Source organism: Salvia hispanica, chromosome 4 (assembly GCF_023119035.1).
Source record: "Salvia hispanica cultivar TCC Black 2014 chromosome 4, UniMelb_Shisp_WGS_1.0, whole genome shotgun sequence".
In the NCBI taxonomy this organism is placed as follows: Eukaryota; Viridiplantae; Streptophyta; class Magnoliopsida; order Lamiales; family Lamiaceae; genus Salvia; species Salvia hispanica.
Genome location: NC_062968.1, coordinates 36,645,232 through 36,716,863, shown reverse-complemented (window position 1 = coordinate 36,716,863; position 71,632 = coordinate 36,645,232). Strand labels below are relative to the sequence as shown.

The window sequence follows — 71,632 nt, the reverse complement described above, 5'->3', positions numbered from 1 at the left end:
TTTGTACTACAGTCATTATCAAAGGAGGGGTCAATTCTGATTTGTAGCGCCAAAACGTAATATTGGCAGATCCTTAGTAGAGCATCAGGATTCAGGCGCAGGTAGGCATATCAGACCATCATTCCTCCAATAACCACACAACGCGTGTATGTATAATGTGAAGTCTGTCACACAATACAACATATCCACTTTCCATCAAGCAAAACGTAGGTTGAGCTAATAAAGACTGCCGTTTCGTTCAATCAACATTTTTCCCTTCTACAATCTCAATCGGCGGTGATTCTAGAGCTTATTTGTGTTTCTACTACGTTTCACTCTATTCTCTGCGTAATCTTCACTATACATGAGGTAGCTTTTCCTGTTTAGGAGCACTGTCGAAATCCAAACTCAACTTCACCAACTGTGGTGAATGTCTATAAATTATTACTACTATTATCCTTCAAATTTCGGCGTTTGATTTTCTCTTGTCAATAATTTTCCTTTCATATTTGCTATTTGAGCATTTCTACTCCACTTTAAAAATCTATTTATTGTGTTTTTGAAGCGGGGATCATATTTTATTTGGATGCAGGTTTCGAGTTCGTTCAGGTTTTCTTTCCAGAACTACCTAGGTCTCTACAATTTCCTTTTGTTTGTGTTAATATTTTTTCATCATTTGCCAACAAGATATTGTGTTTCCTTGGTTGTTGATATTGCACTCGGAGGATAAACTTCATGCTCTCTTTCTCTCTGTTTCCAGCTTGTTGAGGCAGCATAAAGTTCTTATGCTTACTGTTTTCTTCTTCTTTAGTTGATATATCAAACTAATCTGGTTATTCTTATATAGTCTATGCTGATCTGCTGCTACTGCCTTTAGACGGAAAGGCCTGAACAAGCTTCATCATCTCTGTGGTGAGTTTAGGTTATAGCTTGGTCAGTAGGCCACTAAAACTCTACCTGCAACACCATTTTAACCATCAAATATCCTGGATTATTATCATGTTTCTATGCTTTGGATACACTGTAGATCATTTCTTATTTACTCGAGTACTTTCAGATAAGGTATTTAATTACTCTGTATTCTTAGCAGAAGTCATGGTTATTCACCTTATATCCATCAAGATCAAGTGAAATAATGGGTTGATATTACGGTATAGATAAAGTAGTACTATTATGGTTAGAAAACAATGCACAGATGGTAATATTTCTCTACATGTCCCTTTGAACAGAGTTGGGGATACTATTGATTGATCTATGGGAATGGAAAGGGAAACTGCGAATGCTATCAAAAATTGTGACACGAGAAACTGTAAAAGTACAGAGAAGGAAGGAATGAATGCTGTCCAGATTTCAAAAGACAGGAAGCTAAATGGTCGAAGCTATAGAGGGTGGCTGAAATCACTGGTCAAACAAAAAGGATCAGGTTTGGTTAAGTTTACCTTTTTTCATGTCTATACACTGCAGCAAGAATTAATTGTGATCAAGAAGTTATCATGAAAACTCTGCTAAATTATGCACTTTTTGGTATAACTAATCTTAACTTAAGGCCATTCAAGTACTATGACCAGTTAAATTATGGTATGTGGCATGTTTTTTATTTGTCCACCTAACTTGCAAAGTTTCTAAAGAAATAATAGGGTTTATTAAATTTCTGAAGTTCATTTTATACAATTGAGTGTCTTTACTGCATGTCAACAGAGTCAGACTTTCATTTTTGTAGAGTGGCTTTTTTCTGATTATGCAGTTATATGTTTCTTCTGAATTATATAACTCTTATCTGACAGACCCTTCAATTGAGAAAGAGGGTTTTCTGCCTCAAACTCATGTTAATGCTACTGGACCAAAAGATTCCAGTGACAATGAACCAACCAATACTAATGGCTCACTGTCACTTTCACCGAAAAGGTACCAGTTATTTTCTCAAAAATATAAAATCTTTTGTCTAAGATGCTATTCAATCATTGAATTTACAGACTCCAAATGCTCCAAAATGAATTTTGAACATCATTTAATTTTATAAAAATTTAATGACCTGAAAGAAGGGACATACATAAAGTTGACGAGACATCCAATCTAGAATAACAAAAAAACAGGACTCTGGTTACATGAGTCCATCTTTTGATTAACTGATATTTCAGATACAAACTGGGTTTTGTATATTAAAAAAAAAAGTGTCTGAGCTCTAAGTTCTTATTAAAAAAAAAATGTGTCGCAGTACTAAGTAAGATAACATATCATGGATTTGGTTTCCTTGTAAATGTAAAAGATGGCAAACAAATCGAATAAGATTGTTGTATTAGTGCAACTGCGAGAACTATTTCATGCTAAGAATATAAATGAGAAACTCTGACATCTCACCCATCATTTAAACCTTTTCTCCTCTCTTTTGTTTTCCTTTGCCTAGAGGATAACTGAATGTTTTAAGCGAATGACATGTTTCTTGGTAGGACGGATTTTCAACTAAGGCGGATAAGTAATTCCGGTCCTGCCAAAAAAAGTTATAGTCCAGAACTTGCTGCTCAAACTGAGGTAAGTTTCTGCTATTTCAAGTTACAGTAACTGTTCTGTCTTATCAGCATCACAGTTTGGGCACTTTACAGTGAAGATAGGGCTTGTTCTATTATCCTATTACTTTTGTCAATCTTGAACCCTTTTTTTCTATGTTTCATCTAACACATTTGAGATTAGTAATGTCACTATTTACTCTCTTGGACGGAATCTTTCACTGAGATATTTTTGATGCACAAAACATATATTAACTGAATTTTATTCATTGTAATTTCTTTTGTTGCTATCTTTTCATATTTGTTGACAATTATGTATAGACTATTCTGTTTCTCAGTGACCAAAATATCATTAAAAGAGTATGTATGTCCAAACTTTAAAGTTGCTTTAGTGAAAATAGCCTGGCTGCTTGGTTGTAAAGCCTGTTCAAGGTCACTCTGAAATGGGAGACAATTTAGGTCTTTCGAATGGAGTCTCCTAAAGTATATTTTTGTTTGACAAACTTATTTAGTTTTACCAAGAAATTTGGAGAGTCTGTAACTAGATCTTCTGTGTTTATTGCATGAGTTGCTGTTTTTGCTAACACTTTATCACACAGTTTCATATAAATTTCTTTACTGTCTTGCTATTGTGAATGACTGAATGATACCGGGAACTTTGAAAAATTCGTTAACGGGATATTTTGTGTTAGAAAGACATGCTATGTGCTTAGCAACATCTATTTCTCCTGACATACTGCATGCATTTACATGAACACTAGATGCATATTAATGTACTAGTATGTGCTTAAAACTATTTTGAGATATTTAAAACTTTATTGACTTTTTGATACTTTTCCACGGCATAGATCATCTAGCTGATTGAAAAGATCTATTGTATGATCTTCGAGTGTTCAACTGAATGTTTTGAATCACAGTTCTTTCATATGTTTTACAGAGTACAAGGATGTGGTTCTACAATATTGAAAGAAGCTCAAAACTTATATAATTAACCCTTTTTTTGGTGGGGGAAGTTACTTATGGTTTCCTGTGCTTTCTCGTATCTATATATTTCAGTTCTTTGGATTTTATATTCATCTTATTCTATTCCAAGGGTTTACCATTGACATTATAATGATAAAGTTGCAGAAAATAGAGAACAACGTTTTAGAGAGTCGGGGCAATGGGGATGAGTCTAAACTGCAGGAGAAAGTTGTGCATCCTTATGAAGAAGAGAACAAATCTACCACAACTGAATTTATTGAGTACTGGGTTCCTGTGAGGCTATCCAACATACAGACAGAGCAGTATTGTGGCTCTCTGTTTTCAAATTCAACTCTTTTGTGCTCTTCTAATAAGTGTGATAACCTAAAAGTCCTTCAGGAGATACTTGTCACAACCAAAAATGTAAGCATCTTCATTGGAATTTGAGGCTCCAGGTTCAGATTCAAACAACTTTTATAGTTATTGGCTTTAGAATTGATACTCAAATGCTGATTTTTATGTTCTACTTTTTGTATGTACTCATTGTTGTCTGATTATTTTAAACTATTCCTGACGTTGTAATATGACAAACACTCTGTTCCAGTGCTGTGATCACCCTTATCTTGTGGATCAGTCTTTGCATACCTCTCTGATACAAGGTATTCCGCAAGCTGAGCTATGGGACGCACAAATTAAATTGAGTAGCAAATTGTATCTCCTGTATAAGGCCCTAATGGAGATTAACAAGCGAGGATTAAGAGTACTTATCCTCTATCAGGTACTTTGATCAATCTCATATTTCTGATTCCTGGCCAACTAAAAGCATTTTTTATATTTGGATTCTTGAGTTGTTCCACTATGGACTACTAAGTTATCGGTCTTTGAATTATATTGCTTCTCTTATATGTTTCTCAGAACATTTGATGTAGACGGTAGACCTATATAATCTTATGAGGGGTTTTACATACAAATATAAATTTGTCTCTTGAAACAGTCAATTGAAGGTTCTGGACCAATCACTATAGGAGATATGTTGGATGATGTTATTCATGAAAAGTTTGGTGGGGATTCATTTGTACGTATTGATGGAAATATAGGTCGGTCGAAAAGACGGGAAGTTCTTGACACTTTCAATGAAAAAGATGGTGGGAAATTCGTCTTCTTGATGGAAACTCGTGCCTGTGTTCCAAGCATTAAACTTAAATCCATAGACTCTGTTATTTTCTTCAATAGTGATTGGGACCCAATGAATGACTTGAAGGCTCTACAGAAGATCAATCTGGAGTCCCAATTTAAGCAGGTGAATGTGTTCCGATTATATTCAGCATATACTGTAGAGGAAAAGGCATTGATTATGGCTCCAGTTGGCGATGTGCGCCATATAAGCCGGCCTGCATGCCACAAGTTGCTAACCTGGGGTGCCTACTATTCATTTGAAAAGCTTCAAGACTTCCATGCAGTCAGAGATACTACAAATGATTCTTATGGAAACTCGTTTGTGGAAGATGTTTTCCACGAGCTGTCAAACCTATTGCCTAACAATGACAAGAGTAATGTTGATGTCAAGAGCTCAACAATTTTGAAAGTACAGCAGATTGGAGGTGTTTACCCCACCGATATATCTTTGTTAGGTGAATCAGGGTATCCTCGCATGGACAACTTTTCAGTGATTGAGGAGATGTTAACCAAAGAACCACCCAACATTTTCTGGATAAATATACTTGAAGGGAGGACGCCTAGCTGGAAATACTTTTCTTATAAATCACCTAGGACTAGGAAATGTGTTCAATTGCTTGATTATTCACCCGAGGAATGTGGTGGACCTACCAAGAAATGCAGGACAACGCCCGGAACAATTGCTTGCCGAACTTCAGGTTTTGCCAATATCCTTTGTATCTTATTATGGATGTGCCTCTTTCTTTCTGATGTTTCTCTTTCCTGTTTATGCTAACATTATTTAGTGAGGGAAAGAAAAATTCTAACATCATGACCAACTCACAAGGTGATGCAGCTTCTCCAAGAAGCACACAGACTCCAATACTGGATAAGCCATCATTAACCAAGCTTCTGTCTCTGGTAATAATTTTGCATTGGATTTTCATCTTTTATCTTTACAAGGTTTTAGTTAGACTTGTCAAGTGGGCTGAGTGGCACGACCTAGCTTGGCCTAAGCCTGGTATTAGCTAGCATAGGACCGGTCTGGCAGAAAAACGAAACGGGCTCACCGGTTTAAACAAGCTCCAATTAGGTCTTATCTGAACCAGCCAGGGGCTCAAGCCCGTTAGAAACCCAGTATGGGCCCAGACAAGGCCAACTACTACTAATTGTAGCATTTTGATTCTTTTTATCCTAATTTTATTTATTTCTACTCAAACTGACTGTGCTTGGGCCAGACTGTATATTTTGTTGGAGCAATCTTCAGTTACTTTTTTCTTCTTAAAATTACATTTCATTGGAGTGCCCTTGTGTCATTTGAGTTTCTGACTTGTCTCGTTGCTCTACTTTTGCAGTTGCCTTGTGTTGATCCTGATCAAAGTGATCACCAACTGGAATCAGAATCTTTTTTGCAACATTGTGCAGGAGCTCCCACGCAAAGAGCTCCAAATACGAATGAAACTGTAAGAGCACGAGAAACCTGCCCAGGAACTCATATTGAGGTACTTCAATCTGTCTGTAATGCTCTACAGACGGAGTTGGAAAAACTAGAGAAATGCAAAACTGAATCTTCAAAACAGCACAAAGATATGGTTTGTCATCCTAACTCCACATTTTCAGCCAAATCACACGTATTAGCTTGTTTAACTCACATAACAGTTGGGCCTCCAATGATCAACCTGCAGAAACGGCAATCGAGATTGGCATACGAGAGAGAGGTTGATGAGATACGCAAGAAGTATGAGGCAAAACTTCAAACTGCTGAGGTGGCTTTTCTGGAGGAGAAAAAAGCTATTGACAGTAGATACGACAAAATATTCGTCAATAAGGCATTTGTCGAGGCATTGATGCAGACGGATAACAAAAGTGCACCTCACACGCAAGTTTGTAAGTTATGTTTAGCATTAGAAAATTTACTTGCTTACAATTGATAATCGTATATCCTCCTTGTCCCAGTGGCAACAAAGTTTTCAGTGGAGCAGGCACATCGACTCATTTTTGATAGGCCTCAATCAAGAGCTGAACATAGGTCAGCAACATCCAGCTGCTCAGATCTCCACGATCATCAAGCGAGTGGTCTGATCAGGACGCCTGCGCCACACTTGAGGCTTTCTCCGGCTTGTATGGTTCCCACACTACCGTCTGAGCCCCCAAGGATAACCTTTTCGCCAGTTAGCCTTGAGCAGGTGACATTCCCCTTACTGCCGTAAAAGAAACCTTTCTGAGACGCCAACAAAACTGAAAAGGAGATCCACACGTGTACATACATAGCCTCTCTTTTTTTGCTTTAAGTTGGGAGAGAAAAAACCAATATATTTTTGCATGAAACACCAATTTGTTGGTATTTGATGAACTAAATATGATATCCAACATATTTTTGTCAATTTCCTCTTTCAAATTATTCTGACAAAAAAATGATATTGCTTAGTATATATTATTGTTAGAATAAAATAGACGTCTTATAAGATATGAAGAACTGTCTCAATAAACTACTTTTTGCGTTAAAAAAAATATTCCCTCCATTCTGTTAAAAGAGATCAATTTCTTTTGTGCACGAGATTTAACAAAATGATATTTATTAAGTTAATTGAGAAGAATAAAGTAAAAATAGAGAGTAGAGAATATAAGTGAGAACAAAGTATGATAGAGTAAATGTGTTGCATAAAATGATAGTATGAGTTCAAATTTTCTTTCCCTTAGAAGTTAGAACACTCACAAGAGTCCAGTTGGGCCACAAATGACCCACGTCCATGTAGTTGTTGGATTTCCAGCAGAAGACTAGAAAAACAAATAAATTCATCGAATAGAATTTATTTGATCGAGTATAGGATTAATAACTTTCATGCTAAAATAATTAATTCCATGTTTAGAACACAAATAATATATGTAAGGAATCAATACAAAACAGAGTTCCACGGTTACGTAACATATCGTTAATGATTATCAAATAATTACAAGGACTTGGCTAGAAAACAGATCGAAGATGTCCCGCGCGTCTCCACGTGATGTCTATTTACTCTGTCACAGATCTTCTTATCAGTTTTCCGAACTCTTTATATGATCTATGTGTAGGTAGAGTTTATCAAATAATACAAGGACTTGGCTAGAAAATAGACAGAACTTAATCTACAAAGAAGAAACTGAAGAGAAATTCTTTAAAAATAAAAGATTTTTTTTGAATTATCCCCGTGAATTTTTGAATATTTTATGTTATATAGAATAAAGGTTTCTGTTTGATGTCTAGTCTCATAATTATAGAAAGTAGTATATAGTAGTAATTTAAAAGACTTGTAACCTCTTAAATAAAACTTCAAACTGATCTGCTCACCAGAACTGATCTGCTCACCAGAGCTAAAGGCTTCTTGGTGTGTTTGCTCTCTATTCTACAACACAGGTGTTAATTGTTGGAACTATGCTTCTGCTTTCGAAATGATTACAAGTTTCTTGAGTCAACGTCCTATATGCTGATGATAACATTATTTTAGCAAAAATTTTAGAGACTGTAATATTCATAGGGTGTTATGCTGTAGAATAGATACTTATTTATATAGCTAAGAGAAAAAAATTTGATGAGAATAATGAATATACATATTACTGGTGATCAAAGTAGTGTACAGATATCCTAAATTGGGATATGGGAGTTAAATAACAATGAATGAAATGATATTTTGAAGTTGAATTGTCATAGGCAGATTGGTAGTCGTCGCTCTGGTGGAGATTTCGCGCACTGGACGACGCTGAGGAAGACGTTTTCGTCGCAGGGGATGCGTAGTTTTGAATCAGCATTGAAGTCATACACTTCCCGAGCTTGGTCCAGCAATGCCTGAAACAGCGGGTGCTTGAGCAAGCTAACTTTGATCACGAATCGCTTGTGACACTCTCCTACGTACACTACCAAGTGGCCCCTTGGGACGTCACTTGGCACGATCTTCTCTTCGTGCACCAGCGGCCACAGGGACCACGAGCAACACTTGTCACTCGCGGCCGCGCAGGGTATCACTCTTCTCCCTGTTCTTCTCCACTTCTTCATACATGCTTTCAGGAATTTCCTTACCATCATGTTCATCATTTTGTGTGTGTGTGTGAACAAGAGAGAGAAGTGATGTGGAATTGATGATGAGGTTTTGAGGGAGTGATGGAGTTTATATAGTACAAGAGTGGTGGAGAAAGAGCCAAAAGGTTTTGGAGCATTCAATGTTTGACATATGTGATTGCAATTGCAGCTAAGAGGTAAGTTAAGTGTGAGTGTGATTTTAATAACTGCACTTATAGTGCAGGTTGCTCTGATGTACCTTTCTCTTGTTTATTTAGTAGGAGTATATACGAAATTGTACGAACATGCACTGCATGATTTACATAAATATTTTTTCATAATAAAGAAAAGAGGTTAGCACTTTGCAATACTCTCTCTATCTTTCTTGTGCGTGTGTGTAATCTTTGGAAGGTAGACCCACAAATTGAACATAGAATTTAGATAAGATATGAAGAGGGATGGGAGAGATAGGCTTCTCGGGCAAAGTGCAATATCCACTTATAATTAATTAATCCCCATCTCATAACTTGAGATATTGTAAAAAACTCCACTGCTCTATCTTCTCTCTTTATGCACTGGGATTGGTGGGAGTTGTTGCAAAAGTTGGTTTATGAGTATTTAATGGATAAATATGAAATTGATTAGCAACCTAAGTTGCGTGTTTAGGATATCAATATCATAAGTACTTATTTTTGATATATCATACGTCTTGCCCATTCATTCTGTTGTGCTCATCTTTTAATTCCATTTTATCAATTTCATTTGTACAAAAGTGAAGTACTGGCCGTACCATACTTTATTTATTTTTAAGTGTTTTTTGAGATATGTGACAAAGATTGCGAATCTTTCTTTCCGACCAAGCCACCATACTTGCATTGCATGAACCAGGGATCCAATTTCAATATACTGTATATAATAAAAAAATTAAAAAATACTTGATGCTTTTTCATCAACTCCTAATTAATGCAACTACCATGGTTCAAACTTCAAACCAATGCAAATCAATTCGTTTCTTTTTTGTTGATTGGTAATACTACTCACGTTAACCACTCTACCACTGAGCCAGTATACATACAGTTCATTTCCTTTCTTCTTTCTTCTACTCCTCCGCTTCCGTCCTTATCTCTTTGAGGTTAATCTATGGGTCTAGATCTGTAGACGTGCAGATACATTCACTCAGTTGGGGATCATAAATGTATGTTGATATTTTGAAGATGATTACAAGTTTGTTTGAAAGTAGCTAGCTAGTACTAGTAGTAGTAGTAGTGATTGTGTGGTGGAAAACGGAATGTGATTTGGTATGTATTCATGTCATTAAATTCTACGCGAAGATAGATGATAATTCTTGAGGGGTTTGGAAGGCATATGTATGTATGAGTGAGTGAGATGCGTTTTATTGATGTGATATATCATGCATGTGAGCACAAGTTAGTACAAATGATTGAGTAAGCCAGCAAACTGATTCATCCCCCCAAATTAGCCTACGTTTTGTGGGTGCCACTTGCTTAGCTAGCTGCATACTACATTTATTTCCATAGTGAACTAAACTAGAGTTTTGTGTATGGACATTCTCATAATCACACGCACAAAATGTGTGTATTGCATTTGCATGTGTGCATAACAATGCATATATCAATATTCTATCATGTGAGGTTTGTATATCAAATTGTTAATTCAATTTCTCTTATTTTATAGGGTAGGTGTGGGCTGTGCATAATTTTATAGGAGTAATGAAAAAGGGGTAAAATGGAAGAGTGATGGTGATTAGGGGATTCATAAATAGGCACATGAGGTGGGGACGTTGGGGAGGTTGGGAGACATGCATGTTGGTGACACCTCAAAACACTTACACTTACATTTTGTGACTCTCTACTCACCGGCCATTACTATTACTCCTTAGGTTTAACTCTTTCGATTAGAGATTTTTTTGGTCATCTATATATTGTCGTATTCAAGTCTTAAATAGTACTAGTAGTATGTTCGGATCCGGTACAATATGGTTCCGTTCGGGCTATTCTAGGTCCTTTATAATGAAGCTGTTAAAATTTAACGATCAAGATAAAAAGGATCAATTTACTCATATGTGGAGGAACAAGAAAATCAGTTTAATCATGTTGAGGATAAAAAAACATGTACTAAAATTTAGGATTCGGAACAAAAAATTATCAATTTTTTGAAGAAGTTAATGATATAATCATTAGTAACATTCTTGATTTAAGATAAGAAACATGCCTGAATATGAAGACATTCGATAAAAAAAATGAACACTTTGAGTGTATGAAATTTTCACATAATTTTCCCGGAGTTGAAAATTCTGGTGACGGCGAGATTTCATGGAATGCATGTAGTTGAATATGACGACATTGATTCAGCTAACATACATTTCCCAGTTCTTCGATAGCAATTTCTCCATCTGTCGACGATTCTATTCATATCATTCGTTGACCAGTCAGTCTAACGACATCAAATCAATGTCGGTGCTCATCACTACCAGCGATTATCTGGAGCTGATGCCACTCATCCCAAACGAGTGAAATCTGTTGAATTCTAATTCTAAATTCATCCAAATTGGATTGAATTTCCTCATTTTTTTGCACGATTCTTAATGTTAAATGTTCTAGTCATCTTGAGTAAAGGTTGTAGTGATTGTACGAGTATCATCATTTTTTCCAAAAAGTTTGGATAATTTTTTCTTCCTCGATATGAGAAAATTGATCTTTATATATGAGCATATTTATCGTTTTAGTTGACTGTGAACTTTTAACAGCTTCATCCAAAAATGGATCAAATCATACTAGGCCACATTCCACATCTATGATGATGTGATCATATACTTTGTCACAAATATACATATTTCACCAATTCAACTTAAACTTATGTTAATTTCAAAATATTGTATAGCATGTGTTTTGTCAAATAACACGTCTAATGATTACGTGGAAACTTAAAGAAGGTCACAATGAGATCCGAATAAAATGAAACATTAAATGGTTGATTGACTCAAATAGTAGGATATGGGTAACATAACATGGATGGTTTCTGAATTCTGAAAAGAGATAAGTGGTAAAAATCGAATGTATGTATATATATATATATATACCAAATATTTTGTATTCAATTTTTATATTGGATGGTTTGCATCAGCGAATGGGAAATTCTGTTTTCTGCTGAATGCATGCATATATGAGTCAAAGAGAAAATGGATATAGACATTGATGGTAAAATTGTACTAGTATTAAACTATAAAACCATGTACTGTACAAATTATTAAAAAAATCAAGTCAATTCAAAGATATTTTCAGTCCAAACCACACAGAGCGGACGAGCCAATAATACACTTGTTTAATTAAAAGCATTGCATGTCTTAAAGTTTCATAAAGTCAAATTCGAATTAAATAAAGATGTTACAATAAGAAAGGAGTAAACTGAGTAATAATCAAGGGGAACGAGAAAAAGAATGAACAACCATAAACTCATTTTTTCTTGATCATATAGTTATAATTATTAAGCCATTAAATAAATAATGTAAATTTTTATACAATAACATCTATTGCAGTAGTCATTATTATTATTATTATTATTATTATTATTATTATTATTATTATTATTATTATTATTATTATTATTATTATTATTATTATAGATGAGGATGTGGTACTCCCTTCAATCTACTAATTGGATTCAACCTCGAATTTAATTTTCTAGTATCCTTACTCAAAATTCAATTATGTGTGGACAATAAACAATCAAACTTCTAAACATAGGAAAGAGAAAATGTCGTGCGATAGAGAGAAGAATGAGAATTAGAAATTCTCCTCGAGTCTTTTTTTTAGAAATCACAAGCTTTGGGACAAGTGTATAGTGATTTTATAATCTTCTCATATTTATAAAGTGCTTGTTGGACTTGACTAGGAATATCAGAAGATTCGGATATATCTTATCCCAATAGACTTCTATATACTCAATCATATTAGTTCAATGTAATTAAAGTTTCACAGATATAGTACTATTAATTAGTGTCATTTTCTTGATTAATATTGATTTACCATAAAAATCCAAATTACATAATTGGGCTACCTTTTAATACTTTATTTCACAAGTTCAAAATATTCTATGTCTACTAAGTGCCTGTTCAGTTGGCCACACTAAATAATCCTAAGATATAGTATGAGATAGGTTAGGAAAATAGGAAACTGTAAGGAAGAGTGAAGAGGAAGGAGGAAGGCCTGAAGTTGCGAGGGTTGGCGGCGGCACGGATGAGGTTTCTCGAGGGCGGGGGCGGAGCAGATGATACGATGTTTCTCGACGGCGGGGGCGGCGCAGATGATAAGAGGTTTCTCCACGGCAACGGCGACGGATTTGCAGAAGAGTGGCGGCGTCAAGGGAGATAAAGAGAGGAAGAGAAATTCGCCAGCGCAAGATTAAAATAATCGCAGGGGATGTGGTGAGATGAATAGTCTTCCCTAAATAATGAAAATGGTATTAAAATAATCGCAGGGATGTGGTGAGAAAAAGAGGCGGGCCGTGATTTTAGTTTATTTTGCCAACCACTATAACAATCTATTGTCAGCCCAACCGAACGGGCACTAAGTAATCAAGTTTTTTCAGTAACAATGAAAATGGCCCCCTCCTTGGTGAGATTATACGAGCAAATGCCCGAACCGAAATATGTTATTGCTATGGGAGCCTGTACAATTACAGGGGGGATGTTCAGTACCGATTCTTATAGTATTGTTCGGGGAGTCGATAAACTAATTCCCGTGGATGTCTACTTGCCGGGTTACCCCCCTAAATCGGAAGCAGTTATAGATGCTATAACAAAACTTAGTAAGCAAATGATAATAATAGGTTTCTTAGTTCAGCGGAAGCAACCAAGAGAAAGTGAAATCATGTATGAAGACACGACCACACTCGAAGTTCAAAATATCCATCTTATTTAATTAAATTTGCTCAACACCCGCCAACGCTCGTCGCCGTTCAACCTTGACTACTTATGTTTCAAGTATGATTCCCTCTTTTGTTATCCGGCTTCGCAACCAAAGTTTCACCTTTTCTTGCCAAAACGAACGGTAGAAACAAAGTAGAGACTTGATTCTTCAACAATCCTTGAGGCTCAAACTCTAATTCTTCTAAGATGAAGAATTATTAGAGAAAAGTAGAAGAAAATTGAGAGAGAGTAGAGAGAGAGGAGTGGCGTGTGATATGGGGTGGGGGGCGAAAATTTTGTGGTCTAGGGTTAGGTTTTGCCTCTTATTTATAGGGTTCAATAAAATCTTTAGGTAATTATATAGAATATTTGGGAAGATTTGATTCTCCACAATTAAATAAAATAAATATTGTGAAGTAGAGAGGAAGAAAAAGTGGCGTGAATTAGGGTAGGAAAATAAGGAATTTTCGAAAATCTTGGCTATTTATTTAGCCAAGATTTTGTTTGGTATATTTTTCGGAGTAGAATAAAATATCGCGGAGCAAAATAAAATAATAATTTTCCCACCAATAATTGGAAATAGGTGTGTATATTGATTCCTCCTTGAGGTATGGTAAGATTTGCTAGAATATTTATATTTATGTATGGAAGGAATCAAATAAGGGATCAATTAAACAAATAAAATAATTCCTTCTTCCCAAAATTAGGGGATTTTCGAAAATCACCCTAGGGTAAACATGGGTGTCTATTTTCTCATGGAGGAAAAGAGAATAATTGGGTTTTGGATTTAATTTGGATAAATATCCCAAGGAATATATTAAATCCGGAAAAATAGGATTTCTCTCCAATAATATAAAGGGGTCAAAAATTTCAAATAAAAATGTGGTTATAGTATTTATGGAAATATCCTAATAATCTCGCTCACCCTTAAACAAATAATTCGCCACATAATTTCACCTTTAATTCAAATATTCATAAGCCACGTCATATACTCAACGAGTTTGACTTTTCAACCCAAATCTCAATCCTAGACGCGACTTGGTCATAAGAACTCATGAAATAAATTCATTCATCATTTAATTCACGTCTCCTACGTCATCAATAAAAATTTTACGGCTCTAAAATTAGGGTTCGAAATTTCGGGATGTTACAGCATGTGTCAAAGCTTTGTAAATTTTGATAAAGCTTTGTTTGCAAATAAGTTGAATCTTTAAGGTGAAGTTTATGAATTTCATATGCCTTGATTTGGATGATTGTTGATAAGTGTGGAACTGCAGCTCATGCTTAGGCTATGATTGATAAAATAATGATTTGAGATTGGTGATTATGTTCTTCATTTTGCTTCTTTCCACACATGAAATGCATATGCTGATTATAAAACTACAATGGGTTGTTGTTATATGTAGATTATTTGATTTGGATGGTTGTTGATAATTGTGGAACTGCAGCTCCGGCTGCTTAGGCTATGATTGATGGAATAATGATTTGAGATTGCTGATCATGTTCTTCATTTTGCTACAAATATGCTGAATTGGAATCTTGTTTCCAAGATGAATTAAGTAGTTGGTTTAGGATTGATAATGGTGATAACCAATTATGTTGCTGTTTCTTTGTTTGATAAGCACGGATTTTTATCTAGTTGTGAAATTTCCAGGGCGTCGTGGATGCTCGTTGTCCAGGAAATGGATACTTGGTTAGGCATAACAGTGTTGGTTGCGTAGCTAGAGTAATATATGAGCATAGTAATGGAGCTCAACTTTGTGGAGGTATCAGATGTAAACATTTTATACTGTGAGTTTATTTATCTGAAACTTGATGCAAAAAAGTAGTTGTAAATTTTGATAAAGCTTTGTTTGCAAATAAGTTGAATCTTTAAGGTGAAGTTTTATGAATTTCATATGAAATCCATTTACTGATATAACCGTTCGCTGTAGAAAGTGATTTCAAATTAACTCTAATAACTATTCGCGATAGATTGTCCATAGGTTGAGATTATTAGGTTGAGATTATTGATTACTTATTTCTACGAGCAATCGGTTGAATAATATTTTGTAACTATGAGTCTACCAATCGTTTTGCCATTTGAAAGGTCTATTTGTTCCACTATATACAATATTTTCTGAAGATTTAATCAACATATAATAGTAATAAATAATAAACTATATGATAAATAAATTTCTTTTCATAAATGTGTGGATATTAGATTTTACAACACAAGCAACGTAAAACATGCTCTTCCGTATATACCCTTATCCGTTTGTATGCCATTTTTCATATTTTCAGTTATGGAAAGTCTAAAATTTTGCCATTTATATTCGTAACTTAATTTCACCCATTTTAATACTCTCATTACATAATTAGTTTTCTATTATTCGAATTCTCTCATTACAAAAAATTATAATTATAATGCTACGCATTATTTGGATTCTCTCATTATATAATTATAGTACTATCAAATAAATCGATATCTATTTTCCCCATCTGTTCTCTTTTAACACTCTCATCTCCGTCAACCAACACTAACGACATCGAAAAAAGGTAACAACCAGAGTCAATATCGCTGAAATTAAATAATATGGGATGATTGTGAAGCTTTCAAACTTGATGATTTAGTTCCGTTATAAAATATAAGATCCAAAATTTGACTAAACTTAGTAATTTATTTGGTAATTTACTCTTATTTTGTGTAGTACTACAAAATATGCATCACTACAATAAACTTATAATCGGGACAAAATTACTTGCGTTGAATTTTTTTTCAAAAATAACACCAATTTAGGACGCAAAAGAAAGCGTTCATAAATTAAGGACAAATTAACTTAATCTTTTGATTTTTAAGACGCTTCCATTTGCGTCCTCTAATTTTAGTTGAGACATCAACAACAAAGATGTTTTTTAAAACAATGATGTTACAATTAGAAATACAAATTAGCATCCTTAATTATATTAAAAATATGTTTTTAACAGATTTTATAGAAGGGCATTAAGTTTATCTAAAAAATATTTGAAATGTGCAAAAGTTCAAATTTGACAAAATCAATTAAATGTAGATGGAGCATAGATACCAGCTAGATAATTAAAATGAGAGTGCAGGAATGGGGATGAAACGACAATGATATGATATGATACGACTACTGAATTAATTAAATGTCACGTGTATTCTTCAGTATCGGTTGAGTATACATATTTTATTAGCTGGAAATGAGATCTGCTCCCTGCATTCTTAATTTTGAATTCCCCGTATTTTTTCTGAGTTGGAGTAGTTTGAATCCTCTAATTTCGTGTATCTCCATTAATTCAAAAAAGTACTACTAGTAGTATAATTTTATTTTCTTTTAGGAAATGATATATTACGTGAGTACGTACCATCCAAAACAAAATATCTCATTTTATGAAAATATGGAGTATTTTGTACTGCTTCCTTTTGAGGTGTCCCAACTAAGTTGAGTTATTTTCTTTTTTTTGACAAAAAATAAAATATCTAATTACTCTTATGTTATTTCATTACATACTTTACTCAACTTAGATTAGACGAGGGGTATTATTTACCAGCAGAAGACCCTTGCTCCATAAATCCATTTCCAGTTCATTGTCCATTTAATCGCACGGGTATGATCATCCCATCTCTCCTCTCAAAGTATAATAATAGTAGTAACAAATAAAATATAAACCCCTGATGAAGAGTAGCTATGCCTATAACAATCAAGGTCTGTATTTTTAAATTTCATTGACGAGTTTGTAGAGTGAAAATATTGCAACTGGAGATATCTCACATTGATGGAGTGGGGGAGATGTTAACCAATTAACCAATCCAAAAAAACTAGAGAATCTAGAAAAATTACATGTTAGAGTAAAAGACACAAAAAAGTAACTTAGTGTGGCTGCTGGGATTCGAGCCCAGGTCTCCACGGCCACAACGTGGAATTCTTACCACTAAACTACAGCCACTGTTGTTGGCTTGGTGACTAAACGAATACTCCACTTATTTCAAACACTAGATTGATATGACACGCGACACTCAACTATCTCGTGTGATTAGCTATAACGTGATAAGGTCACGTTCAATTTAATTATGAAAATGGACTTTTCCTTCGATTATGTCAAGTATTGTTTATCCACAGTTCCACACCCTGATCTAATTTTCACTAATATCTGCATACGACTTCACAAACTGTTCACTGTCAGGCTGAACACGCCACAGTCACGAAAATTTATCTATAGCCGCAAAACTTATCCAGCTCAATAAGAGCTAATGCCATAATCACAAATCACATTATTTTATCAATTATTGATATATTTTAACTAGACTAGGATAAAAATAAACTGTATTGGCCTTGCATATCGAGCAAATAAATCTAGAGAGATGAAAATCTGGTTGTGAAATTGTAGTGCGGATGTGGATGTGTGAAGTAAAAATTGAGAAAATTGGTTGTATTTATAGAAAAAAATTAAGAAAATAAAAAAAAAACATTTAATAATCCACCGGCGCCGCCCAAGCGGCCGGCGGTCTGCAATAGGCCGCCACCATTGCCACGTCCATGCCGCATACGCGGCGTTCTCTCCCCTGCCACGGCTGTCTCCCGGTCCGCAATAGCCGCGCCGCGGCGTTATTGTGGACACTCTAATATCTACTCTATTCATCCAATAATTACTTAAATGGTAAAAGTAAAAGAAAAAAGAAGAAAAATAGTTGGATAGTGAGGCCGTGATAAAATACTCCATATAGAGAGAAGAAAATGTTCCTATAAATAATATGGACTATTTTTATATACGAGACTCAATCTTTTTATATAGGACAGGAGATAGTACAACTTAGTTTCACTTTACTAGCATAGTCATTTGTTAAAAATTAGCTAAGCTTATTGTTAGTTGTAAGTAATTAGATTTTTTTTTTATCATAGTGAGTGGTATTTGATTTAAGAAATTCAGTTTCAATTAATTGCGATATTCTAGGGTTTTTTTCACTAAATATTTTCTACTTTTTGTTTTTCATCTCATGTTTAAGTGCATTTCAATATTTTTTTTTCTTCTATATTTTCTCTACTTTCATAGTAGTATTTGCTTCATGAAATCAGGACTACCTATCAAGCATTTGATTATTGCTTTAAGAAGATTAATATGGAAGCAGTGCCTCTGCAGAATTATAATTATTGAAAAGTATGTGTGGAAGCTCGAAGAATTTTGAACCGCTCTTGATTGTTCCCAGTAATTTCACTACGGAGGAGGAGTATTGAAAATTACTGAGAGTTGTTTCCTTTGATTCAGAATTTTATTTTTATCTTAATAAGTTAATGGTATTTTAATTAAGAAATTCAATTTTAGTTAATTGAAAGATTGTAGTCTTTGTAGGATTCTCGTTCTTTAAATACCTTGTGTATTATTTATTGTTTTTCTCTAGTTTTCCAAATTTTAATAGCAATATATGTTAATGTTAGTTCTCAACTTTTCAACAATGTCCAACTCTTCTCATAACATGCTGAGTTTATGGGAAAGAAGCCAACGTCTGGAATTGTCGAGTGTATAGACCTTATTAATTCGATTAATGCGTTATCATTTTTTAAATCGTTAATTTCACAGCTAATGACATATTCGTTGCAATGGTAACTCTTTGTGCAACACGTTACACGTGTATATGAAGCATATATCCTCTACTTTCAGTTGTAGCGCCTAATTTATACATTTACAAAAGAAAATATGAATCCACCTACCATACAATTAATGATTTGCAAAACACATCCAAAAATCTTAATTTGATTTTTATTTCACTGTGTCCTTGTACAATTTTTTCATTTTAGTAAATCCTTGTACTTTTACATTCGATATATTCCAATACTTATTTATCAGAACCGTTAACTTTTTTATTAAAAAAAAAACACATCATATGTTAATTATTTAAAGAGCGAACTACATAAATGGTACCTGATCTTTCACTTTCGCACAAAAATGGTATCTGATCTTTATTTTATATCGTTTTCGGTACCTATAAATCACATTTTTTGTACCTGATGCAATTTTCATCCTAAAATACCCTTTAAACAAATTCATTTTTTCCATTTGTATCCTAAAGGATATTTTAGGCATTGACAAAACTAGTACCAAAAGTGATATCATAATATCTTCTCTCATTATCCTCTCTTTATACTATTATTATTAATCAATATTAATATTATTATTTTGATGTTATAAATTAATAATTAATCTATTTTTTATTATCATTTAAATATACTTAATCATAATTATAGTTGTACTTATATTTAATTACTATTATAATATTATTGTTATAAAAGTAAAAATTAGTAGTAATTAATAAATAATATTATTAGTTTATATTAAATTAATAACTATCAATATAGCCCTAATCAAAATTTAAAATTGTGAATTGTATTCATAATGATAAAAAAAGTTAAATATTTTTAGTTAGGTGTTTCAACCCTAAAATGAGTATAAATAATTTAATTAAAAATATTCAATTAATTTAATTATTTTAAATAATTAATTTAATTAGGTGTTTTGTTATTGATTTATATTATGAATGCAATTAGATGTATGTATAAAACACTAAAAAGAAAGAAGAAAAAGAAGAGAAAAGAAAAAAGAGGAAACATAAACTATGAAGAGAAAAGAAAGAAGAAAGGAAGATAAAATACTAAAAAGAAAGAAGAAAATGAAGAAAAAAGAAAGAAGAATAAACTAAAGATGAAAAAAAGAAATAAGAAAGGAAGAAAAAATAATCACATATTTGGTTCTATTTAATTGAAATTTCCAAAAATATCTCTTTTAACAAAAAAATCACATGTTTGGTACCTAAGGTTATTTTTTTCATAGGGTACCAAAAACGATATAAAATAAAGATCGGGTACCATTTATGTGCGAAAGTGAAAGATCAGGTATCATTTACGTAGTTCACTCTTATTTAAATATATTCTACCTAATATCCTAGTTGAAAAATATGAACATAACATAAATATAAAAAAAAAGATTAAAAAAAAAACTAAAGAATTCCAAATTGTTAAAAGAAATTTTTTGTTTGATTGTTAGAAGTTCGAATATTAATTTATAATTGGTTCCAATGATATATTTGGGAGCCAATGAAGGGCGGCGGATCTGGGCGGTTGAATATATTCAAATCATTAATGTATAATGTGTTATTTTATAATGGAAAAGTTAATGATCCCTTCACATAAGGATTGGAAAATATCGAATATAAAAGTATAAGGACTTACTAAAATGAAAAAATTGTAAAAAGACTTATTGAAATGAACAATTAAAGTACTAAGGACTTTTGTCTTAATGATTTAGTGTAGTACATCAGTACATGTATATTAATTTGACGTTATGTTAAAACAAAAAAATACATAACGTGTACGATGAAATGAGTAGCAAGTAAGAGAGAGATGTCAATAACCTACACTTTCTGCTTCATTTTCACTGGTTTACCCTTGCTAATTAGAATATGGGAAAAATGAATAGAATGCTCATAAAAAATTGTGACAGAAGAAGCCAAAACTCAAGGCATTGAAAAGCTAGTCATATGATACAGCTAATCTTTATAAACTAAACTAGTGGACAACTTATTTCCTTCCCAATTTAAGCAAACTATAGTAAGCCATGACCCTAAAACCTATACCACTGATGATAAGGTTAAGTAGACAAATCAACCAGCGATGAACATCATACCCTAAATCGTTTAACGAGGCACATCGGGTTATCAACCAAACTCCAGAGAATCTGCATATACAACACAACAATATTGATCACAAGATCCATGTAGTTATACAGAAGCTAGTTTAGTTTTAAGTTGAGCTACTGACCTTTGAGCATTTGCTATCAGGAAGGCTTCTAAAGCCCACGTCGGATAGCAGTAATGACGTAGTATCCTTCCAATTTTGTCACCTTTATCTTGATTCGCAATGAGAGTAAGAACAACGGGAAGAAGCACGCACCACTGTGAATGAAAACTGAATTGTCAGCCGAAGAAAGAACACCAGATGAGATAGCAGAAAAATACTATGTGAATTAGCTACCAGTTGGGCTTGAGCGGGCTGCAGCGCAATAGCAAACACATATCCTATCCCAGTCACACAGTACATAAGGCAGAGCACAATAATATAGTTTTCTGGGAATGTTGACCTTGGATTGCTGAAGGAATAGAACATCGAAAGGAAAACCAAAGGCTTGATAAGGATATTGAAAAGATCGATTGTATCCTTGGACAGAAAATAAGCTAGGGTGCTCATGCCAGCGTCACACTCTCTCTTGAAGTGTAATTTGTCCATTGAGAATGATCTTATGGCAGATATCTTACACAAGAGTGCTGCAAAATAGAGACTAAAATAATAAATAATGATGAAAAAAGGTGCAGAATTTTGCATAATATCAAGTGCTCAAAGATCTTCCAGAGGCAAGCGTCTACGACAAAAGATTATCAATATCTAAAAATAGAGTTAATATCACCAAAATAAATAACCAAGAAGAAGAAAAAATCCAGCAACTTGAATTAAATAAGCAAGTGGAAGTCCACACAAAAAATTCACATGGGATAACTGATGAAAAATCTACTTACAAACTGCAATCACTGAGTACATATAGCCGTAATAGCCAAATGTGTCACCCTTCGTTTTTGAAAGACATCCTAAGCATGCTCCAGCCAGCAAGAGGATAAAAAAATCAGCTGCTTGTAACTGAGCTTCTCGCAGCCGCTGCTTGCAAATTCTGAAGAAATTGAAAGTGAATCAAGGATGAGCAGAAACGAAAGCATTGTATACTAGTATATCACCAGGACAACAATTGCATAAAATTTCTCAAGTTTTATGCAATCTACTAATGAAGGTTGTAGCATTTTGGTCCCAATAAATGCAAGAGTGAATGAGTGATATGGTAAATAAATTCTCAGAGGTATCAGGTATGGGCCTCTTGGACGTCGGCTGAATTGGGGAAGATGCAAAAAGGAATAATAACAGGAACATTTTTACTCAAAATTGGAAGAAAAGAAGTAACCCCACTATAGTAGTATTAGATTTTCACAGAAACAGAAAAGAAACATTGACCAATTAACTGCTAATATCACATAAATATATTGTTTCAAGGTAACAGAACAAACAACAGGTATGGGGGTGAGTTGTTAAGTACCCCAATCAGACACAAAATTGTCAACCCTCATGCCACTTCTTTAAAAACTTATACACATTGTAGATCAGAACACCTCAGTACTTGGTTACCTCGAAGGATTGGCAATTCTATTCTAGGATTCAGTATCAAAAAATGATGAAATGGAAACCTGTAAGAGGAGAAAGCTTACATACCTGCCAAGAAAATATTTATACTGCCGCAGGAAACCAGGTGTTTGGCGATTTGATAAATCATGTATTTTAAGGAATTTAATTGAGGGCTCTTGTTCTTCCTCCTTCCACTCACTTCCCGGAGTAGATGGCTCTGGGGTTTCTTGAGCACTGATACTACTTCCACCTTTAGAGGCTGATGCAATTTCATCACAGTAATGTAGCATATCTGGAGGAACAGAGTAGCCGTTGTGAAGCATCCACCGGACAGGTAGCTGTTCAGCAGTCACACCAGCACATGGTTTTACGATACCCTCAAGTATATCAATGAAATGATCTGGAGGATTGACACGATCAGGTACATGGATTCCAAAGCTTCCAAAGTATTCTTCTACTTTCTTCACCGATCCATGATATACAGTAAGACCACCTTTGGCCAAAAGTACTATATCATCGAACATTTGGTACAATGTGTAGCTGAAGCAGGAAAAGAAAGTTATCTTACTTTACTCTCTCTTTACTTTAACTATATATTATCATTTTTTTCAAAAATGAGTGCTCAAAACGAAACGCCTCTACTGCAGTGGGACGGAGGGAGTAACACTTAAATAGCATAAATATGCTGAACACAAAATGCGTGTTTGAGCTCCAAGGATTTTAAATATTTAACCATAAGAGATTCTTCACTTGGTGTGCATGCATTATGTCATAATGAGATTTCAGGTTGAAATGTGGGTGAACTCAACGAATTTGGAATCCCAGGTTTCATATTTAGCTCATCTTGCACTCTTGTCAATTGATGGTATAATCATGTCTTTTCAAACTGCATTTTCTAATGACTCTCTAGTAAAATTTCCCAGATTCTTGTTAGCCTTTCTAATTTTGTGGCTTTCTCTCATAGCCTTCGAACAATTTAAAATACTCGAGTTACCTCAAGTGAACCCACGACAAAGACAGCACCTAGTGCAGTTGAAAGATGATAGGGCATTGGCAATGATGTATCTATAAACTAAGAAACATGCAGACGTTGAAAATAATTCAATGATATGATACTTCACTCTAGATAAGTTAAATTAGTGTAATTGGTCCATATATTTTGCAACACATCAGACATGAGCTAAATGCCATTTATTCAAAAGACACTGAAATTTAATGCAGTTAGGATTCTATCACCGAGGTAAAACTTGCATGATATATAACTTTTTTGCTGTAATGCATCCAGGGAGGGAAGCAGTAAATAACCATTAGGAATTACCTGGGCTGGTGAAGAACCATGCAGATGTTTACTCCTTCAATAGCCTCGCGTTTAAGGGCTTTAATGAGTAAGTTGGAAGACGAACTGTCTAAACCAGATGTCGGCTCATCCAAGATTAGCAGAGAAGGTTCCATAACCATTTCTAGACCTACATTTACTCGTTTTCGCTGGCCTCCAGATATACCTCGCTTCTCAACAGTTCCAACTAGAGAATCTCTTATTGCCTGTAGTCCAAGGGCCTCGATCACTCTCTCAATAACAAGAACCTTATCAGGCTTCGACATGTGAGCAGAAAGCCTTCATTGTGTTCAAATCCAGCAATGAGTTCAACAACATCAGTGCACCAGAAATGACATTAAAAGAATGTTAAGAGTCCAAAACAGAAACAACTTCCGTACCAAGTCAAACTAGGACATATAAAATTTTTACTTATTTGAATACAATTAGCATAAGTTATTAGTTGCAGTCTGGAAAAATTCAAGAACCATAGCATGTTAAATACTTAAAAAAAAAATTATTTTATACAGTCCATCGATAACCAACTACAGACTATATACAGTTAACATGAATTCATTCATGTGTAGTTTCTTGCCGCAAGATGAGAGAGCCAATGAAAAAATAGCATGCAAATAAAGGACTTTTGGTATCCAACTCAATTCATGATAAGCAACACACAGAGTTTACAATCGTATCCCTAGAGCATCACATGAAAAAATGATAGCCAAATTAGACCGTCTTAACTATCACCTTGAAAAGCTTACAACATTAATAGATCGAAAGACAAATTATAGGAATCAGCTTAGTGAGAAATCTTGAATTTGTGAAGAAAAATTCTTTAATCTCATATATTAGGCTATGGAATGATGGTAATTGCTCCACGTGAATTTTAACTAACAAACCTGCACCGAGCACTGAACCCAAGATTTTCTTCTACTGTCAAATTCCCATGAACAATGTCATCTTGTGGGACAAAGCCCACAATTTTCTTGTAGCAATGAATGGAATCAGGCTTTCCGTTTATGAGAATTGAACCAGAAATATGGCATCCCCTTATTTTTCCTGCCACTGCAGAAAGAAATGTTGTTTTCCCTGCTCCTGATGGACCCATAACAGCAGATATTCGTCCTGGTGAAAGTTTTCCAGTCACACGCCTCATCAGATGTTTGTGTTTGTTTCTCAGAGTTATAGTAAGATCTTTAAAAGCAAGCTCAATGGTAGGCCTCGTCTTCATATCTGTATCAGTTGCCATTGAAATCACACCAGAGAAGGTTAAGTTTTGTTGCATCTGTTCCATAGCTTTCTCCTTTTCAAGCTGACCATACGCATACTTAAATATTTGGCTCTTAGTGTGCAACTGTTTGGCCTTTGGCACTTGCTTCTTAATGTTCCTATCTCCGATAGCCATGTCAAAGCCAGAGTTAGAATCTAGATCGCTATCAAGTGACTGTACCATCTTAGTGAGATTGCCTGCTTCCTTTTTTGCATTATGAACACCAGTTGTTGGTTTATTTGAGCTAGCTGGAACTGGTGCATCGCCTTTATTGCGTGAAAATGTACGTGACAGCTGTTTCTGCAAGCCTATAGCTCCCTTTCTTGCCGCATCTTTTGCAACTTGCCACTTTTCTCTTGCATGTGCAGTTTCACGGGCACTTTTAATTGCTCTCTCTCTGGATTTGGCCATTCTTTCATAACGAGTTGTAAGGATTTGATCGGAGCAATTGTAGAACACTATTAACACCAAGCTCAATGCACCCTGAATGTGGATATCAGATAAAACTTTAGCAAGGAAATTAGATTGATTGTCGTCTCCTTTTAATGATTTTTCTAGGAAGGGGCATGCACACAAACATAAATATGAGTGGTCAATCAAGATCTAATGCTAAATAATCCACTTACAATTAGCATAAATCCATAGGCATGCAAGTTCTGTGTGTTAGAATTCGGGTTGCAGGTACTCAACTTGAAGCAAACTGCAAATAATTAAGACAATATTAGACGGAGAAACAAATTCAGCTACAGACTAAATGAGCCGGCATTAATGGTACAAAGGAGAAATGTCAATCTGGACAAACCTAAAAATATGAAAGTTTAGTAAGCCTAAAAATTACCCTAAGTGGAAAATGTACATCTTGTCAAAGTATAATCTCAATCATCTAGGAGTCAGCAATTTATTCAGGAAGAGGATTACATGCACCATTTTTATGATGAGTTAGTTACTCAGTACAAGCACCACATGCCATATATGAAAGAGGGTGGATGTGGTAATGCCTGAGGTCAAACTAGATAATAACAATCTATTAACATAATAATCTGGACACTAGATAGATATGAACAAATTAAATATTTAGCTATTCTAAAAATATCTACACTGTTAAATATAAAAGATCGAGGTCAGTTCTTCTAGGAAACCACTAATGAGCGTTTGAAGATTACCTGTTTCTTCAGTAGAGCCTTGCATGCAGTAATGTCTGGAGTTAAAAAAATGAATGTTACTACAGTGATGCGTATTTTAAAGTATAACGAATAACTGCCTGCTAAAAGGTGCAAGAAAACTTCTTCTTGATGGTGCACATACCCTCTGCTACAATGGATCACTTGGATTGTACTTGGACAGTAAGATCCTGCTGAACAAAATATGTCATCACTACCTCCTACACCTGCCCATACATCAGCTCCACCGCATGAATGAGTTGTGCTACCAGGAGGTAACTGATATGTATATCTGCAATTGCTTACCACCTAAAATGTCAAGACTGATTATAGAAATAACAAAATTGATGTTGAGCTGCAAAATGAACTTACGGTTCACATACACCAGTTGATTGGTTTAGCTGCGCGCGCGGGCAATATGAGCCTAGTGGACAAGCTTCAACATGAGAAAAGCAAAGTAAAATATGAGTTAGTTGCAAGAACTTCACTCGTTGAACAACTTTCTATAACTCATTAAATGCTTCGAATTGTGCGAGATACATACAAAATAGATCTATGAAAGAAACTAGAGGACTTTTTATCAGGGTACAACATATATGATCCATGAAAGCTTTCGCGATATACTATAACCAAATTCTATAATGAACTGAACTTGAATTAGTACTTTAAGTGCTTCAGAGTGGAGAAAAATGAAAAGTCCTCTTCAAAGGTACTAAATCAACCAGTTTTAAGCCCTACAAACTCTACCATAAAATAAAAATGGTTAATATGAGGATAAGAGCTCCTTTGGGTGCAATGTACAACAATCTGTAATAGTATGCCAATCACTGGTTATTTGTTGGCTTAAACCACCTTAATTAAGGTAAGGTGAAAGAAATCCGATAAATCGTTTCTTCTCTCATTACTGAAACTTAAACTTATAATATGCATTTCACATTTGTCCCCAGCTCACCACTGGAGTTGTACCACACTACTCTTGAACTTGTTAAACTATTGTGTCCATCTGTATTTACCATATGAACTCAGCAGGGTCATATGCTTCTTCTAAAACAATATTAGATTATTTTTTATTTTGTCTGTAAAAGAGCCAACCTTCTAAGGTTGATTTGGTGTAAGTTCAAGGTCCCAACATGAAAATCCAACAATCTATCATTGGAAAAATCATATAGAAAATGAATAAAAAAGGCAAGAGCAACTTTAACTTCAAATACACTGCTTAAACTTTATTATGCGTTGAAGACCTTGCATTCTATTCATAAGCCAAAAATTGAGTTAGATGTGGTCTTAAAATTTGAAGAGGCACTTACGAATCATGCAGGTGAGACCTCTGGGACAGAAGAAACCCGCGCAACAAGGTTGACTATCAAACACCCTATCTGGAATTTCTTTTATGTTTTTCAGGTCAGCCTGTTCGGTCTCTGGAACGGAACAAGCCCAACCGGGCTCACATCCAGGAACCCACGAGTTCAGATTACAGTTCCTATTGAGTTTCAAGACTTGTGCATCTGCATCTGCATCAGCTTTCATAAAACTGGAGAAGTAGAACTTCATTTCTGCTGCTGTACAGATCCTCTTGGTCACATCTGTCGAATTGGGCAATTCAATGCCACAAAATAATTAGAGTACTACATATATTAGTCAAGTATTCAAGTACTATGCGTCATTTTATAGATTATGCAGTAAGAATAGGTCATACTAACGTCATAGAAAACCTCATTTTCTTATTTTTGTTATGCAAAGGACCACTCATAAAACAGCTGAAATTGGTCCAGAGTAACACAATCAACTTCTATAACAATCGATTTGCATAAGCCTTCCGTTCACATACACATTACAATATTAGAGCATTAAATTATGGATACCTTTGGTCTCTTTAACACAATTACTAAGAAAGTCCAAATTGTTCTCGAACTCAAACGCCCCATCCAGATCATGATCTCTGGGATAACAAAAAGGCAATAAGCACATCAACAATGTCGTAAACAAAACAGGTTGTCGAAATTGAACTCACACGTCCCGCGTGCAAAATCCTAATGTGGAAGTAATCTCCTTGTTGAATATCTTGGTGAGGTTGCGAATTTGGTTGTAGATCATAGAGGTGACAACCGGCAGCACTGCAGGGTTACCCGACTTTGAATACTCATCCTCACCCTGGCACCACACGCCGCGCAGAGAAGAAGCTGCGATCAGAACCGAAATCAATGCCAGCAGCGATGCAACTCGAGAGGAATTTCCCCTAATTCCACTCATTTCAATCGTGTGAATCTTTAAAGCACTCGCACATAAGGATAATCATCAAAACGATTGCGTAGAAATTTCCGAATTTTGTTTGTGGATTTTTCCAGCGTAATGGCCCTCGGTTAAAGTCGTAGCTGCGAGACTGTACATTTTAGAGGAGGGGCTCCAACAATTGATGGATGAAGAAATGAACGAGTGTTTTTCCAAATTGTTTGGGAGGATATTGGGGATGGGAAAGAAGCTTTTCTGGTTGATTTTTTTTTGTCGAAGTTGAGGTTCGAGAAGGATGCTTCCATGGAGATAGGAGGAAGAGTTGGCGGGGAGAGATTGATGGCGCTAATTTTGGACTCAAACATAGCGGAAGATTCCTATTTTTAGCCAATATAGGATAGGATGGGATTTGTAATTATATGTAAATATGTGGACTTTGTATTTCTATTTTTGTAGGATAGGGCCAGGTAAATATACCGAAAAAATGGTATGTTGATCGTATCGTATTGAAAAACATTAAAAAATATTGAATTTTCGATATACCAAAATTTTCGGTACGATACAATACCGTATCGTTATTGTAAGTTTTCGATACGATAACTATATGGTTTTTCTTATACCACGGTATACCGTTGTATATCAAATATACGATATATATCGATATTATCAGTATACCGAAATATCTCGAAAATCAATACGCATTGAATTATCGATACATAATGTTTATACTTATGATAATAATAATATGTTTTAGTAATAATTATTCTTTATTAATTCATAATATAACACTAGTATAACAACCCTAATTTTAATTTTCCAGGGTGTTGCATCTTTGTTGAATTAAACACAGGTAATTAACATAATATATTAAGTAGTATATAGTACTAGCACCCATTAGTTACTAAAAATTAATATTAAAAAAATTAACAGTAACACAGTCTTGAGTCTTAATAAAAGTCGGTTCAAAATCCATCGTTCATCATCGCGACAATATTGCTAACACTATGCGAATTTCGAGTAATTCTATTTCATAACATTTTATAGAAAAAGTTTTACCATTCACTTTCCACTAAAAATTTTGGAGTGATTTCTTAGTTATTAAAGATTTTATAGAAAAAGTGTTTTCCTCCAGCCATGAATCTATTCTAAAATATTTTCTTGTATAAAACATACCCTTATATGTTTATATGTGTGCATGTCTAGATGGCATTCACTTTCGTCTATTGACGGCGATCAGAAATCATACCCACGCCTTAACCAAGTTTCGTATACTCGGTTGAACTGTTGGAGTTTCACCTCTGATACGATGAAGATGCTCCACAAACCCCTAAAGAAGACATGGAACCGAAGTTGAACTACTTGAGAGAGAGAGTCGTGAAGTCCAAGTCCATGGTAGACGTGAAAGTCAACGAAGACCTCTACAACATGCTTTGTGGGCGTGTTGCAGTGGTTGCAGTAGAGCCTTGGCGGACATACATGTCCACCACGTTGACATCGGCTCTCATGTCATCCGACTCCATGATTTTGTTAAACCAAGATCCGATGACAACTTAGGAGAGCTCAAGAGAGAGAAGAAGCTTCTATTCTATTCGAGGTGGGAATTTTATTTATTTTCGCGATCTTAGGTGTTTACGTACTCAATGCTCTTGATTCGATGCTTCTTACGTATGAATATTTGGGAAACATTTTGACAAAAGTACTATGTAAAGTTGTACCCTTCATTAGTATGGTAATGTGGGCGGAGTGCAACGCTGACGAAAGGAAAAATAGGAAAAGTTGGACAATATTGAAAAAAGGGCGACATGGATTAAGAAGGCGGCAAACCTAGTGTACAAAATCCTAGATGAAAACGGACTGAAAAATTTTGTGTTAGAATGACTTGAAATTTGCACGATGACTTAAAATTAACGCAATGCTTGCAACATCGTCGTGGTGATGGAAGATGGATTTTGGCCATCTAACATCGTTTAGGGGAGAAAAAAGATAATTTACTGTTTTTTTGACTTTTTTTTAATTCTTAGTTTTTGTTCTATTTCCTTTTGAGTTACTAGAGTTTTCTAAACGATTATAATAATGGTTGTCTTTGTTTTGACTATGGCTTTTTATTTATAATACTATGTCATTTTTAATATATCCTAATCCTAAAGGTTTGAATTTTGGGCTAACCTAATATGCTAATCGAGTTGTTATCGGTAAAATTAACAAGTGGATAGTACACTATATAATGATAATAACTAGTCACATTTATTGCAAGTAATATATTTAATTATGCCAATTCTGAGATATATAGTTTATACTAACTTAAACATGATTGAATACTAATTTAATATTTATATAAATAAGATAAGTAAAGTATAAGCATATTTTGAGAAATTTTAAATCATGTTTTAAAAATTAAAATATTTCTCACGATGAATCAATTTTATAAATTATTTATCTATTTATATTAGTAAGAATCTAGTACTTCATACATATTTAATATAAAATTAAAAATTATTTTTTCACTTAGTTATTTACATTATAAAAATTATCAATAAAATCGAATTATATGTTAAATAGACGGAACAAATCAGCATTAGTTACACCGTTCAACCGACCTTAGTTAGCCCCACTTTTGGCTTGTTTCCTCATTTTTGATACAATATTGTTCATTTTGGTGTAACTTGGGCAAAGTATTTTTCGTAAAAGGTGGCTAAAAATATGTGAGGACCGTGAATAGTAGTCTTGGCTTCCAAAATTTAAATTTTGATTTGCATTGCTTTTACTTGCTTATATAATACTCCCTCCGTCCTATTCTACTAGTACTTTTCACTTTGACAGCGTAAATTTGAACATTTGAACATGAGTAATTAGTGTAATTAAATTAAAAATTTTAATGCAATAAGGCAACACTTAATAAAGGAAACACGAACTAACTCTAATATCTTAATTAAATATCATAATTTTTATCAAAAATATAAATAGTGCAAATTTTTTCAACACAGTCCGAAAATAAAATGTGCAAGTAGCATGAGACGGATGGAGTAATAGTCAAGATGCAATAGGCATTTTGAAAATATAATCCATCCGTCCCATAAAAATAAAGATATTTTTTTTTATTTTGGATCGTTCTATGAAAATATCTCTTTTTATTTTTGGTAACTTCTCTCTCTAATAAGGTGGGTTTATTCTCCACTAATAATACTCCCTCTGTCCCAAGAAAGATGATTCATTCCTTGGGCGGCACAAAATTTTATACAGTTTTATTTTGTATATTAGGTGGAAAAAATAAAGTAATAGAGAGAATAAAGTAAAAATAGGAGAGTTTCTATTTTTAGGAATGAGCCATCTTAGATGGGACAAACTAAAAATGAAAGCTAAATTTAATTTTGACTGTGATTCGATTATTTTCTAGTATTAAAAATAAAAAAAATTAGGATTAATTAAAAATTTTAATTTTTCATATTAAAAATATATCAAATCACCATCAAAATTAAATTTAGCTACAAATTATTTTGATAATTAAATTTATAATTATAATTTTTATTATTAATATATTTAAGAATTTCATAGTATATTTTATTTTATTTTTTTACTTTATAATAGTTTAAGACAAAGAAACAAGATTTGATATAAATTGGTTGAAAAAGAGAAGTGAAAAAATATCATTTCGTACGCTATAAGAAAATATTATAAAGATATGCAAAAAATATCATATCCAATATCAAGATATAAAAATCCAAATATACTCTTCATATCTCGGGGTGCATTTTTAGTATAAAATTAAGATGAATAGTGAAAATGTATCATGAATGTAATTACATCATTATCTAAAAACTAATGACATTAGACTATTTGCCTGCAGAAAGCATATTTCAAGGACTATTTGTGTAGCCGTCTCTAGTTTCTAATATTTCTTTGAAAGCTAATAATAGGCCCAATAGCAATCCAATTCTATTTCGTCGATGTTGGAGCATACAAAGCAATACGGACTAGCCAATAGATTAGCACTAGGACAAGTAAGAAACACCTCCTGCAATATCATTAAAGATTTTCCACAGCCCAGTAGGCTCTAACGCCTTAGCCTAACAAATAAATTGAACCAATGCCTTAGCCTAACAAATAAATTGACAAATACGATTAATTCATTTTAATTGTTGGTGTTTATCAAATATTTAAAAAAATAAAATGCAATGAGTTGTAAATGTAGAGTATAAATAAAAAAAGTAAAAAAAATCGGCTACTCGATCGCTTATCCACGAAATAGCGGACGAGCGATCGGCTAACCGTGCTAGGCCGTGGATGAGAGCTCGTCCGTCTTTGGGACGTCCGTCGCATTAGCCGAACGCAATAGCGGACGTTCCCCACGCCCTTCCTGCTAGCACATGGCTAGTCCGTGCTGATGTCAGCTATTCATTCTCATTCTCATTCTCTCTTTCTCTTTCTCTTTCTCTTTCTTTTTCTTTTTCTTTTTCTTTTTCTTTAAATGGTTCACACATTTATCTCTAGTCTCTAATTGTGCACTTTCCTCTTAACATCGTCTTCACACCTAATTCGAATTGTGCACTTTCATCCTCTATTGAGTTCCGCGTTTCAAGATCAAATTTTTGTGGCTATTTGTGAAGACCGCGGAAGAATTATACAGGTGAGGGAAAACATTAATCGGCTCGAAGATCTGTTTTGTGGGTTGTTAAAAATTTGATTTGTATGTGATCGAATGGAGTTAAAACTTTCCCTTATTTACTATGAAATTCGAATTAGCATGATTGGAATCAGGTGAGAAGTGAAGCATATATGTATGTTTTGATTATCTTTTTGATATGGGTGCTTTCTGCTAGTTAGTAGTGAGTCTGGGATTTATCTGACTAACTTATTTATGTTGGGTTGAGTTTTCCTGCTCCCCTGCAAATTGGGCTTTAGAGTCTAATCTTGAATTTGAGGTTTAATTAATGCAGCTTTAGTAGAAATTATTATCTCTGTCCTCTGAAAATGAGGGGTTTATTATGAGACCCATAACCCATATGATATGTGTGTGTGAGTGAGAGAGATGTGAGTTTTTGTAGATGTTTGTGTAGTTACTATTAGAAGTTGCATGCTGAGCTTGAATGTGAGAAATAAGCTAAGCAAGCCATATTCAAAATGAAGGTACAAAAGAGATAGAATTGTGTTGCTGCTGTATTTGACATGTGTTTCATTAATGAGGCAATGCCTATATATACATGTACAAGATAAACTACTTAACTGAAAGAGAAGTGGATGGTACCCATTTACACGTTCTCATGATCCTATTTTTCACATGATACATAATTACTCTGACTAGGAATGAGAACACGTTCAGGATGTGTGTGCAGTTTATCCACACAAGCAGTTGCTTGAGATTCTTCAATCGTGGCTTTACATGCTGGTTTTGAGCTATACGACTTCTCCTTGCACTCAACTTCTTTTCTCATTTCAGTCGAGATTCCAACACTTCCCCTCAATTCGATCGAGGATAAGGGACATACATTGAGCTTATTCCTTAGCCTTGAGAAGAATTGGTACCCAAGCGACTTTGTGAAGATATCCGCAATTTGATCACCGGTAGGGACATGTCGAAGATCCAATTGCTTTGCTGCAACCTTGTCCCGAACAAAATGAATTTCTAATTCGACATGATTCGTACGAGCATGTAGGACAGGATTGCTAGCCAAGGCTATTGTACTTAGATTATCCACCCAAACGATTGGAATCAACTTCGGCACAAGATTCCGTTCACCAAGAAGGGACTGCATCCAGTTCACTTCAGAGGCGGCATGAGCTAGGCTCCTATATTCAGCCTCGGTGCTTGAGCGTGATACTACAGATTGATTTTTGGAGCACCATGAAATGAGATTGGCTCCATAATAGGTACAATATCCAAAAACTGACCTTCTGTCATCGGGGTCAGATGCCCAATCTGAATCTGAGAATGCCGAGATGCCTTCATAATGTGTATCCCATAGTCTAGGGACCCGGCTAAGTATCTCACAATTCTTTTTACCGCCTTCCAGTGTGTATCAAGTGGGCAAGCCATAAACTGACTGACTTTGTTCACATAGAATGATATCTCGGGCCTAGTGATTGTGGCGTACTGCAGCGCACCAACAACACGTCTGTAAAGGGTTCCATCAACTGTGGGATTACCATCTTTCTTGGATAACTTCAAGTTAGAAACCATAGGGGTGGAACAGCCCTTTGCTTCTTGCATACCGAGCTTGGCAAGGAGTTCTTTGATGTAGGTCTTTTGATTCAGATGGATTTCTTGAGCTGTATTAGTAATCTCAATTCCAAGAAAGTGCTTCACTTCCCCTAAATCCTTTAGAGAGAAGTGCTCACTTAGAAGCTTAATAACTTGCCTGACAGCAACAGAAGAACTACCTGTAATAAGCATATCGTCAACATAGATGAGAAGATAGATGGTTTCTGATTTTCTGATTCTGTAGAAAAGGGAGGTATCAGCCCGAGATTGAGAGAACCCCAATGATAATAGCACAGCCCGAACAGTGGAGAACCAGGCTCGGGAAGCTTGTTTCAAGCCATAAATGGCTTTATTTAATTTGCAAACCAAGTGTGGAGATCCTTGCTCAAAACCCGGGGGCTGTCGCATATAGATCTCTTCCTGTAAATCTCCATGTAAAAAGGCATTATTCACATCCAAATGAGTAACACACCAGTTAGAAGAAACAACAATGCTCAAAATAAGTCTGATAGTGCTCGGTTTGACCACGGGACTGAATGTGTCAGTGAAATCAAAACCTGCTTGTTGTGAAAATCCTTGAGCAACCAATCGTGCTTTATGTCTAGTTATCATGCCATCAGCATCCTTTTTGAGCTTGAAAATCCAAGTGCAGCCCACAAAATTTTTTCCGGGAGGTAATGTGGTTAAAATCCACGTTTTATTTTTCAGAAGAGCTAAGAATTCTTCCTCCATAGCCTTCTTCCACACAAGCACCAAGAGAGCAGCAGTGTGAGATTTAGGGATGACAAGGGAGATTTCCAAGGTGGAATAGGTGGTGTGAAGGTAGATTTTTGGCTTGAAAGTTCCTGCTTTTGATCTTGTTATCATACTGTGAGTGGGAAGAGCAGGAGAAGAATTATGAGAAGGTGGAGTAGTATGTGAAGGAGAAGTAGTTGGAGTATGAGTTGAGAGATTGAGATCATCAGAATGTGAAACAGGATCAAGAGAGGTAATAGGTGGAGCATTATCATGGATAGGAGTGGGAGTGGATTGAATATGTGGAGATGGAGAGATATGAGATGATGATATAGGAAGACCAGTAGGTTGTACACATGGAGGGACAAATGCTGTAGTGGGTGTATTGATGAAAGTAGGAGAAGATTTGTTGTGATGAAATGAAGACTCATCAAATATAATATCTCTAGTGATGATGGTCTTACCATTTGAGAGGAGGGCCTTATAGCCTTTGTGATGAGGACTATATCCAAGAAATGTGGCAGCATCTGATCGGAATTGGAGTTTGTTCTTATTATAAGGTCTGACATGGGGGTAGCAAAGACATCCAAACACCCTGAGCTGGTGATAATCCGGCTTTGATTTGAAGAGCTTTTCAAAAGGTGATGAGTGAAGCATAGTTTTGGTGGGAATTCTGTTGATGAGAAAGCACGTTGTGGTGAAGGCATCATCCCAGAATGAAGCAGGTAGAGAGGACTGTGCTAGAAGGGCCAATCCCATTTCGACAATATGTCGATGCTTGCGTTCAGCCATGTTGTTTTTCTGTGGAGTATATGGGCAAAAAACCTTATGTTGAATGCCATGGTCCTGCAAAAAACTGGTAAGACCTTGAAATTCTCCACCCCAATCGCTTTGAAAAGCTTTAATGGAGCAATTCAATTGATTCTCAGCCAATGTTTTAAAATGTTTGAAAGCAATGAAGACATCTCCCTTAGATTTCAACAGATAAAGCCAAGTATATCTACTAAATTGATCAACAAAAGTAACATAATAAGAGAATCCATTTATAGAAAAAAGAGGGGCAGGACCCCAAACATCACTGTGTATGAGCTGAAGTGGAGCAGTGTATTGAGTGTGAGAGGAAGAATATGGTAACTTGTGACTTTTTGCAATGCAACAAGGATGACACAATATACTTGATTTTGTAGCATTGAATGGAATATTACAAGAATGCAAAGCTTTTTCAACTGCTTCAAAATTATAGTGGCCAAGTCTTTTGTGCCAAAGATCTAAATTTAACTTAACATTAGGAGAAAAGAAAGCTAAAGGAGCAGGTGGTCCTAAGATGGCAGTACATGCAGCTGGAAAAGAAATGCATTTGCTTTGTAGAGAGCTATGAACATGAGATGACTTCTTGGGTCTGTGAAGGAGAAAATGGTAGAGACCTTCCCTAAGAGTGCCCTTGAGGAGTGTAGCCTTGGTGGTTTGATCCTTCACAAGACAAAGATTCGGGTGAAATTCAAAAAGACATTATTATCTTTAGTGAATTGAGCAACACTAACGAGATTTTTAGTAATGTGAGGAACATGGAGTAAGTTTTTCATGACAATGGTTCTAGAGTTTGGATTTGTAGAAGATAGAAAAACAGATTGACCAATATGAGAGATGTTGATACCTTGACCATTACCAAGTTGAAGGGAGGTACCTCCATTGTATTCAACACTGGTGTTTAGATTGGAGAGATCATTGGAGATGTGGTTTGTGGCGCCCGAATCCGGATACCAAGAGGTGGTGCAGCTGCCATCATAGTTATACTTAGTAGGTTGATTGCTCACAATGTGATGAGTTGGAGCAGCTCTATGATGCACAATGTTGGCAGAAGGTCCAGGATAGAAATTGGGTTGTTGGTGTTGGTGTTGAGGTTGTCTTTGTTGTCCAGAAGAAGGTGAGAATCCTTGCTCAAACCTGTGCCAACAACGATCAGCTCTGTGTCCTGGCTTTTGGCAGAGTTGGCACACAAGTTTGGCTCCTGAGAACCTGCCTCCTCGACCCCCTCTTCCTCTAGAGCTTCTTCCACCAAAATTTCCACTACCATATTGCTGATATCCTTTATTTGACTGAGATTGGCCCTCGAATCGGTGTCCAGCGGCCTGAATTACATTGGCAACCGGCTGAGTTCCATCAGTATTTACGTTAGATGCTTTGGAGGATTCCAACCTAGACTCAAAACTCAGCAATAAAGCAGTTACATCTTGGAGACACCATACATCTCCTTTTGAGGTGATAGTCACCATGACTGGATCATATTCAGATCCAAGTCCAGCCAGAATATGAAGAATGTGGTCTTCATTCGAGACCCTGCATCCGGCTGATCCCAACAAATCACAGCAAGTTTTGATCTTGTTGAGATAATCTGTCATTGCCAGATTCTCCTTTTTTAAAGTTTGCAATTGCAGCTTATACTGCATTATCTTAGCCTTTGATTGACTAGAGTAGTTGGTCTCCAACGCCTGCCATATTTTATGGCTTGAATCCAGTCCTACGACCATCACCATGGTGCTCTCCGAGAGGGAAGATTGTAGCCACGCGGAGAGGAGTTGATCTTGGCGATGCCAGGCGGCATATGCCGGGTTTGCCCGCATTTCTTCTGTTTCTTCGTCGAGTAGATAGCGTGGAGGAATATGATCTCCTGCAACAAGGTATTCCTCCAAACCATAACCACGGACTGTAGCAAGAACTTGTTGTTTCCACATAAGAAAATTTGTATCTGAAAGGGAAGAAAAGGAAATGAGAGAGGATTGTTTTTGGGTGGTTTCACCCGTGTAGCTATCGGCCATTTTTAAAAAAAAAGTAAAAATGTAGAAGAGGAGTAGAGGTAGCAGATTCCTAATATGGCTCTGATACCATATTAGAAGTTGCATGCTGAGCTTGAATGTGAGAAATAAGCTAAGCAAGCCATATTCAAAATGAAGGTACAAAAGAGATAGAATTGTGTTGTTGTTGTATTCGACATGTGTTTCATTAATGAGGCAATGCCTATCTATACATGTACAAGATAAACTACTTAACTGAAAGAGAAGTGGATGGTACCCATTTACACGTTCTCATGATCCTATTTTTCACATGATACATAATTACTCTGACTAGGAATGAGAACACGTTCAGGATGTGTGTGCAGTTTATCCACACAAGCAGTTGCTTGAGATTCTTCAATCGTGACTTTACATGCTGGTTTTGAGCTATACGACTTCTCCTTACACTCAACTTCTTTTCTCATTTCAGTCGAGATTCCAACAGTTACTAGTTACTACTAGTTAGTGTTGCTCAAAGCGAAATAGTATATGTTATGATGTGAATATCCTATCTCTAAGCTATTATTGATCTCTCATAGTTAGATCAATTGGACGCCTAAATGATGATTAGGCTGTAAGTTTTGGATTCCTTGTGTCCAATTTAGTTTGTGGATCTACTTTAATGAATTCTATACCTGCAATTTAATGTACTAACAATTTCTCTGAACTATGCAGTCTGTGAGTCTGGTACTACACACCATTTTATGGCCATTGAGTGTGGCATAAAGGATGAACCAACGACAAATTCAACAAATGAAATAAAGCAATCGGACCGGAATTGAATTTTCAGGATGTATCAAAAAATACGAGCTCTGAGTCCAGAGGTCGCAACCAGTCCCCACGTGATCTTAGGGTATTTACTCTTGCAGAGATGAAACAGGCAACCAAAATTTTTGGTAACACTACCAAACATGGGTAATGAGGTTTTGGATGTGTTTTTAAGGGTATGAAAACTGATGTACTAGTACTTGTTGGTAGAAGAGGTCTGCGGCTACCCTTTCTTCAGTTATGTGCTCTTCACTACTATCAATTTCCCTATTTCCTGAGATCTATGTATCGACATAATTAGTTTTATGTGCTAGAAGTAAAATAAATTGGTACATTTGTGGGTGAGTAGATGTAGTAGCAAGTTTTAAGATCCCAAGTTGGACCATCCTCAGCATTCTTCAATCTTCACTATTGATAATGCATTTTAAACACGTCTATTTGAGTATTGATGCTCCGAAATGTTAAAAGTTACTTCCTTCGTTCCGTTATAATTGAAACTTCTCTTTTGACCACAAGATTTAAATGATGTTTAGACTTTAGAGAGTTAAGTGGAGAGATAAAATGGTATACCATATAGATTATAGAAGTTAAAGTTTTTATATTTTAGACCATTTTAAAAGTTCATGGAAAAAAATCAAAATTAGGCTAAGATTCAATAATTATAAACTAGAGTAATAAAATATGAAGGTAAATATGTAATGATTTAATAGTGTCTAAAAAAAATTGAATAAAATCTTAAATCATGGAAATCTTGAAATAGTAAAATGAGGTATTAGTTTGGAAAGATGAGTCATTATATGATTTGAATTGATTATCTCCGTCCTTAAAAGATAGAAATTATTTTTATTTTGGATCGTTCCTTAAAAATAAAATTTTAAATTTTTTTACTTTTTTCTTTCTCTTTCTTGCTTTATACAGTGGTATATTTTTCTTTTCCTTTCTCTTGCTCTATTAATTCTTCTCTCTTATTTTATCAATATACATTAAAATACGTGTCATTTAAAAATTTATATTTCTCAAATATGAAGATAGTACTACTATTAAATAAAAGTATTTAAAAAGAATGTACTTGTACTCCATATTAAGGGTTGCGGACTTAACTAAGGGTGTGTTTGGGAACATGGAATTGGAGCTATGGAATTGGAATTGGAGGCTCCAATTCCAATTCCATTGTTTGGTATCACAAAAATGTATAGAATTTGAATTAAATTATAATTACAAATTTTTTAGTTCCATGATTTGAATTCCATATCAAAGTATAAAATTGGAATTCCAAATAGTCATAAAATTAGATAGCTTCACTGCCCACTACACACATGTCACACACGACACACATTTCACACACTACACACATATTTCACACACTACACACACTACACACATGTCACACACTACACACGCGACACAATACATACTACACACTACACACATGTCACACACTACACACACTACACATATTTCACACATTTCACACACTACACACATTTTACACATTTCACACACTACATACACTACACATATTTCACACACTACACATATTTCACACACTACACACATTTCACACATTTCACACACTACCCACACTACACATATTTCACATACTGCACATATTTCACACACTACACACATTTCACACACTACACACACTACACACACTACACACATTTCACATATTTCACACAATTCACATATTTCACACACTACACACACTACACACATTTCACACACTACACACTTTTCACACATTTCACACACTACACACATTTCACACACTTCACACACTTCACAAATTTCACACACTACACACATTTCACATATTTCACACACTACACACTTCACAAATTTCACACACTACACATATTTCACACACTTCACACACTTCACAAATTTCACACACTACACACATTTCACATATTTCACACACTACACACTTCACAAATTTCATACACTACACATATTTCACACACTTCACACACTACACAAATTTTACACATTTCACACTATACACAAAATACACACGTTACATACATTATACACAAAATACTACACACGTGACACACTAAATACACACACGACACAAATTTTACACAAAATACACACTACGCACACTATAACCAAAATACACACATTATTCACAAACTAAAATTTCAAATTTGGCTAAGTTTAAACTTTTGAAAATTTTTAGTGTTTTTAATCAAATCGAAACAAAAATCTAGAACTAAAAAAAAAATTAGATGCTTGAAATGTGTAAAATGTGTGTAAAGTGTGAAGTGTGTGAAATTTGTGTAGTGTGTGTAGTGTGTGAACTATGTGAAACATGTGAAATGTGTGAAGTGTGTGAAATGTGTGAAGTGTGTGAAATATGTGAAATGTGTGAAGTGTGTGAATTGTGTGCAGTGTGTGTAGTGTGTAGTGTGTGAAATATGTGAAGTGTGTGTAGTGTGTGCATTGTAAGTATATTTACCAAACATGTCAATTCAATTTCATATCAATTCTTCGTTTTACCAAACATGGGATTTGGAATTGAATTATAATTCCAATTCAATTCCATAGAATTCCAATTCCAATTCCAATTCCGTGTTCCAAACCGAGCCTAAGGAAAATTCATTTAGATGAATAAAATTGGCGGTGAAGAAAGGTTTGGCGGAGCTATGGCACGCCGATGTGTAAGCCGATTTCATCACGCCATAATTCATAAAGCGTTTCCAAAGGCATATTGTTCATCTTTACTAAACATTGCGCTCCTTTACTCATTCATTGTCGCAAATGGAGTACATTAGTATTCGTGCACTCACAGCCACAGGGATTATATTTATAACCAAGGTGAGTTCTGAATTGCTTGCCACCTCGAGTGGCCTTCGTTTTGTTTTCTTTTGTGTTGTGATGCATATGTTTCTGCTTAATTTGTGCCGAGGACATTAGGATAATGGAATTTGTGGTGAACTTCTAATCGAATTTTATTTGGAAAAAATATTTAAGAGTTTTTTGATACTCCAGTGTTGAGGGCTCTACTTTGCATCGAAATTAACAACAAAAACTACTCTTAGTGACCAACGGAATACGACAATCATGTTCTTTTAGGTCTTGAGGATTACTAATGCCTTATGGAAACAGGTTTGGAGAAGTAAATCTTAAAGGAAAGTCAAAACTTACAGACTTTCATTTGTTGTATTGCTTTTGGATATGATCAATAGACTAATACAGTTGTTCTCATTGATAGTTTGGTAGAAGTTACTTAGATTTCTCATCGATAGAGCCATAGTGTCGATTTCTCAAGAATAATCCGTGGAGCTCTTTTGCACGTAACGTTAGGGGAATTTTGTCAGTGTATCAGATGATTAAAAGCGTAGATAGTTAATAATGGGTTATACTGTTTATAAATATGTGGCCATAGGACTTTTCAAGAAACTGTATCTTATTGGGTATGTAGTTGAAAGAGTGTGCATAATGTGGTTAGCTGGAAGTATACACAATCTGACTAGATAGGCACTGTAGCAGCTGTTATTGGATGAATGCATGTTTGTTTCTGTGAGTATTCACCAGAAGAAGCAATGCATGAACCAGATCCTGATTCTGCTCCATTGAGTTCTTAACATTGACAGAATTTTCAGTAACAGTTACTATGGAGACAGCACCCAACATGATGTGAAGATTTGCCACGAACAATACACTAGAGATGATCAATGCGTCTACACTGACAATGATGGGATTGCTGCACATGCTCTTCATGATCACATTCTGGGGAGGAATACTTGCAAGATTCCTTTGTCGCCTCAGATTGGCATACCTCTTCAAAAAAGTATTACGTAGGTGCGTGCTTCTTTTCCTGTTTATCTTCTCTAGAACCTACTTCAATTAAATTTCCAGGAAATCTATAAAAAGTGAAGCTGAGGGGGTAGCGCATATGAGAGTGGTGATTCAGGGAGCCCATGCTTTAGCCTGGAGATAGATCATGTGAGGGAGATGACTACTCCTGTACTCTGGACACAACAGACGAGTCTGAACTTGATGGAGAAGTTGAGAAGAGGTTATACCAAATGATTCCTGTTCTTGAAAGCATCAACTCCATGAACTTCATAGAATTTAACTCTCTTGGATCATTGCACTGTACATAGTTCACTAACATATATTTTCACACCCATGAGATGCCTTGTCAAACATCAAGATATTGATTTCCTCATGTTAGTTTATTTCCTCACCTTGTCCTTTTAAATCCAAAACATCCCTGAATCTATTTATTGGCAAAGTTATATACTCCTGATTAACCAAACTTCTGACAAATTGGCGCAATTCTGACTTTGAAGCAGTTCAACTTATAAATAGGACATGATTTTGTATGCTCAACTTGATTGAAATTTACTTTTGGAATGATCATTTGAAGGATATTTAAGTTTTATGTTGGTACCACTGGCAGCACGTTCCGATGATTAATGGGGACATACTCACACACCTTCAGTAGATGAAGCAGCTTATGACCATCAAAGGCTATTGGATAGATACTTTTGGTCTTATTATGTTGTTTGTGTAGTGTAAGATTGGAATAAGCGAATCAGATGTATAACGGTTTTTCTGATTTGTTTCTTTCCAGTTTCTGTCTAAGGATTTCTTTAATGCATCCATGCTTGGAATTTGTCTTTGTCAATACCACCATCTTTGTTAACTCTCTTCACCTGATGTTAGTTTTACACTTGGATCAAATATTCAATAATTATGAGCTTAAACCTCTTATGCTCAACGGTAGAAGCCAAATATTTTCTGATGTCATAAGCTTTATTGGTGTAGCCAAGTGAATAATAGTTAACGGACTGGTTGTAATGTCTATAAGGAATCTTGGAACTTCAAATCAGCCTCTAGCAATACAGGATGGTATACCATTGATGATGCTTAATATTCTGCTCTGGGTTTTGATTGCATTTGATATTTTCCCCAGTATTTTCATTGTTAGTGAATTCGTTCGACTCATTTGTGATAGTTGATCTGCTTCATTTCAGATTATCATTGTATGACTTGATTGAGAACAAAGTTCAAGGAGATGGAACTTGGCAGGTAAGTTTGTGAGTCTTTGCTGTTGTTTGTGTGTCTCATCATGTACTGCACTCTGCTTTTATTGCAGATAATAGGTTGGCCAAAATGTTTTAGTACCATTTGATATAAATTTTTTAGAATATAGTAAAAACATTTATCTTTTAGTATGCATTGAAAACTAAAACCTACAATTTTTATCATTTTTTATCTTGTTGGAGTATTACTTATAAGCATAAGCGAAGCACATTATCTTTCCCTAAATTGAACTTTCACATCATATAATAGGTGTTGTACTTTTGGAGATTAAAATAGTTCCACATTTTCATTATGGTTTTTCTGCAGTTTCGTGTTTGATCTGATCAGTGCTATCGGGGGCACAGAATACCACAAATTCATCCGACAACAAGTTCTCCACCAGGTCGGTTTAGTGACAAAAGGATATCATTTTATCGTCGTTTCCTTATTCTCTTACGTCTTGGAGGTTTAAGTTTGTAACCATAAGCTCAAGTGCTCCTGTTTGTTGGAGTGTATGGGGAATTTGCCATCTACTTGAATAGGATATCCATGTATACTTCATTGATCTCAATAATTTTTTTACCTTCTATTTCGACCACATGAACACCCAAGTTGCTTACACAATTAGTGGTGTCAGTATTGATTCTTAATACTAACTTCATTGGGAGAAATGTGCAGTGCTGCGATCATCTTGTGCAGTTGTGCATTTGAGTTTGTAGGGTGAGGTCAATTGTACAGTGATTTCAAAACACCATCATTTTTGCATCAAAATTACACAAAAGGCCTAACTCCCAACGAGTTGAAGGCATTTTCACCTAAGTTGTGAACTTGATTAGCCTGATTATTTCTAAACTAATGTTGTAGTAGTAAGTAGTAAGTAGAAATAGACAATTAATGGGTAATTACTTCCGACTTCCGTAGACATACTAGTCACGGCCTAACTCGGTGGGCTTTTCTTTTTCCTCCGTAGGCGGCTCAAGTAGCAGTGCCGTGAATGGCATGTGTCCGTATCCGTGAGGTATAAATTTGAACTCCATCGGCGGCGGCTGGCAGCTAGGCGGAGGTGGGGGTACATGAAGGAGGGGGCCGGAGGAGGTGGAGATGGCCTCGGCGGGGTGGGTGCCGGTGCCCGTGGCGGCGATGATGGAAGGCTCGGCCTGGCGGAGGAGCCACTCGATGGTCTCTCCGTCGGTGCGGTGGCCGAGTTCTCGAGTGAGCTGGAAGACGCGGGCGGCGCAGAGGGCGGGCATCCGGACGCGGCGGCCGCGGCCGTTGACCTTGGTGTGACGATCTTTAGTGTTGGTGGAGGCGGCGCGTGGCTTGAGTGCGGTGATAGGTTTGGGATTAAGGTCAGTGGGAAGCATATCTGAAGAGGAAGGAGACATGGTGTTGACTGCTGATTGGTTAGGGTTACCCCACACAAATATTCAAACACGACAATCACAACCCTAACCATTTTGACAGCTGTGTCTTGGAATTTGACATGGATTGGGTTGGGCCCATCTTTCTCTCTTAATGGATCTCTAGTCTCCTATGCTTCTACTTCCAATATGTATATGTTTCTACTACATATTTAAATTAAATGAGGTGTGATATATTATGTGTTAGAATTATGATGATGGTGTTTTATTGTTTTGAGTATAGGAAGTTGACTTATTGAATATTGTGACTTAGGGTTACACTAAAATGACAATAGTTCTGCCACGTGACAGACTTCCTTGTTTATGTATAGTAGATTGCTTGATTTCGTATTGCAAATTGCTTGGAATTATATGTTTGAGTTGCTTGTCTATGTATTCGAAATTATTTGTATAGGTTGTCATTTTAACTATAGTGTCATCATAGTGTTCTGATTTCGAATCCAAGATTACTTGGAACTATGTGCTGAGTTGCTAGTCTAGGTTGTCATTTTAATATGGTGTCACCATAGTGCACCCTTGTGATGTGTATATATAATTATTGCGGTATACCATATCAAAATCCCATATCCCATAAAATTTCAGCGCATTGAGATGGCAGTAAGGTAACAATTGGCCATATCCCATAAATATAAATTGATATCCCATAAAATTTCAGCGCATTGAGATGGCAGTAAGGTAACAATTGGCCATATCCCATAAATATAAATTAATTTAGGTTTGAATGCAATAAATCAAAATCTAAAATGTGTTTTTGGTATAATTTTAGTGTAAGCTTAAAAATACGTATTTTTCATTCAAAAATCTATAAGAGCATCTCCAAGGGGTATATTAAAAAGGGTATATTATATATTTACCTTCTTAAAAAATGAAATATACCCTTCTAAAAAGTAACACATTCCAAAGGGAGAAGATATATAGAAAGGTAAATTATTTTTTAAAAATAAAATAATAGTACAAAATGCATTAAAAAACATAAAGTGTAATACCTTCTCAAATACCTTTCCCCTTGAAAAGAGTTTTTCATGAAAAGAAGGCAAATATGGTAGTTATAAGATTTTACCTCTCCATTGATGAGGAGGTAAAGATACTTCTTCAAAATGAGAAAATGTATAATATCTTCTCAAATACCTCTACAATATGATTTTTCATGAAAAAAGGTAAATATGGTAGTTATATTAGTTTATCTCTCCATTTACCTATCCTCTTAGAGATGCTCTAATGAAATTAATTTTACAAATATTTTTCTACTGCATTTTAAGTTTTGCAATACCGTTGTAAATTAGATCTCAGGGACCAATATCACTGTAATAAAACTGAAATTTTGCTATGCAGAAATTAATGGACTTCCAGCCCAGCCCAAGCCCAAGCCCAAGCCCAAGCCCAGAATATAACAAAATAAATATAGTGAGTGCTTAACAGAGATGAAGGCCCCTTTCCAAAAGAAACAATCTAGAAAACAAAAATAACTCCAGTAATCTCGCCCCTCTCTTGGCGGGAATACTATTTTCAAGGTTCTCTCCGGTTATCACCCCAGTTGCTAGTATTTTCTGTCAAACCGCCGTCCGTAATCTTCTACTATCAAATTTCCAATTCTTACGGTAATCATCACTCCAAGTTCTGTGCTATTTTTTGTTCCTTTTTCAGAGATGTGGTTACCTATCTTGTTATGCATTCTAGGAAAGTCATCACTACATATGTTGATATTGTCGATTATTTTGGAAGATCAATGTCGGTTTCGGAAATGTAAATTTTGAATTGGAGTTTTCTTCTTCATGGAATGCTGAAATTTATTTGGACAACGAAAACTACGATGCCTAATCTTTCAATTAGGGCACGTCAGTACCATTTAATTTGTTTGTCTTGAACTGAAATTTGTCTCCTCTCTTCACATCTCTAGTATGGAGTCGAATGACCTCGAGGAAGAGGAGTTCGGGTTCTCAAGGAACTACTTTTTAGCAAAAGAATTGTGCGGTTCTAGCAAGAAATCTGCCCGCAAAGTTTCTGACATCAATCTCGTCGATGAGCAGGTATGCTTTGGGGTTTCTAAAGTAGTACTTGTTGTGTAAACTTCTATGACATTATAGAAAAATAATGTCTTTTAATGCCGATCCTGTAGGAATTAAGAGAAGCATATGCTAAACTTGAGTTCAAGCACGAGAAAGATATCAATAATTTGGTAAATAGTTACCGGAAATCATATGCAGAATGGGTTTTTATGTTAAGGTAAATTTATATCTTCTTCTTTGCTTGTGTGTGTCGGACAATATTAGACATTTTTGGTTCAATCTGTAATTTTGTTATTTTTTACAAATCTATGTACTTTGGTGTTGAGTTGTTTCATTATCCATGTGAAAGGTGTGGATTTGGGCTTTTGATGTATGGCTTTGGGTCAAAGAAGGGGCTGATAGAAGACTTTGCTTCAACGGCGTTAACAGATTATTCTGTTGTTGTGATCAATGGATATCTTCAGTCAATCAATCTTAAACAGGTAAAGCCAATGATAATTTGATTTGCAACCTTACTTTAGAGTATACTGGTTTCTGTTCCTTCCTTTTGTTATTAGTCATGGGTGATCATTCCCTTCTTCTTTCCTATCTGCAGTCTGCACACATTTTTCATTTAATTTGATATAAAAATGTTTGATGGGCTGCGAAGATTACTTACACATGATTCAGTTGGAACATGTGTTTCTGGGTGACAACTTGTTAGCATTTTGTTGTCATCTTCTCATCCTTTGGGGAAAAAAGTGGATGTTGCAATGTGTCATAACCTCATTCTCGATCTTGGAAGTGTATTGCTGAAATAAGTGCAAAATATGCAGATTAGTCATCATTTTGCTGTTATCTTTGTTATTAGTATGATCTACTACTTATATATTGGAACACCTAATTAGACACATGTGTTACAAATTGAATTTTTTTTGTGGTCAAGGTGCAGGGTTTCTTATCCCCCACAAGTAATTTAATTGGCATGAAACTTTTTTCTAAGTCTTTTTTAGGACATCACAATAGGGTGCTCTTTGACTTATCTTCCCAATCAGCTTCTCATTTAATAACCTGGTGAAAAATTTGGCAGCAGTTGCTGATAACATCAATTTTCTGAGCTACCTAATTTTGCTATATTCGTTAATGTTACTTGAATAGTCATCTCTTTTACAGAGGTCCAATATCACATTACTGTCAAGCTAAATGAGTGTGATATTTGGTATTTGTAAAAGTTTTATGCATACGAAAATTGGCGTGGATGCCATTAATTATCCCCTGAGGAACTTCTTGAAAGTGTTGAAGACATTCACCCACTGCCTTGGACAGCATGGTTTAAGGGTATGGTTAGCTTAAAGTGGCCATTAGCCTTACAAAAACATGACCAACAAGAAAATTTCTAGATGCGACAAGAAATATAATACCATGTATACCCAGCTTTGCCTAAAAATCTACCCCAGGTCAAAAAATTGTTGAGTGAAAACATAATGCCAAGTCAGGAATACCAGATTTTGGGTAGTCTAAATCAAAACCGAATTTGACGTCCTTTTCTTGTAACTTCTCCTCGGATATTGCCCCTTTACAAGTAACTAATTTCATTTATGCTCTTTGCATTTTGCTTTAAAAAAAACTTTTATATTAACTGGTTATGTAGAGTATCTCTGATGATGCTATCAGAATACATGGATCATTGGATCCCCTATGGCCCTGTATATGTTTTCTTGCTACATTTGTATTGTTGTTGTCCCCATACTGATGCTTTTTATGGATCAGTTGAAGATAAATTGCAGAATCCTCAAAATGCTAAATACCTCATGGATGTGATATTTGTAGGTTACAGTTACATTAGCTGAACTTCTGATGGAGCAATTGAAAACACAAAGGAAACTGGAAAATCATCCTAAGAACCAGCAACCATTTCATACCCAATCCATGGATGACCTTATTTCATTTCTCGATGGCCCACATTTGGACGATGGTGAATCTTTTGTTTGTGTTGTAGTGAACAACATTGACGGGCCTGCTTTGCGTGATTCAGAGTCTCAGCAATATCTCGCCAGACTTGCAGCTTGTTCTCATATTCTCATGGTGGCTTCCACGGATCACGTGAATGCACCTTTATGTAAGTTTCTTCTCACATTATATTTTTACTGGGAAATGTTGTTCTTGAATATTTTTCATTTCTATCAGTATGGAACAAGAAGATGGTACACACGGAATTCAATTGGTACTGGTACCATGTTCCTACCTTTGCACCATACAAGGTGGAGGGAATATTCTTTCCTCCGATCCTGGCTCATAGTGGCAGTGCACAAACTGTGAAGACAGCTTCACTAGTTTTACAGAGTTTGACGCCAAATGCTCAAAATGTGTTCAAAGTTGTTGCCGACCATCAGCTAGCCAATCCTGATGGAGAAGGCAAGTGGCTAAGTCTGACTGGAAAAATTTACATGCCTTTGCAATTGTATAACAAATGTGTTGGTTCTGTTTCTTGCAGGAATGCCATTGAACAATTTATACACAGTATGCCGAGAGCGTTTCCTAGTGAGTAGCCAAATTACTCTAAATGCTCATCTCACAGAATTTAAGGATCACGAATTGGTGAAGACGAGAAGAAACTCGGATGGCGAAGACTGCTTGTACATTCCTCTTACAAGCGATGCCCTTCAGAAGCTTATACATGAGATCAGCCAATAGAAGATTGATCAATAATTACTGTGTATGACTGTATGTCATAATTGTCATTTGCTGAAATCTGTAGCTTCTGGCATTTGAGCTTGTTTCATATTTTTATCACCTTATCTGTTAGGCTTTGAATTATTATATGCTACTCTCGAATCTTCATTAATATTCATGCAAACATCAAATAGTGCATATCTGAGGGATGGTCAAAAAATACAATGTGGTGAGAAGCAATGATCAAAAACCTAAGTTCGTAATGATTGATCTAGCATGTACTTTAAAATATCACACATTTATGTGGTTGAAAGTTTCAAAATAAATTGAACTCTAATCATAAACCGAATTATAGTAACTTAGTCAATCTGTTATATATGAATTTAAATAGCGGTACATTGATCCACCGAAGCTTTTAACATTTTTACTTTTGAAAAACGCCAAGTATTTTTTACATTTAATTAGTTGAACCTAATTTAGTGTAACACATTTACTAGTAGAAAGCTGGGTCCAAGGAACAATCCATTATTTTGAAGTAAATTTCGTCTGCTACATTACATTGTAAAAATATGATGGCATTAATTTATTTGCAAACATAAGATGAACAAGGTAAATAAACTAGTTACATTTATCAAACTTATGTTATACACAGAAAATTCAGGCCAACTAACTTCACTGAGAAAACCTACAAGAACTGCCTTTCTCTAAAAATATAATAATCAGCAAACATTTTGCTATGGGATCAAGTCCAACATGTTCATTCCAATAGAAGGAAATGCCTTGGCATGAACTGTAAAAAAACTAACATGAAATTTCCCCACATAAAGCCTCACAGGGCAAAGAAAAGAAACAGGACCAGTATCACCAACCCTTTTGGCTCAGCTTGCAAGTTGCAGAAGACCAAGGCAGCAACTCGAGATCGATGGGAGAAATTTCCTTATTACACATCCATAAGCAGAAAAGAAACTCAAGAATGTCATTCAGCAGTATAGTCAGAAAATCGAAGCATAAATTACTTAGGAACATGTCTATACTTCTACATTGTCACCGCTCGAATCAGCTAAGATCGTTAACCTCCGAGTAGTTTTGATAAAGTTACTGCAAGTAAACAAAGAAAAGATACATGCTTTTATTAGTGTATGTTAAGACATGAGGAGATGGCATGCAACGAAAGTAGCCAAACAAATTATTCTCACCTAAAGGGTTGGTCGCCAACTGACTTGACTCTGCCCACAGCATCTCTGCAGAGAACTCGATTCAGTATTTCTGAGACATCAATGCCAAACATATCTGCGAGTTTTCTGTACAATTGTTCATAAGAACCTAGTAGAGAAAGATCTAGTGTACGTCCTACATCCTCAGATTCCATAAAAACCTTGCAGTGACCAGTTTCCAGAATATCTGGTTGAATTCCTTCACATGATGAGTGCTCTGGTACTTCGTTTTGATTAAGGCTGCAACCAGATCCATCAGAAGTATTCCCTGTTTTCTCTACATTCCCATCAGAGGAACTATTTCCAGTTCGAGTGGGGGAAACTGTATCACTGGAGCAACTCAGAGAAATCTGGTTCTCTGGAAGTATTGGCTTACCAAAAAGCACAAACGGTGCTGCCTTGCCGTGATCAGGTTTAGCTGATCCTTGAGTTGGATTTCCCATGGTAAGTAGACAGGAAATTTTCTCATTGCTGGCAGGTGTTGGAAGGAGGGGACTGGACGGTCCAGTAGGATATCGGTCATGAGGCAGAAAACCAACGGGAAACAAACCCAACTGCAGTTGTTTATTTACGTGGAGACTTGATAATGATAAACCATATTGAGCATGCCTGGCTCCCTGCATGCCAGCAGGAGTGGTATTAGGAAGACACCCGAAGGGATTGCTAGACCCGACAAGCTGGGGGCTATATGGTGGCATAGGAATTTGTCCATCGAAAGGGTGATCTGAATGCTGTGGTAATCTCATTTTCTTTCTTGTTGGTGAGAAAGGAGAGAGGTGAATGGCAGGCATGTTTGATACGAGTTCAACGAGCCAAGGGCTTACTCGTTTCACATTTTGAAGCAGATCAGGCTCATCCCAGGCCACCTGTGATCATTTTCATACTGAAACCTTGTAACAGCTGGTTTGGACAGTATCAAGCTTTGCATATTAACATTAAAAATTAAGCAAGATAATATCTCACATATTAAACACAATACATTGAACATCATCAATCAAATGCAATGAAGAGGATCAAAGATTAAGGATTGCACCTAAAATTTCATGACTTGTCAATCCATACACTAGTAAAAAGAAAGTACACTAAGCAAGATTTAGGAAAACACGTGAGTAAATTGGGAGTGATCATGAAGTAAGCTGAATAATAGTGCTATGAAACATTTAACAAACTGAAATAAGACCAATTCATCTTGAACCCAAAATTACCTGAAGTAGTCTCCAAGGTGAATCAGGCCACCAAATAGGATCAACAACCTGAACTGATGATATAGTCCCCATGAACCAGCTTATGCGCGAGGAATCCTCGGTCTCAAATGCCATTTTAAATCTCATCCCCAAGCACCAACGTATTTGCATTGCTACCTTCACCAGAGAGGCCTTCACACAGAACTCAGGAGTGCTGGCTCTGGGATAGTACACCACCTCAAAGGGGTGTCCACTGGCAGCAAGACTCGCTGCTTCGACCACATCTTCCGCCTTCACTCTCCCCCTTCCTATCCAATTCACATTATTGTTCTTCTCATCATCCCTCAAAGACGATGAAAACCCCCCATAAGGCACAATGGAGTTCCCTCCAGCCAGATTCCACGTATCAGTTCCACCACCAACCCCCCTCTTTGCCCGCCTGATACCAACGCAAAGATCACCATTCTCCGCCCTCATGAACACTATCGAGTCCCCCGCCAGGAGCTTCTTATGGTTGACAAAAGTACTCCACCCGGTTGTGAGAAGATGCCGCCTTGGAGTCCCCCTGTAGATATGCCTAAACTTCCAGGTCTCGCCATGAACATCCTTAGCAAGAATGGTCTGCACGGGAGGGTCAGCCGAGTAGTCCAGCCGGGGAAATATGGTCTCCGCACAGTACCTAGGCACTGAAAATCCCCCACCATTGTTGGCATCAGACTGTGTTAGAGTCTTTGCAAACGACGCGGGCGTTTCTCGATTCTCAGAGCCAACAGCCCCTCCTTCATCATGATCAACCTCGGCGGCATCACTCCCACTAGCCGGAGACAATCTCATCTTGGCAAAGACCTCATCCGTATCAGGATCCGCCATGAAACTAATTGACGAAACTCGACATGGTATGTAAGCAGGAATTCTTGGAAAATTCCTAAAATCAACATTCCCACAGCAGTGCTCAGAGTGGCCCTGTGGGAAGTAAAACACCTTGGAATTCTTCAATGGCATCTGCACCATGCTGCCGGCGCAGGCATGCCATAATTGAGAATCCAAACATCTCTCTGTTTCTCTCATTTTCTCTTTCGATTCCATAAAACTCATCATTTCAATCTACAATTTTTAATTCATAGCACAAATTTTCTCTCACAGAAATTGAAAGCTAGAAGCAGAAAAATCCAATTAAAGTTAATAACCTCAAACTCTTGTAAACTCTTACCTCCTTATTTGAAGCACACAGATTGGCAGCATATGATATTTCACAATCAAGAACTTATCTTCACAAAATCAAAACTCTGACAATAGTCAAAAAGTAAGATTAATATCTTCGATCAAATATCACACTTTCTTCAATTTGACAGCACAAGGAACCCATGACCTTGGACCAGATAAAAAACCTTTTCGAAGAAAAGATTAAATAATGAATGAATCAAATTGATCTCTTCCACTTCAATCACACAAAAAAATTAAAATCACGGCAAACTAAAGTAAGCAATCAAAAAATCAAAAGCACATTTTTAGAGAAAAACAAAAGACAAGAAGCGGAACTTTTTCCTTTTACTTAATAAAGGCCTCTTCCATTCTCCCTCACTTCATACTCAACTCCATTCACACTATATATATGTCGTCTTCACTTGATTTATTTTTTTTTCTTTTTCCCCTGTTGAATTCGTTACTGTAATCTATTAATTAATTCCTTTTTAAAAGGGATAGTATTATACTTGCTGCCTCGGATCTGATGAACTAACTCTGATGTACCTTCATACACCAGAAACTGAAATATCCATTCCTCCATGTTGAATATAAATATGTTTATGTATTATAATAAGATTATATTTATTCTGCTGCTTACGAGAATTAAATAATTTTATATTGGGGTGAATCGGGTGATTAACATGGGTGGCGGGGCTTAATTGTTATTGATAGGACCAATGTATAGTAATCAGTGTAAGAGTCTTAATTTTAAAAAGTCTAATCTTTCACTTTAATTGAGCTAAGTCTATAGTAGTAGGTGTAAAAGCAACGTAATTTTTCTTTCTTTTCGAATATTCCATTCTTATTTAATTGAGATGTACGTAAGAATTGATAAAATCGAATTGAAATTCTGAAGCTTCAATTTCCACTCCAATATAAAAGAGCAAAAAACCCTCTATTTTGGATTGATTTATTTTATTAACGTAACAATTCAAACGACTAATTTGAGAAATCGAGCAGGAATGGTATTTTGGCCCATATTAATGGCTGAAGTAGTATTAAAATTCCTTAATTTAATCGTATTCTAACCCTCCATTTTAAATCAACTTTTTTGGAGTAGTATTGATTATAGACAAATGTTTTATAGACACAGTGGCAATACCATAATGAAGTTAAAGTAGTAATTTGATATTATATTATATTTATTATTAAATCTATATTTTACATAAATACTATTTTACCCTTATAGTTATAAAACGTGTATTTTTTTTGAAAAATATTTTGGAGACTTAATGTCTAAGACAAAATGAGGTTAAAGTAGTAATTTTATTTTACATTTAATTTTAAATTAAATTTAATATTTGTATATGTACTTTATTGCCCCTGCATTTATATATGGAAGTAGTATTAATTAAGATCTTGATAAGGTTAATTTGATTATTTATAAAATATAGAGTTCTTAACTAAATTTACTGTATCAAGAAAAATTAAATTATATTTCAAAATATAAATAACTTTAAATTATTAGTTTTTTACATCATTGTTAATGCTATTATTGACCATAATTAATATTTACTTTTCTTTATTAAATATTGAAATTTTACTATATCATGTAGCAATAAATTTGGAGTATGCAATTTTGATTTTAAAATTATTTGAGATGCAGTTTTGATTTTCATACTAATTGAGTACGTAATTTTTTAAAATTTATAGAATTTTAATATTAATTCTTTACATTTCATTTTTACTATTATTTCTGGAATTACAACTCAACAAAAAAAATCACATGTTCTTAACTAATACTCCTATATTTAAAATCTTCTCATTTTCTTATATTAAAATTACTAACTACAAAAGGATATAATTAATGGAGCTTACGATTCTTAATTTTCTTAATTCTTAATATAATTAGTTGATGCACGATATATTAAATAATCTAAAATGAGAAAAGTTGATTCATCCAATTATTTTCGTATTAAAAAATATAATAATTTTTTATTTTTCAAACATTATAAAGTTAATTTTCTAAGCATAATTTTATAGAGTCGAAGTCTAACTAGTACTTGTCAATCAAAATATAAAAAGAACATTACATGTGATAAAAGTTAAGAAAATTAATACAAAAAACAAAAGATAACACAAATAAATGATTCATCATAATAACTACTACTATTATTTAATCATACAATTCAAATTTGAATAAGAAATTTAACAAAAAAAAAAAATTAACCGGCTATGAAAGTATAATATATAAAAAAAATAACTCATAATTAAATTATCAACTAATTAGATAAAAATTTATTTGAAAAAATAATAATATATGAAGTTATCAAATTATTTTATTATTAAATAATAATTTAGTATGCATTATAGTAACTAATTTATAATCTGAATTCATGATTTTTAAATAAATAATATAGTATAAAATTAATATGAAAAAATTGATATGTAAACATATAAAAAGTTTCGAGCATGATTGTAGCTTATCTCTAATCAAATCAATAAATATGCATTTAGATAAAAATATTTAATTTGATTTAATATTCCTTAATTAGATTTGTATCCATTTAATATGATATTGGGTAAAGTAGTCATTATAAAATTTATATCTATGTCAAAATGCCATAAGGATATTATGTCTTAAAAATATTATGTCTCTAAATCACTAACTTCTTTTTTATTAAGGAATGTGAGTGTTTTAATGAGATTTGTTAAATTAAGTGCCTTGCATTTAGTTACATTTCAAAAAATTTTATATCATTAGTTGTCAAGTTCTCTCTCCTCTTCTCTAATTATATGCTTCTTCTTCAATTATAATTCTTTTATTAATGAATTATAATTTTCTTCTTCTCCAAATATAATTCTCTATCAACAAAATATCTCTTTTCCAATTTTCTCAATATTGATTTTCTATAATAATTATAAAAAAATTATTTACATTAATTTATCACATACAGATTACAATACGCATTTGATAAATTCCCTTTGCTTTGTCTCTTCCCAAATTAAAATTCTTTATGTAAATTAAAAATCCGATTTGATATATTCATTTCCCTCTGTAGCTTCTACCTCAAATTTCTAAATATGATTCCCATAAACAAATTTTGTCATATTTGATTCTCAATTCTAATTTTTTTTTATAGCAATTAAAAAACCTCATTCACATAATTTTTATCTCATAGTACAATTTATAATATGCATTATCAATTCTCTTTGTATTTTTTTTTTCTTAATTAAAATTTTCTATATTAATTACAATACTTCTAATCTAGCCATTTTCCTATGTAGTTTCTAGAGCAGTTTTTAATAAATACTATTATTTTGTCCAACTTATAATAACTTGATTCTAAATTTTTGGAGTGCACGTTCGAAACTCTACCATAAAAATAATCACATGTTGTTAGCTCATTTATTTAATATATTAAGTTATATAGCTAATATATTTGCTTTTCTTTAAATAATAAAGCTTTTAGCTCAATTCATAAAATTATGAAACAAAATAAAATTTGGTGTACGATATGTTAATACTAATTGAGTTTGTGGTTTCAATTTATGAATTTCATAATTTTTACTCTTTTGAATTCTTTGCTTTCCGAAACTATAATTTCTTTAAATTCTCAACTCTTTGGAATGTGTTACAGTTATACCTTGATAAAAAAATAATGACGTGTTATTAGCTCATCTATTTAATATTAATAAATAAATTAATATTTTTTGTTATAAAATATTAGAATTTTTAGCTCAGTTCAATATAACATGCAACACATTTATGTTTGATAGTATACGATCTATTAATTCTAAATGAGGTTACGATTTTGATTTTAAGAATTCATAATTTTGATTTTTATTATTTACGTTCCCAAATTTTAATATCTTTAAATTTCTAGTTTTTTGGAATGTTACAATTGGACATCGATCAAAAAATATAATCACATGATCTTAACTTGTGTATTTAATATCTTAAATATATTAGTTAACATTTTTTCTTTTATTTATAAAATAGCGTTATTGGCTCAATTCACATCATGCAACTAAAAATTGATAGTATATGATTTATTAATACTAATTGAATTTACAGTTTTAAGTTTATGAATTTCATAATTTTATATTTAATTCTTTACTTTCCAAAATATTAAATTCTATAAAGTCTTGATTTTGAAACATTACGGCGAACCTCTACCAAAAAATTGTCACATATAGTTTTAACTCATTTATTAAATATTTTAAAGCTTCATAGTTTATATTTACTCTTTTTATAAAATATAGTAGTACTAGAGTCTTAGCTTAATTCATCATACAATAAATTATAATTTGGTATAATATATAAATTATACTTATGGCAAAATGTCATAGGGGTATTATGGCATGGAGACATTATGTCTCTAAATCACTACTCTTAATTATAATATTGAATCAAGATTAATAAGTTCAACTTCGCACAGTCGGTAAATATATCCGAAGGTTACCCTTGGTACGATGAAATGGAATTATGGAAATAAAATTTAACAATGATCCGAAAGTTATCATCCTCAATGCATGTATTTCTTTTTTTTTCTTCTTCTTAAGAATCAAGTATATAATTTTATTTGGAATCTAACATGTTATAATAAAAACACCCCTTAATGTTTAACTAAAACTTGAACAGCAGTCAATGGATGTTCATCAATACATCATCCCACTGTCATTAGTGCATCCTGAGTTAAATTTGGATGAATATTTTCATGAAAGTTGTTTTTAGTAATAATGGTAAATAATCTGGATTTGTTATAAAATATTTTGTGATTTTATATTTTATAATTGGTAAAAATGATACTCATGTGTCCCATCTCAAGTGATTGACTGTTTAACAGCACATGTTTAAGGAAAATGATAATATAGTTAAAGTGAAGAGAAAGTAAAATAATTAATAGAATAATGTATATACGACTCTCTTTTATATTATTCTATCTCTTACTTCTTCGCAATACAACAGCCAAAAAGAAATCAAGCACTTGAGTTGGGACGGATGGAGTAATATAGTTCAAATTGTACATATATTGGTGCAAACTTAATTTATATATGATGTTGGTTAATGTTTTTCGTCATTTTATTAATATTACACATATAGTTAATTACTACCCTCTCCGTCCCATCTAAGTTGAATCACTTTTTTTTTGCACTCGTTTTGAAAAAATCGTAATAAATAGTTAAAGTGGATATATATAAAGTAAAAGCGAGAATAATATAAAGAAGACTAGTTGAGACGGAGAGAGTACTAAATTACAAATATTACTAAAGAAGAATAAAATGAAAAGAATGTAATTAATGATTTTACTCTCAAATATTGAAAATAGAACACTAAAAGAACGGAGGGAGCACATATGATATTATGATTTGATTTTGAAATGAACAAACATTTTACTTTGTTTGAGTGGTACAATAGCATTTTTTAGGATGAATATATGTTACGGATATTCCTATTACACTTTTGCACATGTGATATTGAGATCAACTTCACGATTTGAGTGTCTAGACTACTAACCATATGTGTCTTTTAAATGATTGGAAGACTATATTACTCGAACTCAAACAAAATTTCTACTGATCAAAAGATTACGTTTGTTTGCTAGTAGTGCCATGTTTCTTGTAACAGCCCGCCCTCCTAGGGTACAATAAATGCGGCGGCTGCTACCCGAAACCGACTCCAAAGAAGTAAACACAGGCTAGGATTTCATTTAAAGAGCATTGACCAAAAGAATTGAAAGAGATATCAGAGTATTTAATGCAACAACTTAACTTAGAAGTTCAAAAGAGGGTAGTTATCATAAATGAGAATCAAAACCTTAAGAGTACGACATAGTATTCCAGACAAAATCACGAGAAAAGGGCTAAGGCCACAACCGAACGTAAGATGCAAATATTCCAAAAAGAAGTTCTAAAGAGTATCAAAAATTCAGCGGAAAACGACCAAGAGAAAAGCATAGCTATGTATGGTGACACAACTACACTTAGAGTTCAACACATCCATATTAATTAATTAAGCTGCTCAACACCCGCCACCGCTCGTCATCATTCAACCTGCACATAAGGAAAACACATGCAGGGCTGAGTATTTTGAAATATTCAGTGAGCTCGTTGCCAAAACATTTTATAAGTTATGCCACCCTTACCAAGTGAACTCGAGTTTTAAGCAGTTATAAAAGAATATCACGAGTATCACAAAATATATTTTCATAGACTGGCCAGTCAAAATAACCTCCCATTTTCTCATCAATTAACAATCATTCCATGGTGCGACGAAAGTGTGGCCACACTTTTCGCCCACGAGACCGGCCGACTAGCAAGGACGGCTCTCGATCTCATTGTGTACACAGCCTGGTAGGGCTTGCGGCCCATACTCAGACCCGAATTCGTATAAGCAGATCAGATATCACATTAAAACAAACATAGGTATGGCATAACAGTTAAACCACCCTTATATCTCCCAACAACATTTAGATAAAATAAAAGAGAGTTTTTAGAGTAAAGCCCACCTCGATTGCTTAGTTTTCAAGTAGATTTGCTTTTCCGTTATCCGGCTTCGCAACCAAAGTTTCACCTTTTAATCACATAGGCACATATCACAAGTTAGGTTCGATACTATTCTTACTTATGCATGTCTCATTATTTTTCCCCCTTCCCAACGATTTATCTCATCATTACTAATTAACCAAGATCATGTTTATCACACCATATTACTTAACTATCAAACACACACTACACAACACATCAACACACACACACGGCACACACACACTCTCGCCACACACACACTCGGCACACACACATACACACGTTTCCACATCCCTTTTCATCCCTCTTTCACTCAACTAAGATGCATGAGGGTTCAAGAAGATCGATTAATTGGTTGGAAGAAGAAAAGAAGGGGTAGAAGAAGAACAACCATAACTCTTAAACAAAAATACCTCTTTAGCGAAAAACAATTGGTAGAAAACAAGTATTAGTCTTGATTCTTCAAAGTTCTTGGATTACACTTCAATTTTCTTCTCAAAGGATGAAGGATTAATGGAGTAATGTGGAAGAAAAATTTAGAGAGTGTATGGGGGTGAGGGGGCCGAAAATTTGGGGTCTAGGGTTGGGGTGTTTCTCTTATTTATAGTGCTCAACAAGATTCTTTAGGTAATTAGGATAGAATATTTGGTAAGATCTCATTCTCCCAATTAAATAAATAAATGAAATAATATTGTGAAGTAGGGAAGAAGAATTAACAAAAATAGAAGATGGCAATATCTCCTAATTTTTGAAAATTAGGCTAGGTAATTAGCCATGATTTTGTTTTTGGTATTTTTCCATATAGAATAAAATATCATGGAGCAAAATAAAAATAAGGAAAATCCTCCATGAAACAAGGTAAGGGGCCGATTTCTATGCCCTTTAAATAAGGCATGGATTTCTTGAATATTGACTAAAATAAAGTAAGGCAAGATCTCTTGAAGTATGGAAAGATTTGGTAGAATAATTAAATTCTAGGTATGGAAGGAAATCAAGTAAGGAATCAAATAAAATAAAACAATTCATTCCTTCCCAAATATAGTGATTTTCGAAAATCACTAGAAAAACAAGGGGCTCGATTTTTACATCTCTAAACAAGGAAATAATTGGCTCTTGGAATTTAATTTGGATAAATATCCCAAGGATTAAATAAATTCCGGAAAAATAGAAATTCTTCCTCCAAGGGGCCTAGGGTTCGAAAATTATAAGAATTAGGGTGACAAGTATTTATGGAAATTTTCTCTAATATTCTCACTCACCCATAAACAATTAAATTGCCACATAGTCTCATATCTTAATATATCACATGCCACATCATTAAATTAAATAGTTTGACTTTTCAAACTTTCAACACAAACCCTAACTCAAATCGACCATATCAACTCGCGAAATAAAAGCATTCTCGATGCCACGTCATCAACAATTAATTCTAGGGCTCAAAAATTAGGGTTCTAAAATCCGGGATGTTACATTTCTAGTGTAATATATAAATCAATATATTCACCCTTTTTATACTAATCTATTAATACTATATAGATTGCATGCAGCCTCGGAATTCGGAATCCTTAATTTTATGTGAGTAATATTATGATGGTACTTTATGATAAATCAAATTAATATATGTACCCTTTAATTATACCATTGCATATAAAGTGCGTGATATCAAAATGCACTTGCGCATTTTAATATATTCTTTAATATTATTGCGCATGATATTATGTAGTGAGTCCCATTATCCACAAATCCACTCTTAAAGATCGAACCACCGAACCCTACCAAATTAGGGCTTTTAGATCTAGTTTTTTATGGATAAGATACAAAAATTTATAAATTATTTTCGCCTTCATCACGAGCCTATTTTAATTCATTTGAAGGTAAATAAGTCATACTAACATGTTACGAAGATTTAACTTCGTTCCAGAATATATTACTTCATTCTAGTAGGTTTTTACTTCATTCCAGTAGGTTTTTACTTCATTCCAGTACGTAAATGTGGTTTCGCCGTCGCGTGCCGTTCTTTCTCTCTACAATATCTATCACCACCGCCATGGCGCTAATATTGGTTTAATAACACATGGAATAATGTAATAAATTATTGGAATGAAGTATGTGTAGAAGCATTTGAGTTCCTACTGGAATGAAGTAAAAATGTTGTCCAATGAAGTAATAACGTTCCTGAATGAAGTAATAAACTCACTTGAATAAATTGCATTTTTAAATGTTAATCAAGCAAAAACCCACGTCAATGAATATATATGAAACATATGTTGAATCATTTCAAAACCTACTGGAAGCAAGTAAAAACATGTTGTAGTTTTAAGATATTAGGTACAAAATGAAGTAATAAACCTATACAATGAAGTAAAATGGGCTAGTAATGAAGCAGAAAAAAATTTCGCCGCAGCAAATCTCATCAAAAAAATTAGATCTAATGGCCCAGATTTGGTCTCTAGTTCGGTCTTTAAAATTGGTTCGACATTGATCACAGGAATATGAAACTTAATAAATGTCCACAAATATATCAGAGCAGAATCATTAATTGATAACAACTTGCACGCATATGACTTCATTAACATCATAACTTCAAAGATGGGTATAGACTATAGACGAACAGTAATGTGAAAGTCTATTCAATCCTACGTTAGATCGTCATCTTCTTTTACTTTGTGTATGTCGCCTTCTTTGACATTCAACTTATTCAACGTTTTCGGACTCCAATTATTTTAAGTTCTGTATCCTCGTCCACATTACTAATTTAATATGCATAATTATTTTTTAGTTATACAATTAAAATATCTATTCAGATTAAAGTGTATTTAAATTGTAATGGAAATAAATGTATAGATATCATAAGAAATTTTCTATTTGTTGAGGGACTAAATAGAAAATAAATTATCTCATATTGGAATTTCAGTGAAATTTGAGTGAGATTTTAAAACCTTAATAATGTTGCTTATGTTGATTATTTTATTCAATTATATAATCTATTCTATGTAATACTCCCTATTCCACTAAAGATGACTCACTTTCCTATTTAGTTTGTCATAATAAAGATGATTCATTACTAAAAATAGAAACATCTTTTATCTCTACTTTATTTCATCTCTCTTACTTTACTCTCTCCATTTAACACACAAAATAAAGTTGCATAAAATCTCATGCCGCCCAAGAAAGGTCCGAAGCGATCATCTTCCTTGGGACGGAGGGGGTATCATGTTAAATTTAATTTTAAGAAAATTGAATTTGTGAAAAATTCACTGCATAAGTTAATGATACTAGCTAGCAATCAAGTTTCATGTTCATTGTACACATTCCGATCAAAGTTGATAATTTTATTAGCAATAAATTTTATTACCAATAAACTCTATTATATATACTTGCAGGAATATGCTTCCCGGCCCCACCAAAAATAATTCGGGTTGTTAGAACTAGGAATTTAATACTACTATTCAGTAATTTGTGAAACTGATTTAAATGGATTATATTACTAGGATCAAACCGACAAACTAATAAACCGGGAACTGTGTACTAAGCGTGATTCATACCAATGGGAATACACACAAAATAAAACCTGGTAAACTCTTAAACACAAAAAATAAATTTCATTAACCATATAGAAGTTTAATGACAATGAAACACAACTTAATTTTGATAAAATAATTCCTTTTCAATTAATATATAGAAGGTTAATTTGAATTACTATGATAATAAAATTAAGAATCATTATCAATATTTGTAAAGGAAAACAAAAAGAAGACAAAAAAGCATCTTGTGTTTTTGTAATGAATAAATATTGCGAGAGTTGTGTGATGATAAAATAAAGTGTAAATAGTATAGATTAAGACATGAGGAAAAGGTCAGGAGCTGGGTCTTGACATTATTATGTCATAAAATGCAACCATATATTGTCTGAGTAGTACCGATAACGACCCTTGAACCATACATTACTTATCCACACCTCACAAACACAAAGCACAGGCGATCGATGTAATAGCTTGTTTCTACACACACACACGATGACACGAACATACATGATCATGCTGCAAGAGGAAAAAACAATACTCCATAGTAGAATAAGTGAGTGAGCTGGTGAATGAAGCAGAGAGCCCACTTCCCTGATAACATTTCCTCCTACCCTCCTTACAACTTCCACATACAATCCAATTTTTTTTAAAGAAATCAATATTTGGCTGTAGGGCACATACTTGTTTTGTATTCAACATTTAAAACTTGTCAGGGAGTAGTGAAATCGAATCTTAGTGTTTTTTTTAAAGGGTAAATGGAGTATATTTTATGTCGGTAAGTTTTCCAATTTGTAGTTTGTTAAGAAGGTATACTCTACTATATAAAATCTGTACATTCGTTTATCTTTTTTTTTTTTAGTTAAATATACATAGGTGGATGAGTGTTTTGAATAGAAATTTTGTCAATTCGCCGACATCGGAACTACATGAGAGCATCCGCAGCGGTAGTTTTTCGTAGTCCGTCCGTTCGTGCCAGCGCGCTGGCATGGACGAGCTTGTCCGCCGCTGTGAGTTGTCCGTCTGTGCCAGCGGCACGGCGCTGCTCTTAGCTAAGAGCACGTCCGTACCGCTGAGCAGCCTTATATGGCGTGTTCTGATTGGCCAACGGCATAGCCGTTGGCATATTCAAATTTTTTTTAAAAATTCGAAATCTATTTAAAAAATGTTTTTAAATAAAAAAAAATATTTTCCCACTTCCCAAAATATTATATCCGTTTTCTACCCACTTTTAATTTATTTTTCAATTTTTTTCTCCAAAATTCACATTTTCATCTATAAATACACCCACTTCAACACAAAAAAAAATCACATTTCATCTATTCTATCATCTACATTCTCTCATCTTTTTTCTCATATTCTCTCATCTAAATTCCCACCACACTACACAATGTCCGGCTCTGGCGATCACCCCTCCGGCAATCGCGGTTAGAACCACAATTGGTTCGACTCCGATGAGCCAATCCCTAGTCTGGAAACGCAATTTTCGGCCCCTCCTCAAACCCAAGGTTCGCAATTTTCGGGTGGCTACCGTCCTTACCCGGTGGACGACCAAAATGCCTCCGAGTTCGGGTGGGCACCCGAACCCGGATCGGGAGGGAGCGGCAGCTCTACTCCTACTCCTACTTCTACTCCTCCTACTCGTGGCATCCGCACTCCGTACACTCCGGGTGGGATGATGGCGATGTTCAAAGCCTACTTGGCAGTCTCCGAAGATCCGGACGTTGGCACGAACAAAATCGGGGATACGTATCGGTGGCGCATCACTCGTCTTTACAATGAAACCCGACCGGGGGAAACCATCTATCGCAATGATAGTATGGTGCGCAATTGCATCTACAGATGCAACGAGGCAATCAGTAAGTTCCAGGGGTACTTCCAACAGAAAGAGCGGGCGGCGGGGAGCGGCAAGAGCGAACTCGACATCATAACGCCGCCTTGGCGACCTACCAAAGTTTGGAGTTCAAAGCGTTTAAGTACCTCTCTTGTTGGCAGGAGGGGTGCCTTCGAAGTATAGGGGCGGCGTAGTAGCATCCTCCTCCAGCTCCTCTAGCAAACGGTCGAGGTCGTTAGCCCTATCCGACGGCGCCTCCGATGATGTGGCTACCCGGCTTGCCGGAACTAACTTGGGTAGCCCCGACGCTGGCCCGAGCAGCAGTTCCCGCCGGCCGCAAGGAAAGAAGAAGGCGACGGCCACCGCCGTATCCGCCCCCGCTCCCTTTGTGCCTCCTCCACCCCCGAACAACACGTTGTGGACCCTCTTGGGTCAACTCTATTTGAACGATACGTTTAAGATGACTCCGGAGCAACTTGCAACACATGAGCAAATGATCTAGGGTCTCAAGAGGCAATTGGGGATAGAGGACTAGTCTTCCACGTATGTAATTTTTAATTTGTAGGATTTTAATTATGTATTTTTTTATTTTCTAGGATTTTAATTATATTTTTATTTTTTAAGATTTTAATTATGTAATTTTTATTTTTTAGGATTTTAATTATGTAGTTTTTATTTTTTTAATGTATTTTTATAATGTAGAAATGTCATTAGTAATTGAAGTATTTAAATTGAATAATAGAATGGTGGGACCCTTGAGCTTGTCCTTAGCTAAGAGCACGGATGTGGGTGTTTTGCTCTTAGCTAAGGACAAGGAGTAAAAGTGGGTCCGGGCTCACTTCCATGCTCTTAGCTAAGAGCACGGATGGGGATGCTCCGAAGTCAATAAGGGCTTAGTTAAATTTTTTTATATAATATCATCAAATTTTTAATATTTTTTAGTATTAATTAATTCTTTTTATATAATATCATCGAGTTTTTATATTTTGTAATTAATTAATTATTGTTTAAAAGCTTCTATTATTATAATATTCCTTCCGTCCACCAATACTTGACGCAAGTTGACCCGGCTCGACTTTTAAAAAATTGTATAGGAAAGTATTTGGAAAAAGTAGGTGAGATATGAATCCTACTTGTATATACGTATTAGTGTTATACGCTCCCCATCCCACAATAGGTCCTATTTTTCCATTTTTCATCTCCAACAATAAGAGTCATATTTCACTTTTACCATAAACGGTAAGTAGACCCCGCATTCCGCATCAACTTATTACACTCACATTTTATTATAAACTAATATATATAAGTGGAATCCACATTTCACCAACTTATTGTATTTTTTAAAATTTGTGTCCAAATCAAAGAGGACTCCTATTGTTGAACGGAAAGAGTAATAAAATGTGATTGAGATATGTTAGTGGAATGTGAGATTCTTTACCAAAAGTAGTAAAATGTAAATATAACAAGTATAGGTGGATGGGTGGAAAATGAAATCTGTGTCCAAATCAAAGAGGACTCCTATTGTTGAACGGAAAGAGTAATAAAATGTGATTGAAATATGTTAGTGGAATGTGAGATTCTTTACCAAAAGTAGTAAAATGTAAATATAACAAGTATCGGTGGATGGATCGAAAATGAAATTTGTGACAAGCAATGACGATTGAAGAAGTAAAATATAGGATGACTATTTTCTAAAAGTTTCAAACTGAATTTTAGCCCCAAAGAAAACAAATTTCTACATCCATTCATATATAGCAAGAGGGATGGTATGCCGGATGAGGAAGAGAGTGTGATTTGTCTGAATAATGTTTTGTATTTTTTTAACTTTCTTTATTTTTTGTTTGAGTAAAGGCCAAAACTGGTACTTAACATATGACCATTTAATAATTTTGGTCATATATTTATTTTTTGAATTTTTGCATCGTGAACATTTCAACTCGGATCACAATTAGTTCTACATTAACAATTCCGTCAATTTTTAAATGGGTTTAACTCGATTTTGACCGATTTTTTAAACGATTTTAACCCGAATGGGACAGTTAAAACTATCAAAATCGGGTTAAAACCATTTAAAAATTGACGGAATTGTTAGTGTAAGTCCAATTGTGATCCGAGTTGAAATGTTCATGATGCAAAAATTCAAAAGATAAAGTATAAGACAAAAATCGTAAAATGGACATATGTTCAGGACCAGTTTTGGTATTTACTCTTCTTTTTACTCGAAGTGGCAAAGATAGAGGAAGATAGAGGGTAGAGTCATTAACTTTAATATGAGACTGAGTCATATACATATTTCATCATCTAAACATTTATAATTATTGTTCTTTAGGGGAGGCTATATATTTTTCGTTTAAATTACTCATACATATATACATGCAGAAGACGTTTAAATTTCTGAAAAAAATGACACAAACTCTATACGGAGTATTATATAGTACTCCTATCTAAAAGGTAAAATTAAATATGTGGCTAGGCATTAGTTTTACTGATTGGTCACTTCAATTTCTTCATATGTAAGAAAAATTGTAAATTATGGATATATGAATACTAGAATAATGTTGGTGGGTATTGTCCGATGAGTGCTTGATGCATAAGGCGACTAATTTATGTAACACGCACACGTAGTGCAACCACTCCCACATGGAGGGGGTCACGCGCTCTCTTCACTCATTATTATTTTTGTTCCCTTTTTTAGTGCTTATATATTTTGTTGGAATCGTGATTGGTCAATCGACTTTGACCAATATAAATGTAACGAGATATTTAATTTTATAAAATTAAACGCAATAGCGACGATCTACTTTTGGAGTAGATGTCCGTGGTATACAGTGACGGATCCAGCTTAGGCCAAGCCACCGCTCCAGCGGGGGCTTGGCCGGAGCCAGACTGCTAAGACTACCGGAGATTACAACCTTATAGGGGCGCCACGCTCAGGTTGAAGAAGCTGTTGCAGAAATTAAATGAAGAAGAAGATGAGCAGTTTGGGTTTTAAATTTAATTGGTGAACTTAATAATATAAAACTAAAAGGCCCAGAGCCCAATAATATTTAATAGACTAGGCGTCTACAGTTCTCTAACTCTAAGCCATTTATTTATTTCTTTTTTCTCATTAATTGCTACAGTTTTATACTACCAATTCCTAAATTCCAATCCATGTATCTATGCGTTAATTTTAATTCATAACATCAATTTATGTATTTATTACGTGTATTATTAGGTGGCATTTTATTTCATTTTCTATTTGTTATATAAATTGCCTTATGTTGAATATTAATTACGATCCTTGGAGGGAAAATTTTTCACTAAATAAATACAATAAAATAAATTATAAATTTTATAATTTTATATTGAATGATAATATTAAAAATTTTGTTGTTACCAAAACATGTCCTAAAGTTTTGGGATGGTGTCATATGAGGAAATATTATATTGTGGTTTGTTTTAATTTTGTAAAGATTTTATATGTAAAATGGAATACTTTAAAAGTATTAATATTTTGATACTCCCCATGTCCTCCATTAATTGTTCACTTTTGTCATTTTCGTCCGTCTCCCCTATTAATTGTCCATTTTCACTTTTACCATAAATGGTAAGTAGGTCCCGCATTCACTAACTTATTTCATTCATTTTTTATTATAAAACTAATAAATAAAAGTGAGACTCATATTTCACTAACTTTTTAATCCACTTTCCTTTATATTTCTTAAAATCCGTGTCGAAACCAAAGTGGACAATTAATACGGGGTGGAGCGAGTAATATTTTAGCACCGGCTTGTTTAAATTTCTGGATCCGTCACTGGTGGTATATTTATTTTTTCTAAACCGATTCCGATGAGTGAGAAATTATGAATTAAAGTGTGTCACAGTGGTGAGCTATAAGGAACTATGAGATAAAACCAAGAGATTAATTAAAAGAATTAACTATCCCACATTGGTGGAGAGAACCTTATTAAACATTGATTTAATAAGATGAATTATTACGTGTAATAATTATAGTAGACCCAGGTGTACAACGGGTGCTAAAAGGTCCACGACGGACCCCGATGCATAGCGGGTGACAATAGGTCCTTGATTGACCCCGACGTATCGTGTGATCAAAAGGTTCACGATGAACCCCGTCGTGTAGCGTGTCCAGATGCATCAGTCTCCTCTAGCTCCCGTAACGGCTAGTAACCCCCGGCGGTTACAGTCAAAGCATCATGGCACACATAATGGCCGTTGACTCCATCAATGCACATGAGTGGACTTGGCCTATAAATAGGTATGCATCCATTGCATTCCACACAACACTAGACACAAAAGATTGCATATCATTTGCATAGCTCTCTCTGGATAGTCTTCTATCGAAGCTCTGCCCTTGCCATCATCCAGTTCGCTGGAGCTTGTTATGTTTGCGGTGCTACAACGAACAAGACGAAACCGTTTTATCTTTGGGGACGACATGCCAATCCAAGAGCACTACTGGGGCGTATCTCGTCTTGCGGAAAGAGGACTCCTCGACTCGGCTTACATTTTTACAGTTATAGTTTCAATTATTGATTTATTATTTCAATTCAGTTTATTATATTTTTATCTTCGTTCTTCATTTGGGTTGTATTACGCCCGGTTAGTGTATCTTTGTATCACATAATATTTATTCAAAGAAAAAGCAACATATTTATCTTTTATTCCCGCTATGCATGTAAATAATGCAATAGTACCATTACAAATTCATTGTCCATCACAAAAATATTACATATCTTGATTACATAGTATAAAATTAATACAGAAAGTTGGGGTTCGATTTTCTAAATAAATAGTATGAAGATATAATTTAGAATTGAGTTATGAGATTATTTTAGTTAGAGGGGGTTGGCTATGACTAATTAAAATATGATTACAGATTATCCATCTAGGATTTAGTTGCATGATTCAATCTATTGAATCAAACACACCACATATTTAATCTTGAGATACAATCTTGTAAACCGAACAACCCATTTACATACAATAAGACCGAATAGTTTTTTCGAGTCGTAGGGGGGGTGCAATAAAACCTTTTATGAGTGCAATTTTTAGAACTTGTTTCTTTTTTTGAAGGGGTTCTAGAACCTGATTTTGATTTTTTAATAAAATCACTTTCAAAAAAGACTGATTCTATTTTATTTCGAACGCACGAACTTAAGTTAATCAGATTAAGTTCAGTTCGAAAATTGAACATATATAACTTAACCAAATGCACAAGATGGGAGGAATTTGCATAATTGGGTATAGGGGTGATCATTCGGGTTTCGATTCGGTATTTTGTCCAAACCGAACCAAAACAGAAAATTTGAATTAGTTCAAAACCCAAATCGAACCAAACCCGAAAAACCCAAAAATCAAAATCAAAAACCGAACAAAACCGAAAAAACCGAAAATTTTAAAATAACCGAAAAAACGAAAAAAAATATGGACTATATATATAATATTATATTTAATTGTATATACTAATAGAATATAAATAGATATATATATATATATATATATATATATATATATATATATATATATATATATATATATAGGATTGTGATCAATTGAGATTATTTAGTCTATTGAGAAATGAGATGCAATATCAGCCACTCATTTTTATTAAATGAGTGGTCCAGATTTTGCCACACAATAAATATTTTTAGATTAATTTAATATGAAAGGGTAAAACTGTCTTTTCGCGTTTTAATCTAGGTTTATTCAGCATAATACCGTGAGATTGGCGATTCTTGTGAGATTTTGCAATTTC

The 71,632-nt window shown here is 34.6% G+C and overlaps 6 protein-coding genes and 2 non-coding genes across 14 annotated transcripts; 2 read left to right on the top strand and 6 right to left on the bottom strand.

Annotated features, from left to right (window-relative positions):
• The first annotated feature begins 193 nt into the window (after positions 1-193).
• LOC125224252 (helicase protein MOM1-like) lies at positions 194-6,985 on the top strand. Of its 4 annotated transcripts, XM_048127620.1 has the most exons (14): positions 194-348; positions 572-611; positions 827-891; positions 1,070-1,130; positions 1,209-1,402; positions 1,764-1,884; positions 2,427-2,508; positions 3,606-3,869; positions 4,051-4,224; positions 4,441-5,320; positions 5,449-5,522; positions 5,957-6,193; positions 6,287-6,488; positions 6,558-6,985. In XM_048127620.1, exons 5-14 carry the CDS (start codon positions 1,234-1,236, stop codon positions 6,809-6,811), a joined length of 2,457 nt encoding a protein of 818 aa, XP_047983577.1. In that variant the 5' UTR covers positions 194-348; positions 572-611; positions 827-891; positions 1,070-1,130; positions 1,209-1,233; the 3' UTR covers positions 6,812-6,985. The 4 variants fall into 4 exon arrangements, with proteins under 4 accessions (XP_047983577.1, XP_047983578.1, XP_047983579.1 ...); XM_048127621.1 differs by lacking the exon at positions 1,070-1,130 and having other exon boundaries at positions 3,612-3,869; XM_048127622.1 differs by lacking the exon at positions 1,070-1,130 and having other exon boundaries at positions 5,458-5,522.
• A 1,164-nt stretch (positions 6,986-8,149) lies between these two features.
• LOC125217914 (auxin-responsive protein SAUR50) lies at positions 8,150-8,781 on the bottom strand. The gene has a single exon (XM_048119490.1). It carries the CDS (start codon positions 8,668-8,670, stop codon positions 8,284-8,286), a length of 387 nt encoding a protein of 128 aa, XP_047975447.1. The 5' UTR covers positions 8,671-8,781; the 3' UTR covers positions 8,150-8,283.
• Positions 8,782-17,437: 8,656 nt separating this feature from the next.
• Positions 17,438-17,509, bottom strand: TRNAH-GUG. The gene has a single exon. It is a non-coding gene; the product is annotated as a tRNA-His (tRNA).
• Positions 17,510-21,024: 3,515 nt separating this feature from the next.
• LOC125219127 (putative white-brown complex homolog protein 30) lies at positions 21,025-29,091 on the bottom strand. Its single transcript, XM_048121007.1, has 14 exons — positions 28,536-29,091; positions 28,387-28,463; positions 27,832-28,107; positions 26,897-26,960; positions 26,670-26,816; positions 26,528-26,562; positions 25,991-26,064; positions 24,994-25,847; positions 24,095-24,391; positions 22,864-23,316; positions 22,125-22,273; positions 21,586-21,875; positions 21,373-21,506; positions 21,025-21,289 (listed from the first exon to the last, which is right to left on the bottom strand). Exons 1-14 carry the CDS (start codon positions 28,772-28,774, stop codon positions 21,133-21,135), a joined length of 3,246 nt encoding a protein of 1,081 aa, XP_047976964.1. The 5' UTR covers positions 28,775-29,091; the 3' UTR covers positions 21,025-21,132.
• An 8,793-nt stretch (positions 29,092-37,884) lies between these two features.
• LOC125185773 lies at positions 37,885-38,021 on the bottom strand. Its single transcript, XR_007170272.1, has one exon. It is a non-coding gene; the product is annotated as a small nucleolar RNA Z247 (small nucleolar RNA).
• Positions 38,022-45,001: 6,980 nt separating this feature from the next.
• LOC125218669 (transcription factor TCP11-like) lies at positions 45,002-45,941 on the bottom strand. Its single transcript, XM_048120385.1, has one exon. The coding sequence runs from the start codon at positions 45,706-45,708 to the stop codon at positions 45,250-45,252; it is 459 nt and encodes a 152-aa protein (XP_047976342.1). The 5' UTR covers positions 45,709-45,941; the 3' UTR covers positions 45,002-45,249.
• Positions 45,942-47,186: 1,245 nt separating this feature from the next.
• Positions 47,187-50,604, top strand: LOC125223358 (origin of replication complex subunit 2). The gene is made up of 7 exons (XM_048126474.1): positions 47,187-47,342; positions 47,642-47,771; positions 47,861-47,967; positions 48,100-48,232; positions 49,560-49,848; positions 49,917-50,144; positions 50,224-50,604. The coding sequence occupies exons 2-7, from the start codon at positions 47,643-47,645 to the stop codon at positions 50,421-50,423; spliced, it is 1,086 nt and encodes a 361-aa protein (XP_047982431.1). The 5' UTR covers positions 47,187-47,342; position 47,642; the 3' UTR covers positions 50,424-50,604.
• A 361-nt stretch (positions 50,605-50,965) lies between these two features.
• On the bottom strand, positions 50,966-54,543 carry LOC125218587 (auxin response factor 18-like). Of its 4 annotated transcripts, XM_048120281.1 has the most exons (6): positions 54,011-54,543; positions 52,822-53,904; positions 51,599-52,482; positions 51,437-51,500; positions 51,272-51,338; positions 50,966-51,192 (listed from the first exon to the last, which is right to left on the bottom strand). In XM_048120281.1, exons 2-6 carry the CDS (start codon positions 53,896-53,898, stop codon positions 51,137-51,139), a joined length of 2,148 nt encoding a protein of 715 aa, XP_047976238.1. In that variant the 5' UTR covers positions 53,899-53,904; positions 54,011-54,543; the 3' UTR covers positions 50,966-51,136. The 4 variants fall into 4 exon arrangements, with proteins under 4 accessions (XP_047976238.1, XP_047976241.1, XP_047976240.1 ...); XM_048120284.1 differs by having other exon boundaries at positions 50,966-51,338; positions 51,599-51,643; positions 51,726-52,482; positions 52,822-54,543; XM_048120283.1 differs by having other exon boundaries at positions 50,966-51,500; positions 51,599-51,643; positions 51,726-52,482; positions 52,822-54,543.
• Positions 54,544-71,632: the final 17,089 nt, after the last annotated feature.

Excerpts from the sequence above, each read along its gene's own strand:
- LOC125224252 (XM_048127619.1), top strand. The coding sequence starts at position 1,234 with ATGGGAATGGAAAGGGAAACTGCGAATGCTATCAAAAATTGTGACACG. Across the intron at positions 3,870-4,050 it reads TACTTGTCACAACCAAAAAT|TGCTGTGATCACCCTTATCT; the intron begins GTAAGCATCTTC and ends ACTCTGTTCCAG. Across the intron at positions 5,321-5,448 it reads AATTGCTTGCCGAACTTCAG|GTGATGCAGCTTCTCCAAGA; the intron begins GTTTTGCCAATA and ends CCAACTCACAAG.
- LOC125217914 (XM_048119490.1), bottom strand. The coding sequence starts at position 8,670 with ATGATGAACATGATGGTAAGGAAATTCCTGAAAGCATGTATGAAGAAG.
- LOC125219127 (XM_048121007.1), bottom strand. The coding sequence starts at position 28,774 with ATGAGTGGAATTAGGGGAAATTCCTCTCGAGTTGCATCGCTGCTGGCA. Across the intron at positions 28,464-28,535 it reads GGATTTTGCACGCGGGACGT|AGATCATGATCTGGATGGGG; the intron begins GTGAGTTCAATT and ends TTGTTATCCCAG. Across the intron at positions 21,507-21,585 it reads AGCCCGCTCAAGCCCAACTG|TGGTGCGTGCTTCTTCCCGT; the intron begins GTAGCTAATTCA and ends TTTCATTCACAG.
- LOC125218669 (XM_048120385.1), bottom strand. The coding sequence starts at position 45,708 with ATGTCTCCTTCCTCTTCAGATATGCTTCCCACTGACCTTAATCCCAAA.
- LOC125223358 (XM_048126474.1), top strand. The coding sequence starts at position 47,643 with ATGGAGTCGAATGACCTCGAGGAAGAGGAGTTCGGGTTCTCAAGGAAC. Across the intron at positions 48,233-49,559 it reads AGTCAATCAATCTTAAACAG|GTTACAGTTACATTAGCTGA; the intron begins GTAAAGCCAATG and ends TGATATTTGTAG. Across the intron at positions 50,145-50,223 it reads AGCCAATCCTGATGGAGAAG|GAATGCCATTGAACAATTTA; the intron begins GCAAGTGGCTAA and ends TGTTTCTTGCAG.
- LOC125218587 (XM_048120281.1), bottom strand. The coding sequence starts at position 53,898 with ATGATGAGTTTTATGGAATCGAAAGAGAAAATGAGAGAAACAGAGAGA. Across the intron at positions 52,483-52,821 it reads CACCTTGGAGACTACTTCAG|GTGGCCTGGGATGAGCCTGA; the intron begins GTAATTTTGGGT and ends AAATGATCACAG. Across the intron at positions 51,339-51,436 it reads CGAGCGGTGACAATGTAGAA|GAAATTTCTCCCATCGATCT; the intron begins GTATAGACATGT and ends ATGTGTAATAAG.